We start from the raw sequence: 72,089 nt of genomic DNA, 5'->3' as shown, positions 1-72,089 counted from the left end.
AGGGAGTACCAGATCAATGGGGAGCTATATACAGGGAGTACCAGATCAATGGGGAGCTATATACAGGGAGTACCAGGTCAATGGGGAGCTATATACAGGGAGTACCAGATCAATGGGGAGCTATATACAGGGAGTACCAGATCATTGTGGCGCTATGTACAGGGAGTACCAGATCAATGGGGAGCTATATACAGGGAGTACCAGATCAATGGGGAGCTATATACAGGGAGTACCAGATCAATGGGGAGCTATATACAGGGAGTACAAGATCAATGCGGAGCTATATACAGGGAGTACCAGATCAATGGGGAGCTATATACAGGGAGTACCAGATCAAAGGGGAGCTATATACAGGGAGTACCAGATCAATGCGGAGCTATATACAGGGAGTACCAGATCAATGGGGAGCTATATACAGGGAGTACAAGATCAATGCGGAGCTATATACAGGGAGTACCAGATCAATGGGGAGCTATATACAGGGAGTACCAGATCAAAGGGGAGCTATATACAGGGAGTACCAGATCAAAGGGGAGCTATATACAGGGAGTACCAGATCAATGGGGAGCTATATACAGGGAGTACCAGATCAATGTACGAGCTACTTGCGGTTGATATATACATGAAGGCAAGGTAAAGATAGTAGGCATCCGGATAGATAATAATAAGAGTAAAGAAATATAAGGTTGTCAGTGAGTAGGTTGTGTGCGTTTTGTTTGTGTGTGCGTGCATTTGTTTCTGTGTGTGTAAATGTATGTGTGTGTTCATGTGCTGTGTGTTCATATTAAGTGGAATATTCATATATAGAGGTCAAGTGTACGTCAATCTGCAGGTGGTTTAGCCGCACTGTGGAATACTAATGTCTCAGATACAGTGGGGGGAAAAAAGTATTTGATCCCCTGCTGATTTTGTACGTTTGCCCACTTACAAAGAAATTATCAGTCTATAATTTTAATAGTAGGTTTATTTGAACAGTGAGAGACAGAATAACAACAAAAAAAATCCAGAAAAATGTAAGTAAAAAATGTATAAAATGATTTGCCTTTTAATGAGGGAAATAAGTATTTGACCCCTCTGCAAAACATGACTTAGTACTTGGTGGCAAAACCCTTGTTGGCAATCACAGAGGTCAGACGTTTCTTGTAGTTGGCCACCAGGTTTGCACACATCTCAGGAGGGATTTTGTCCCACTCCTCTTTGCAGATCTTCTCCAAGTCATTAAGGTTTCGAGGCTGACGTTTGGCAACTCGAACCTTCAGCTCCCTCCACAGATTTTCTATGGGATTAAGGTCTGGAGACTGGCTAGTCCACTCCAGGACCTTAATGTGCTTCTTCTTGAGCCACTCCTTTGTTGCCTTGGCCATGTGTTTTGGGTCATTGTCATGCTGGAATACCCATCCACGACCCATTTTCAATGCCCTGGCTGAGGGAAGGAGGTTCTCACCCAAGATTTGACGGTACATGGCCCCGTCCATCGTCCTGTCCCCTTAGCAGAAAAACACCCCCAAAGCATAATGTTTCCACCTCCATGTTTGGCGGTGGAGATGGTGTACTTGGGGTCATTCCTCCTCCTCCAAACACAGCGAGTTGAGTTGATGTCAAAGAGCTCCATTTTGGTCTCATCTGACCACAACACTTTCACCAGTTGTCCTCTGAGTCATTCAGATGTTCATTGGCAAACTTCAGACGGGCATGTATATGTATCCTTGAGCAGGGGGACCTTGCGGGCGCTGCAGGATTTCAGTCCTTCATGGCGTAGTGTGTTACCAATTGTTTTTTTGGTGACTATGGTCCCAGCTGCCTTGAGATCATTGACAAGATCCTCCCGTGTAGTTCTGGGCTGATTCCTCACCGTTCTCATGATCATTGCAACTCTACGAGGTGAGATCTTGCATGGAGCCCTAGGCCGAGGGATATTGACAGTTCTTTTGTGTTTCTTCCATTTGCGAATAATCGCACCAAATGTTGTCACCTTCTCACCTAGCTGCTTGGCGATGGTCTTGTAGCCCATTCCAGCCTTGTGTAGGTCTACAATCTTGTCCCTGACATCCTTGGAGAGCTCTTTGGTCTTGGCCATGGTGGAGAGTTTGGAATCATTGATTGATTGATTGCTTCTGTGGACAGGTGTCTTTTATACAGGTAACAAGCTGAGATTAGGAGCACTCCCTTTAAGAGTGTGCTCCTAATCTCAGCTCGTTACCTGTATAAAAGACACCTGGGAGCCAGAAATCTTTCTGATTGAGATGGGGTCAAATACTTATTTCCCTCATTAAAATGCAAATCAATTTATAACATTTCTGACATGCGTTTTTCTGGATATTTTTGTTGTTATTCTGTCTCTCACTGTTCAAATAAATCTACTATTAAAATTATAGACTGATCATTTCTTTGTCAGTGGGCAAACGTACAAAATCAGCAGGGGATCAAATACTTTTTCCCCCCACTGTAAGTGAGCAAGGTCGGCAACAACAACAACATGAAATAAAAAATAGCACATCAGAAACCAGAAGGAAGGTTATTTTTCTTCCAACCAGGATTGATTAGATTACCTTTTGTTTACCATAAACTCATTTACATGTTTGCCTGCTGCGTACACAAGTAGACTAGGTGACAGAAGTTCTTGACTCCTGTTCGTCGATTTAAAATAAAAAAACCCTTTAACATCATTTAGTCTTTAAAATGCAATCAACAAGCATTGATTATGATTGGGTACTGCATTTACATGACCGTTAGTAATAACATGATTATGAAGTTAACATTCACAGGGAGGACTATACTCTTACCATTGTGATTAGGGATATTGTTATGATTAATAGTAGCACTTTGCAATTCTAGTCTCATTATGTATTTTGAGTATTAAATGTCATATGTTAGTTAGGGCTGGCACAGTTATTGTATAATCCTGTAACCAACAATTATCAACTTTTCTATTCGAGTAGATAATAGTCTTTTTACATGAAGTGGGTACATTTGGTAGTCATTTTCCGAGCAGAACGGCACGGTTCCAAACCTTTCAAGCGGTCCAAACCATTCCTTTTTGAGATAGGGGTGTCACTAATGCTGTTGTATTTAGTAGGTATGTCATAGCTAATATTCAGATATCCATTACAAGCTCAAAACATTTTTCAACAAAAAAGACAATTATGACAATGACTGTGGTCATTCGCATGACAATTAATTGTTACCTAAAATTCTATAATCGTCACAGACCCTATCTTTTTTCCTCATCTCTCTCTCTCTCCTCTCTTATTCATACATCAGCAGAAGCAGGCACTATTCAGATAAATCAATTACAGGGGGGGAGATTGCTCAGCTCCCAAACAGGATTGATGGTGTAATTAGTTTCTATTTAAAAACTCATCAACAGGTTGTTTTATCTCATCTATCCTCCCGACCCCTTCTCAGAGTCCAGCCTTCTACATAGTCAGGGTGCCAGAATATAACCCATCTTTCCTTTCCACCCACAATGAATCGGATTTCCTGGCCTTTGTATTGATTCCACTGTTAAGAGGACAAGACAATCTAAATCCATGACCTTCTTCTTACTGGAAAAGTAATTTTCCTACCAGTCCATCTGCACAGAAGTGGACAGGAAAATAGATGTTTCTTTATCTTTCTGTGTAAACTACGCTCAGTGACAGGGCTTCAGGCTATGTAATTGTCCTAATCTGGCCCCCATTACCTGAATATATTCTAGTGTTGAGTGATGTGTGTGGTTGCCTGGCGATGCAGGCCCAGCTGCAACATTGGGACAGATGGAGAATGTTTATTTCCCAGTCAGTCAATTAAAGAAAAAAAACATTCTCCATTACAACAGTACCATGTGCCTTTCACTGATATACAGTACATCTAGATAACACCTAATAACAAAGACTAGCTGTACAGTACAAACAGAAACCTCATGAAAGAGGAAATGGATAGCTGATAGTAGGGAATGAACAGACACTGTGTTCTGTATTCATTATTCAAGCTATCCTGATTTTGTACTCCTTTAAAAAAAATACATTTATGTGTTATCTGTTTTTGCTTATTCTTGTGCTTAATGGGTTTCCTTCTCTCCTCTTCCCTGGTTGCCTAGGTGACCACCTGTCTGTCAGCAGCCCGGATGGTCCGTTCAGTCTCCGCCTCCTGCGTGAGGTCACTCACCTCTACCTGTTAGCAGCCGGCACGGGGTTCACGCCCATGGCTCGGGTGATCCGATTGGCCCTCCAGGACCTGGGCTCACTCAGGTGAAATACACTGTCATGGCTCCACCCAGAAACAACCCCTAGTATAGCCCCTCACCCCTAAGCACTTCATGTAGATATGAAAGACTTGGAAAGGTATAAGCAGTATGGAAAATATTCTGCCTATCCTATCAAATATACTGCTGTATTGTTGATCCCGTTCTTTCAGATATTCCTTTCTACTTGTGACTGAATAGAAACTGAATGAGGCTGTACTCTGACTGCTGTGCTATTGCAAGGCTGTCACTGTTCTCTTCCTGAGGATGTGTATACATTGTAAAGGACAAGGCTGTCACTGTTCTCTTCCTGAGGATGTGTATACATTGTAAAGGACAAGGCTGTCACTGTTCTCTTCCTGAGGATGTGTATACATTGTAAAGGACAAGGCTGTCACTGTTCTCTTCCTGAGGATGTGTATACATTGTAAAGGACAAGGCTGTCACTGTTCTCTTCCTGAGGATGTGTATACATTGTAAAGGACAAGGCTGTCATTGTTCTCTTCCTGAGGATGTGTATACATTGTAAAGGACAAGGCTGTCACTGTTCTCTTCCTGAGGATGTGTATACATTGTAAAGGACAAGGCTGTCATTGTTCTCTTCCTGAGGATGTGTATACATTGTAAAGGACAAGGCTGTCATTGTTCTCTTCCTGAGGATGTGTATACATTGTAAAGGACAAGGCTGTCATTGTTCTCTTCCTGAGGATGTGTATACATTGTAAAGGACAAGGCTGTCATTGTTCTCTTCCTGAGGATGTGTATACATTGTAAAGGACAAGGCTGTCACTGTTCTCTTCCTGAGGATGTGTATACATTGTAAAGGACAAGGCTGTCACTGTTCTCTTCCTGAGGATGTGTATACATTGTAAAGGACAAGGCTGTCATTGTTCTCTTCCTGAGGATGTGTATACATTGTAAAGGACAAGGCTGTCATTGTTCTCTTCCTGAGGATGTGTATACATTGTAAAGGACAAGGCTGTCACTGTTCTCTTCCTGAGGATGTGTATACATTGTAAAGGACAAGGCTGTCATTGTTCTCTTCCTGAGGATGTGTATACATTGTAAAGGACAAGGCTGTCATTGTTCTCTTCCTGAGGATGTGTATACATTGTAAAGGACAAGGCTGTCATTGTTCTCTTCCTGAGGATGTGTATACATTGTAAAGGACAAGGCTGTTCTGACGGCGTTAGATCTGTGTGTTCTAGGAAAACCAAGCTGATGTTCTTCAGCAGACAGGAAAGAGACATCCTGTGGCACTCTGAACTGGACGGCCTCGCTGCTGAAGATGAGAGGTGTGTGTGTTGCACTGTGTATTCATATTGAAGGTGGTCTTTGAGGCTGGCTGCGTTAATGTCAGCAAGACTGACCCTCTGTTGTGTGTGTGTGTGTGTGTGTGTGTGTGTGTGTGTGTGTGTGTGTGTGTGTGTGTGTGTGTGTGTGTGTGTGTGTGTGTGTGTGTTGCCCGCTCCAGATGTCTATGATTGCATGTCTTCATGGTGTGTGAACACTCCCCATCATTACCATTTTGACTAGAATCTCATGTGAACCATTACCTGTGAAGCAGCATTAACACATACATGTTGCTGTACATGTAGTCTTGCTGCTAGGCAGAGAATGTTCTCTCTCTTCCTCTGTCAGTGTACAGTATGTTCTGATGATCTGTCTGTCAATTGGTAAGGCAGAAGATACATTTTGTTTCTTACATTCTATGGTTCCAGGTGGAGCATGTTCTGTCAGAGCCATGTGATAGGTTCTATTCTGCTCTATTCTATGGTTCCAGGTTCCAGGTGGAGTATGTTTTGTCAGAGCCGTTTGATGGTTCTGTTCTGCTCTATTCTATGGTTCCAGGTTCCAGGTGGAGTATATTCTGTCAGAGCCGTGTGATGGGTGGACAGGCAGGAAGGGGCGGGTTGAGGCCTCCATGCTGACTGACTTCCTGCTTAGGCCTGAGGGCTCAAAGGTCTTTGTGTGTGTGTGTGGCCCCTCAGCCTTCACCGAGCTGACTGTGGGGTGAGTGACACTCCACACCCCTCTACACACTCCAGTTAGGCATTTAGCCGGGCGGCAAGTAGCCTAGTGGTTAGAGCGTTGGACTAGTAACCGAAAGGTTGCAAGATCGAATCCCCGAGCTGACAAGGTAAAAATCAGTGTTTTTATGTTAATGTTGATTTAGTAGATTCAAGCTATTTCAGGATATGTAGTGCAAGGAAGTTAGCCTGTATAACATTGGATAACTTTTGATAACTTTTCCCACCTTTAGGCTTTCTGACTCCCCTTCTCACTTCTCCCAATCTCCCTCCTCTCTTTCTCAGGTTGGTGAGACAGCATTGTTTCAGTGAAGAGGAGATTCATGCGTTCCAGGGCTGAGTGTCAGTCTCAGGCCTGACATATTTCAAACTCACAGCCATAGGTGTCAATGGGACATTGTGTGAGAGCAATGTGTGTGTGTGAGAGAAAGAAGACACAATTTGTGAGAGAGTGTCTGGGAGAGAAGATATGTTGTTAGGCTGCTGGCCAATGTGTTTTTTGGCACAATGTTTTTCTATGCACTGTAGACTGAACTGATGGACCTGATTCCTGTGGTTAGCAGCGATGCCAGAGCCCCACAAGAGGCTCTTTGAATCTGGAAGGAAAGCAGCTCTGTCTCTCTCTCTCGCTCCCTCTCTCTCTGTGTCTCTGTCTCTGTCTCTCTCTCTCTCTGGTGCTTTGAAACACGGATGGACAGTTATTCTCTCTGGTCGCTTAGGACGTGACCGCTGGGCTCTCTGAGCTGGTGAATCACACACAAAGGATGAATGGTCAATTACCCAGCAGCACTGAACCCTCAGGTCAACATCTTCAGCTCACTGTCTGTCTATGTCTGTACCAGAGCTTTTTGAACCGTCCTGTCCTTGAACACTCCTCTGCTCTGACCACAGAGAGAGAGGTCTGGGGTTGTTTATGAGGAGTTCTGATCATTTAAATCTTCCTTTTGTTGAAGAAGTAATGAGAATTTCCAACCTGCTGTTGGCATATACCCTCCTACAGAGAGTTATTATTATTCAGCTAGTTGTTTTGGCTGTGCTGCTGCTGTTCTGTCTGTTCTGCAGCCTGTGGTTCTGTTTGAGAGAGACTGATGGTTAAGCAGACCAGTCTTCAGAATCAGTACTTTTACTCTCTCCCCCTCTTCTCGATCTCTCGCTCTTTTATCTCTCCCCCTCTCTCTCTTTCTCTCTCACAGGTTGATGTTGTAGTACTCACAGTAGGTGAAACATACCAATGGGAATACATTACGCAATACATTACACACCTACGGAAATGTATTTAAATAATTAAATTATATTTTTATTAAATGTGTATATTTCATTCATTAATACCTCGAGCCCACAGTGATCTGATTTAAGTGCTTGATGTTTGATGCAGTTAAATGATTGTAAAATGCTTCCGGGAACCCTGACCATGCGTCCTTTACTCTTTCTCACTCTTGTGAAATACATGAGGTTGGTAAGACACCAACTATTGTGATTTCTCCTCGTGGAACATCAAACTGCCAGACCGAACTATGTCAATCCTGCAGAGTTGTTCTATGCTATGAGTGGTCCCTCTGGTAAGATGTAGCTCCGCTATTAACCTAATAAGAGGGGCTCTTATCTGGCTGTTTCCAGCTGCAGTCAGTCCATCTGCCTCTTTAGATGTATCCTTCCAGACATCATTACTGAGTCAATCTGGGTGAAAATGGAACAAAATGTCCATGAAATTGAAGGTGTATTTTCATGAAATCTCATAGATGTCGTTTTGGAGGAAGAAACTTTTATATTGGACATTGGTATCAATAAAGCATGTCCATGAATGTATGCGATCTTGGCCTTTTCACAGTTTATTTTTCTCTAATTTGTTCTCTGTCGATCGTATGGAAAGTGCTATTTAAAAACCTTATCCTGCGTGGCATTTACTTTTTAATAACATCAAAGTACATAATGTCATGGTCATTTTCTTCCTTTTTCACACAGAATGAATTGCAGCATTTCTTACCACTGAACATAACCCTTTCAAAGATCACACCTGTCAACGTAACACACAAGGCCATGCTACGTGCAATACTATAACAGTCAAGCTTCTATGGACGAAAAGCACTTGATGAAAGTACCAGTTGTTTCGCATGACAAAAATGACTGAAATGTGTTGGGTTCTGGTTTTTAAAGAAATACACGAGCTGATTATTTCGATTGGTTTTGTGGCTCATCTAATGTTGATCTAACCACATCTTTTTTAATACATGTCCAGCGTTGTACATCATGCACATTATAACTAGCATGTCAATCATATGAGCTGTCCTGAAGCAAATTAAAAGATGCACGAAATATTTTTGTTGTGTTTAGATTCAGAGCCCTGGTTGTTTTGTGTTCAGTTGTTTCTGGCTGAAATGTACTACAGTAAATTCATTCATTAAATCCTTCACCTCAGGGAAGAGGCAATTCAAATGTGCAGGGGAATGATTTCACAGCCACACCAGGAAGTAGAGGATTTTAAAGACTTACACTGAAAGACACATATGCAAAGCTGCAATTATCCAAGGAAAAATACACCCTGCAGTCTCTGGCTTCACTCTGTCTGTCTGTTTCTCTTCTCCCCCCCACACCCCCCATCTGCCCTTTGGATTGTCTATACACACACACACAGTGTTATCTTAGTAAATGGCATCATGTTGGTGGCCAGCCATTCCCTATAGGTATAGGTTCCCCACCCACTAGGCAATACGATGAAATTGCATGTCTTGGCAGATGAAAATCAAAGGTCTCCGTAGATGAAAAACACTGTGTGTGGCTCTGATTCTCAATGAGCTTCACGGTATCTAGCTTCAGGAGGGGGTGTAGAGAGCGAGCCTGTCAACGGGAGTGTAATAGCTTTGGCATTAGGAATTCTAAGTGGTTAGGGGGGATGAATGAGCCAATTGGATGCTGGGGATCATTAGGTGGCCATGATGGTATGAGGGCCAGATTGGAAATTTAGCCAGGACACCAGGATTAACACCCCTTCACTTACAATAAGTGCCATGGGATCTTTAGTGACCACAGTGAGTCAGGACACTTGTTTAACGTCCCATCCGAAAGATGGCACCCTACACAGGGCAATGGGGCATTGGGATATTTCTTTAGACAAGAGGAAAGAGTGCCTCGTACTGGCCCTCCAACACCACTTCCAGCAGCATCTGGTCTTCCATCCAAAGAGCAGCCAGGACCAACCCTGCTGAGCTTCAGAGGCAAGCCAGCAGTGGGATGCAGGGTGGTATGCTGCTGGCAAAAAATGTGGAACATCTGCCAATAAAGACAGGGCCTTGAAGCAACAAAAACCACATGCTGGGCCAAAGCCAACACCCCTGAAAGGAGACCTGGTGCAGCAGGAAGTCAGGCATATGGAGGAACAGAGAAGGGCCAAAGCAGTGAGGTTGGGAGCCTGGAGTCTCTTGGGATGAGCTGTGGAGGATGGAACCTGCCAGAATCCAGTTCCCTTTAAGATCTGTCTATGATGTGCTCCCATCCCTCACTAACTTACACAGGTGGGGCCTCACTGAAAACCCAAACCTCTCTCTCTGCAACAAACCTGGCACCATGGAGAATGTTTTAACATAGTGCACTGTTGTCCTCTCCCTAGGCAAATTCAGATGGAGGCATGACCAAGTTTTGAAGGAACTGGCCATGATCCTTAAGGAATCAACAAAGGAAAAAGAGGACTCCCACCAACAAAGGCCACCACATCAACTTAGTCAGGCCACGAGAAGCAGAAGCAGCCAGACCCAGGAAGGATGGCATCCTGGAACAAGCCAGAATGTGGGAGATGCCAGATTGTGGTAGATGCGTGTTAACCTAGACAGACAGCTGAGCTTCCCCCTGACATGGTTGTCACCACTCACCGTCTAGACATCATCTTATGGGCGGTGAAGGAGAAAAAGCTGGTGACTGTGGAACTCACAGTGCCCTCAGAGAGGTGCGTGGAAGCATACCAGCACAAGAAGGGAAAGTATGAAATCCTGGCAGATAAGATGCGAGGGAAGGGATGAAGTGTCTGGGTTTACCCAGTTGAAGTTAGCTGGCATGGCTTCCCTGCCTAATCAACATGGAGACTTCTTTTGGCTCTGGGCATCAAATAAAATGACAGAAGATTGCGCTATAGCACCTAGCAAGTGCTGCTGAAAAGGCCTTTTGCTGGTTATTATGGTGGAAAAGATCTGCACCAAGCTGGAAGCCATCCACAGGCGGGCAGTGATTTGGCCAATTACTGTCGACTCACCATGTTGAGGGCGTTCCTGGATAGGAGTTGAAAAGTCCAGTGAGAGGTGGACCGGCTGATGACGCCTGTGTATCAGCAATCAAACACTGATTTGTATCAGGTACAACAAAACCCAGAATCGTATAATGAGAGGGAGAGGTCAGAATGGTTACTAGGCCGCCTACAGTGCAATCATTCTCTGTGCTATCGGTCATGAAAGAGTATCAGAAAGGCACTGAAAACCCTGATCCACATGTGTTCTCCTGAAGATCATATTTAACAAGCATGGTTAATAGTAGTCTATAACTAGTTATATGACACCATTTGTTTTGTGAATCTAATGAAATTTTCAGCTCAGGGCGTACCTACCAGATCTATATCCCTGGTGCATTGTACAATTATATGGTACTGTTATCCTGTGGTCCAATTAGCTGTAGCAGTGTGTGTGTGTGTGTGTTGTGTCCCCTGAGCTCTGGTTCATAAGAGCTAAACACCGGCCTGCAGGTCTGGAAGGATGACTCAATAGAACAGCACACCTGACCTGCCATTCACATAGCAGATCACACAGGGTTACACACATGCAGTATAGCCATGTTGGCCAGATATAGTCAATAATCTGCTGGGATATTTTAACTGTAAAAGGGGACCAGAGCATTTACTAATTGTATCTTTCATATTGCCTACAGTAACTGAGTTTTTTTATACGTGGCTGCTTTGATAAATGTCTCCTTATTATCTTTGAGAAGTTGCTTAGGTAGGCTATTGATCATTTCAGACATAGGGATTTCTCTTTAGTCTTGACCCTCTAGGTGATCAATTAGAGGCATGGACATGATGCCTAAGGCTTAAGAATGTATACTATAATGATCAGCCTGAGGCCATTCAAAGTGAAAATTGCTATCTTACTGTAACTGCAATGTGAGTTCACCAGTGTAAAGCATAATTTCTTCTAGATTGATCTTTTTCAAATTGTCATTTTTTTTGCATCTTTTACATGCACTACAATGATAGCCCTAGACCAATTTTAAAGTGATTGTTCCATTTTCAGTTCAAAACATTCAGCTTAATTAAAGTTTCGCCTAAAATGACATACCCAAATGTAACTGCCTGTAGCTCAGGCCCTGAAGCAAGGATATGCATATCCTTGATACCATTTGAAAGGAAACACTTTGAAGTTTGTGGGAATGTAGGAGAATATAACACATTAGATCTCGTAAAAGATAATACAAAGAAAAAAACCAACCGTAAATTTTTTGTACCATCTTTGTAATGCAAGAGAAAGGCCAAAATGTATTATTCTAGCCCAGTTGCAATTACAATTTGTCAACTAGATGGCAGCAGTGTATGTGCAAAGTTTTAGACTGATCCAATAAACCATTGCATTTCTGTTCAAAACTGTGTATCAAGACTACCCAAATATGCCTAATTGGTTTATTAATACATTTTCAAGTTCAAAACTGTGCACACTCCTCAAACAATAGCATGGTATTATTTCACTGTAATACCTACTGTAAATTGGACAGTGCAGTTAGATTAACAAGGATTTAAGCTTTCTGCCAATATCAGATATGTCTATGTCCTGGGAAATGTTCTTGTTACATGAACGGAACACCGATCCTGAATTAATATATTCAAAAGCTCTTGCTTGTATAGTGTCTTGTGCATCAGTTCAGTTCATCTTCACTGCCTGCGGAATATTTAATCCTTAAATAAGACAATGGTGAACAAAGAGAGAATAATTAAATGTCTCTTCTGAAATCATCCCTTTTCAAGCATCCACTGATTAATTAACTGCTGAACCTTAGATGAATAATAGCCTGGATTCTGCTACTTTAATTTCACTCTGTTTTCGTGACAATAAAATAGAGTATGCTTGACCTTTGAACATGATGGCTTATTGACAGTATTCCAAAACATAGATCCAGAACATCTTTAAAGCCACTAGTGCCTTTGCATAAATATTTTCATTGATGGATTGTGATGAGATCACTCCACGTCGCAGTCCCTCTCTTCTAAAAGTGTAGGCTACATATCCTAGCTACCGCTCTCCATTTAACCGCCCTCCAACTCTTTATTGCTCTGCGCATCCTAGCCAAGCGCGCGAGTCCGAAAGCAATTCAAGATGATGTCAATGGAGAGGCGCACCCTCGTTCCGAATCCAGAGAGAGAGAGAGAGAGCGTGCAGTGTAAGCGCACAGCTGCGTGTGGTGAAGTTTAGTATACCTCAGAAATCCTCGCCTACTTCGCTAGATAAAAAAAAAAAAAGATTGCTGTGGGGGAATAAACCTGTCTCACTGCGCACGCACCGCACCAACATTGTCCAATGACTGAAGCTTGCGCATCTACTGATGACCATTACTTGAAATTGTTTGGCACAATGCGGTGTTGTATTTAACGTTCGCCTTTTTTGTTGTTTTTAGTCCGCCTGCGCTCTTGGATCTTTTTGGAGATGTCTGAGTTTAACCACTCAAATCTATCAGGCGGAAACGCTCCGGACCCGGACTACAAGTGGACATATGAATATTACGACGATGATGAGCCTGTTTCGTTCGAGGGACTCAAAGCGCACCGATGTAAGTACAGGATCTCAGTTTACAGTCCTGTGCTGCCCCTCCCCCTTTCACCCATCTTCTCTGCGTTACGCATGCATGACTTTATTGTAGAAGTGAACTGTGATTAAATCATGTGTGCATGTATTTATGCCTGAGAATTGCCATGGCTCATTGCATCACATTCATATTTGTGGCTAGAAGTTAAAGATAAGTATAGCCGATATTCTTCATAATGACAAATAGGTAGAGGGTGTGTGTGTAGTTTATGAGAGCTATAGAGAGAGAGGAGGGGGGGACCGCCTTAGAGTGTAAACCCTGCAGAGAAATATAAGCAAGTCAATGCTGAGTGTCTGAGTAAGGGGGTTCCTTGTTTAGGCCTGTATGTGTGTCAGCCTTTTAAATTACACACACAATCAATACATGTATTTTCCCTCTAGGATAACATGCACCTCACAATGTCACTTGGATCATAACACATTTTCATAGTTCTCTCTCTCCATCTCATTGTGCTTAAAATACTGTTGTTTTTGTCATTCTATAGATATAATGACCTACTATACATTGGAACTAAAACATGTATTTGACCTGTCAATCAAGTGTTGTTGTGTTGCAGACTCCATTGTGATAGGCTTCTGGGTGGGCCTGGCTGTCTTTGTCATCTTCATGTTCTTTGTCCTGACGCTTCTCACCAAGACAGGAGCTCCAAATCCCGAGTGAGTCTCCTTATCAACCAGCCATCACATGTCAATCAAGTGAATTACTTAGTAACCCACCAACTTCCAGTGCCTCTTAACATGTGCACAATTATTTGCCAAGGTAGGTAAATGGCAGACAGTGTGACTGGTTCATGTTCCAAGTTTCATGGTGCTTTTCAGGACCTTGGATAGCAACCTGCTTATTAGTGGTGGTTCAGCAGCACAGACAGTTTCTTAGCATGCACAATTATTTATCACACCAGGTAAATAACATTGGCAGTGTGGCTGTTCATATTCCATGTTTTGTGGTACTTACTTTCCAGCACCATGGACAGCACCATGCGTGTTAGTGGCAGAGCCTTACACAGGCTGTGGTTAGTTCTGCTTCAGCACCACAGAGAGCGCCTGGTTCAGAGTGTCTCTTGCTTTTCCTCTCTGTAAATGCTACAATTCTCCCTCCCAGTCTCAGTGCACTCTGATGTTTGATGACTTCTTAGTAAAGGATTCTAATTATCAGCAGCCCTCTTCCCTTGTATCCATGGTTGTAGCATATGTCTAATTTACACACGTGATCTCTCTCTCTCTCTCTCTCTCTCTCTCTCTCTCTCTCTCTCTCTCGCTCTCTCTCTCACTCTCTGTCAGCGCCCTCTTTTTTTCATTCTATTAGCTCTGCTTCGATCCTTCTTTCTCCTTTTCAGTCATAGATCTCTCCCTTGGTGGTCCCTCCGTCTCTTCCCCCCTCCCTCAATGCCCTGTTTCTCTCCCATCCTCTGCACCTCTCTTTATCCTTTCTCTCTCCTTTTCAGTCAGAGATCTCTCCCTTGGTGGTCCCTCTATTCTGCCTCCCTCCGTGCCCTGTCTCTCTCCCATTCCCCTCATCTCTCTCTCTAGCCTCGTGCAAACAAACTGCGGTAAACTGTATGTGTTCCGGCGGAAGTCCATTCATTTCAATGGTAGGCAAGCCGCACCGCTGTAGCTCATCTGCCGGACTAGGCTGCGGTCGGTGTGCGCAGTGTGCCGCATACTTTGGATCCAACTTGTGCATTGCTTTGCTGTGCGATCTCAGGAATGGAAGCAGATTAACCACAGTAGACAGTGCAAATCTGTAGCTTTCAACTATGTGTTTATGGGATAGCAACAAGACATTTTTTGACAGGTCAATACATTTACTTGAAAAAGTACAAGATCAAAGTTTATGATGTTTATAATTTTATGCAATTATGTGGTAACGCTTCACTTAACACCTAGTGTCGTAACATGTTATTACACGGTCATAACCATGTCAATGTCAATAGAGCTGACATAACTTCTCAAGACCTGTCATAATATGGTCATAGCACTGTCATGACGCATATATTTACACCTGTTGTGACATATATTGTGTTTTTTTATGGCTGGTTATGACACCTACAGTTGAAGTCGGAAGTTTACATACACCTTAGCCAAATACATTTAAACTCAGTTTTTCACAGTTCCTGACATTTAATCCAAGTAGAAAGTCCCTGTCTTAGGTCAGTTAGGATCACCACTTTACTTTAAGAATGTGAAATGTCAGAATAATAGTAGAGAGAAGGATTTATTTCAGCTTTTATTTCTTTCATCACATTCCCAGTGGGTCAGAAGTGTACATACACTCAATTAGTATTTGGTAGCATTGCCTTTAAATTGTTTACTTGGGTCAAACATTTCGGGCAGCCTTCCACAAGCTTCCCACAATAAGTTGGGGAATTTTGGCCCATTCCTTCTGACGGAGCTGGTGTAAATGAGTCAGGTTTGTAGGCCTCCTTGCTCATACACGTTTTTTCAGTTCTGCCCACACATTTTCTACAGGGTTGAGGTCAGGGCTTTGTGATGGACACTCCAAAACCTTAACTTTGTTGTCCTTAAGCTATTTTGCCACAATTTTGGAAGTATGCTTGGGGTCATTGTCCATTTGGAAGACCCATTTGCGACCAAGATTTAACTTCCTGACTGATGTCTTGAGATGTTGCTTCAATATATCAACATACTTTTTCTGCCTCATGATGCCATCTATTTTGTGAAGTGCACCAGTCCTTCCTGCAGCAAAGCACCCCCACAACATGATGCTGCCACCCCCGTGCTTCACGGTTGGGATGGTGTTCTTCGGCTTCCAAGCCTCCCCTTTTTCCTCCAAACATAACGATTGTCACGTCCTGACCAGTAAAAGGGGTTATTTGTTATTGTAGTTTGGTCAGGACGTGGCAGGGGGTTTTTGTTTTATGTGTTTCGGGGGGTTTTGGTTAATGTTCTATGTTAGTCTGTGTCTAGTTATTTTATTTCTATGTTTAGTTTATTGGGTTGACCTTCAATTGGAGGCAGCTTTTCCTCGTTGCCTCTAATTGAAGGTCCTATTTAGTAGGGGTGTTTTTTCATGGGTTTTTGTGGGTAGTTGTTCCATGTGTAGCTGAATGTCTCACAGGACTGTTTTTTTCGTCGTCATCGTTGTTGTTTTGATTAAGTGTTTTGTTTCGTTTTCTTCTCATTAAATAAAAGAAGATGAGCATACACATTCCCGCTGCGCCTTGGTCTAATCAGTATGACGATCGTGACAACGATGGTCATTATGGCCAAAAGGTTCTATTTTTGTTTCATCAGATCAGAGGGCATTTCTTCAAAAAGTATGATCTTTGTCCCCATGTGCATTTGCAAACCGTAGTCTGGCTTTTTTCTATGGCAGTTTTGGAGCAGTGGCTTCATCCTTGCTGAGCGGCCTTTCAGGTTATTTCGATATAGGACTAGTTTTACTGTGGATATAGATACTTTTGTACCTGTTTCCTCCAGCATCTTCACAAGGTGCTTTGCTGTTGTTCCGGGATGATTTGCACTTTTCGCAAGTACTTTCATCTCTAGGAGACAGAACGTGTCTCCTTCCTGAGCGGTATGACTGCTGCGTGGTCCCATTGTGTTTATACTAGCATATTATTGTTTTTACAGATGAACGTGGTACCTTCAGGCGTTTAGAAACTGCTCTCAAGGATGAACCAGACTTGTGGAGGTCTACAATTATTTTTCTGTGGTCTTGGCTGATTTCTTTTGATTTTCCCATGATGTCAAGCAAAGAGGCACTGAGTTTGAAGGTAGGCCTTGAAATACATCCACAGGTACACCTCCAATTGACTCAAATGATGTCAATTACCCTATCAGAAGCTTCTAAAGCCATGACATAATTTTCTGGAATTTTCCAAGCTGTTTAAGGGCACAGTCAACTTAGTGTATGTAAACTTCTGACCCACTGGAAATGTGATACAGTGAATTATAAGTCTTATAATCTGTCTGTAAACAATTGTTGGAAAAATTGCTGGTGTCAAACACAAGTAGATGTCCTAACCAACTTGCCAAAACTATAGTTTAACAAGAAATGTGTGGAGTGGTTGAGAAATGAGTTTTAATGACTCCAACCTACGTGTATGTAAACTTCCGACTTCAACTGTACAGAAGAGTGTGAAAACCTACATTTATTCAAATGTTTTATTCCATGCCAAAAAGTTTCAGTTTATTTGAAAGTTTCTCTTAAATCCTTTTTTTGTTGAAATGAATTCTTTACAGTCATATTTTTTTCATCATTTTAAATAACTTGTAGCAAATAAATGTCATGACAAAGTCAAGAAGCATTATGACCATAATCATATAAGCCAGATAAGACTATCACGTACATGCCCTTATATCAGTCATCAGTCAAAAAGAGGGTGTCTGGTTTTGCTCCTGAAATCTGCTCCTGACTTCATCCCGTCATTAACAGATCATTGGGGTAGGTCCATGTCTGACATCAATGTGTGTGCAATTACAATGATAATTTAACAACGTTAATAAAGAAATATATATATATATACAGTACCAGTCAAAAGTGTGGACACACCTACACATTCAAGAGTTTCTCTTTATTTTTACTATTTTCTACATTGTAGAATAATAGTGAAGACATCAAAACTATGAAATAACACATGGAATCATGTAGTAACCAAAAAAGTGTTAAACAAATCCACATATTTTATATTTGAGATTCTTCAAAGTAGCCACCCTATGCCTTGATGACAGCTTTGCACACTCTTGGCATTCTCTCAACCAGCTTCATGAGGTAATCACCTGGAATGCATTTCAATTAATAGGTATGCCTTGTTAAAAGTTCATTTGTGTAATTGCTTTCCTTCTTAATGTGTTTGAGCCAATCAGTTGTGTTGTGACAAGGTAGGGGTGGTATACAGAAGATAGCTCTATTTGGTTAAAGACCTAGTCCATACTATGGCAAGAACAGCTGAAATAAGCAAAGAGAAACAGCAATCCGGAATATTTCACGAACTTTGAAAGTTTCTTCAAGTGCAGTCGCAAATACCATCAAGCGCTATGATGAAACTGGCTGTAATGAGGACCGACACAGGAAAGGAAGACCCAGAGTTACCTCTGCTGCAGAGGATAAGTTCATTAGAGTTAACTGCACCTAAGTAACAGACACATCTCAACATCCCACTGTTAAGAGGAGACTGCGTGAATCAGGCCTTCATGGTCAAATTGCTGCAAAGAAACCACTACTAAAGGACATCAATAATAAGAAGAGACTTGCTTGGGCCAAGAAACATGAGCAATGGACATTAGACTGGGGGAAATCTGTCCTTTGGTTTGATGAGTCCAAATTTGAGATTTTTGGTCTTTGTGAGACGCGGAGTATGTGCACGGATGATCTTCGCATGTGTGGTTCCCATCGTGAAGCATGGAGGAGGAGGTGTGATGGGGTGGGGGTGCTTTACTGGTGACACTGTCAGTGATTTATTTAGAATTCAAGGCATACTTAACCAGCAGGTCTACCACAGCATTCTGCAGCGATACTCCATCCCATCTGGTCTGTGCTTAGTGGGTATATCATTTGTTTTTCAACAGGACAATGACCCAACACACACCTTTAGGCTGTGTAATGGCTATTTGATGAAGAAGGAGAGTGATGGAGTGCTGTATCAGATCACCTGGCCTCCACAATCACCCAACCTCAACCAAATTGAGATGGTTTGGGATGTGTTGGAGTGCAGAGTGAAGGACAAGCAGCCAACAAGTGCTCAGCATTTGTTGGAACTCATGCAAGACTCTTGTAAAAGCATTCCAGGTGAAGCTGGTTGAGAGAATGCCAAGAGTGTGCAAAGCTGTCATCAAGGCAAAGGGTGGCTACTTTAAAGAATCTCAAATGTAAATATATTTTGATTTGTTTAACACTTTTTTGGTTACTACATGATTCCATATGTGTTATTTCAAAGTTTTGATATCTTCACTATTATTCTACAATGTAAAAATAAAGAAAATCCCTTGAATGAGTACATCTGTCCAAACTTTTGACTGGTACTGTTCTGTATATATAACATTGACACTGTTGACAAGTAGGATATGGTGTAATGGAATGTTTTGCTTTGTGTGGTAGGTTTTGTGGGTTTTGACACTCTTATGTAGGTGTCATAACCAGCCATAAAATAACACAATATACATCACAACCGGTCTATATATATTTTATTATGACAGTGTTATGATCATATTATAATAGGTTATGACAAGTTATGTCAGCTGTTATTACATTTTATGACATGGTTATGGCCGTGTCATAACCTGTTATGACGGTGGGTGTGAAGTAAAGTGTAACCAATTATGTTTTATGTATCATATATTGCTATTGGTGATTTTGTTTATAATAAAGTAGTGGGTGTAGCCTGTTGTTACACACACCTGGCATGTGGCTGGAAGATAATTCATAACACTTCCATGTTGTGTGATTCTGATTGTGGTTATGCCGTGCATAGATTGCAACAATTGCATAGAAATAATCGTACGCCAATGTAATGATGCAGTCTGTTTGCATGCGGTGTCTGAGTTCTCTTTCTCTTGGAGCTTCATCCCCTCTCTCTCTACCACTCTCCTTTCTCAACTCTATCTAAGCTGACTATTTCTTTAAGCTCAGTTTTCCCCTGTGAACGTTTTATGTTGCTCTCTGAACCTCCCTTATCCCTGTGACTGTGTGTGGCAGCTGCCACGGCTCTCTCATTAGCTGTCAGAGAGCTGTGCCCCTGAGTCTGTATGTATCTGTTCTTCTGGAGTGGATCTCTGCCAGGCTCGGCTGAGGCTCAGCTCTGGGATCCCTTGCAGACAAACCTCACTGCCTTTCCGACAGACCTCACTGGCTTCCAGACAGACCTCACTGGCTTCCAGACAGACCTCACTGGCTTCCAGACAGACCTCACTGGCTTCCAGACAGACCTCACTGGCTTCCAGACAGACCTCACTGGCTTCCAGACAGACCTCACTGGCTTCCAGACAGACCTCACTGGCTTCCAGACAGACCTCACTGGCTTCCAGACCTCACTGGCTTCCAGACAGACCTCACTGGCTTCCAGACAGACCTCACTGGCTTCCAGACCTCACTGCCTTCCAGACAGACCTCACTGCCTTCCAGACAGACCTCACTGCCTTCCAGACAGACCTCACTGGCTTGCTGATGAAAACAATCAGCCTGCAGGGACCGGTGACTGACCAGCATGCTGCTCTACCTTGATACTTCCCAGGCTCTATCTATTGCAGGACCACAGCACAGCAAGCAGGCTGGCAGTTAATGCATTTAATGTGACCAACTAGTTAAGGCTGGAAGTCTGTTTCTGTGTGTGTGACTATAACAACAAATGAAAGACTGAGTGATAACCATCAGTCTCCCTCTAAGTCTTGCATTTCCAATTGTAGCCCTCTGTGTGTGTGTGTGTGTGTGTGTGTGTGTGTGTGTGTGTGTGTGTGTGTGTGTGTGTGTGTGTGTGTGTGTGTGTGTGTGTGTGTGTGTGTGTGTGTGTGTGTGTGTGTGTGTGTGTGTGTGTGTGTGTGTGTGTGTGTGCGTGCGTGCGTGCATGGGTGTGCTGAGAACACATCAGGCTTCTCTTCTTTATGGCTACATTTAGACAGGCATCCCAATTCTGATTTTATTTTCACAAATTGGTCGTTTTATCATTTAGATCAGCTCTGAATATGATCTGATGTGAAAAGATCTGATAGGATTGGTCAAAAGACCAATAACTGGGGCAAAACTTGAATTGGACAGCCTGTCTAAACACAGCCTATTAGGCCCTAAGTGAATGTGAGAGCTGATGAGTGCTGGCTGCTGAGTAGAGGAGCAAGTTGTCTTGCTGTGTTCAGTAATGGAGGTCAGAGGGCCTCAAGAGGCCCCACCAGGGCCAAGCCTGTTAACCTCCCAGGTCTGCTGATCACAGCGCTCCACTACTCTAGTCCAACGCTATGACATCCATTTACTCAGCGTTCTCTCTTCCTCCCTCTCTCTTCCTCTCTCGCTCTCTGCTTGCTTTAATGCAGCTATATACTGAGCTGAGCTAAAGCCAAAAAACAAAGACACCTGCTAAGAGGATAGAAATATGGTGTTGAGCCAATATACACGAGTGCCAATATACACAGAATTAGCGCACGGACACGCAACACACAGCTCTTTCTAAACATGCATTGATTATTCAATCGAAAGACTTGTTTGTTTGAGCATGAATGAAGAGTCATACTCCGCAAAAGGGAATACATGATACCCTCTCTTACCTACCATCCATGTCTCTTTCTTCCCTCTCTATGTCCTCTCTTACCTACCATGCATGTCTCTTTCTTCCCTCTCCCTGTCCTCTCTTACCTACCATGCATGTCTCTTTCTTCCCTCTCCCTGTCCTCTCTTACCTACCATGCATGTCTCTTTCTTCCCTCTCCCTGTCCTCTCTTACCTACCATGCATGTCTCTTTCTTCCCTCTCCCTGTCCTCTCTTACCTACCATGCATGTCTCTTTCTTCCCTCTCCGTCCTCTCTTACCTACCATGCATGTCTCTTTCTTCCCTCTCCCTGTCCTCTCTTACCTACCATGCATGTCTCTTTCTTCCCTATCCCTGTCCTCTCTCTTACCTACCATCCATGTCTCTTTCTTCCCTCTCCGTCCTCTCTTACCTACCATCCATGTCTCTTTCTTCCCTCCCCGTCCTCCCTTACATAACATCCATGTCTCTTTCTTCCCTCTCCCTGTCCTTTCTTCCCTCTCCCTGTCCGCTTTTATCTAACGTCCATGTCTCATTCTTCCCTCTCCCTGTCCTCTCTTACCTAACATCCATGTCTTTCTTCCCTCCCCCTGTCCTCCCTCACATAACATCTATGTCTCTTTCTTCTCTCTCCCTGTCCTCCCTGATTCTGATTAAGGCAGTTTATGTTTTTCACTTTTAATTGTGAGGTAGTCACACCTATTTCTCTTCTAATTCACTCCTGGTCCTCAACTGTCCCCCGTCTAGAGGAGCTGAGCCCTATAAGAAGCGTGTTCGTCTGACCAGCTGTGTGGAAGACCTCCGCCCCCCTGCAGACCCTGACCACCGGCCCTGCCTCCATCGCCCCTTACTGGACTCCTCTCTCAGCCGCTCCCTCTTCCACTGCTACATCAATGAGGAACAGGCCCAGGAGGGGTCCAGGCCTAGAGCTGGCGCACGAGTTGTGGGAGCACCCAGAGGAGGGCTTGTCCAGGGGCCGGGGCGAGGCAGGTCAGGCAGCCCAGAGGAGGGGGTGGTGGTGGGGATGGAAGTAGGTGTCAGCCGTGCCCTGCAAGGGGCTGCCATGTTGGGGGGGAACCGGACTGACCACAGAGAGGCAATGTCCCTGTCCCACTTCAACATCCCTAACGTTGTGAACTCCGAGCACTGCTCCGCCCTGGGGGCGGACGATCTGCTGCTGGGGGAGCCACCAATCATCATGGCGGGGGAGTGTCATTGGTCCCACAGCGCACATCACATGATGGACTAAGGTCCTCTCTACTTCCTGGGGTGCCGCCAGTCATCCTGGAGGGGTAGTGTCGTTCCAATGGGGTCCTTCACACGATTGACTGGGGGAACCATCAATCATCCTAGAGGGTGAGTGTCATCGGCCACGTAGTGCCCTTCAGAAGACGGACTGTCCTGCCCATCACACAATAGACTAGGGTCCTGCTTACTTCTCACACCCACCTCCGTTAGGACATTATAGATAATTATGAGGACATCACAGGACTCATCAGCCTTATATAGAGTTGTGTCAAGGTCCTAATCTAACATTCTGTGTTGTGCCAGTCATGTACAGTGCAAGCTCTCCTAATTAGGCTGTGGTTCCAGCTTCTCACACCACCTCCATTGTGAGGACATTCTGGATTATTCTGGATCCTCCTACAGTAACTGTACCTCCTGACATTTTCATTCTGTTCAGATTTGGTTCAGGCTAAATTACTGTCCAGTCAAAATATAAACATTTAAATGTTAGTTATCAGAGTTAAATATACCTATGTGATATGAGCTATTTTTCTAATCTTTATGTCAACAAGGTTGCCCACGCAGAGCCAGAACTTGTGATGTCACATCTCAACGCTAAACTGGAAGTCCAGCTTCATCAAGTTGATTTGAATGTTTTTTTATTTAACTAGGCAAGTCAGTTAAGAACAAATTCTAATTTTCAATGACGGCCTACCACGGCCAAATCCTCCCCTAACCCGGACGATGCTGGGCCAATTGTGCGCCAACCTATGGGACCCCCGATAACGGCCTGTTGTGATACATCCCAGAATTGAACCCGGGTCTGTAGTGATGCAGTACCTTAGACCGCTGCGCCACTCAGTCTCCCCGTATAGTGGTGGAGGCCTTGCAGAAATCAGTTAAGGGGATGGAGACAACAGAAGAGGCAAGGAGAATTTGATACAATAACCAAAAAGTACCAGAAAGGCAAGACTCTTCTTTTGGGTTTTCAATTCAACAGCAGTCTGAATGTTGTCCTTGTTCAGTACTAATTGTAGCACATCTGTTAATCACTATAAACTGTTATATACCTTACCTTTTATATACAATGTGTTGCTCCTGTCAATGCTTTACATACATGTCAAGTTCTCATCTGCCAAGTCTATAGAAGGTTGTGACTAAATAAATCTATTTAAACGGCAGCTGATTGTGTTCATTATATAACCATTTCAAAGTACCTTGGAACCATGAAATAGAGTAAAGTTCTCTAATTCTGAAGATAAGTGATGAATTGTTTCACTATTATCGGTTTTACAGGATTTTAAGACGTCCTCCAGCAATTTGTTTTTAATTTTCCCTTTTGAAAAGCGATATCCCAAGTAAAAATAGTACACACTAAAATACATTGACCAAAATAGTGTTTTTTTAGACAGGAGTATTGCATTCAAGGAGTTGGTTTGATGTGACGTCATCAGTCTCCCCCTTGCTTGAGAAAACATTGAGTAGCAATAGAGAACAAAAGAGGAAAGGCCAAACCCCCCATTTGTGCTATGTAATGACTACCTGGACCACCTATTGCGATGTGCCTTTTTTAAAGTAAATTAGTTGAAAAGGAGACTTGAGTAGAACTTTAAAATCCCTGCTGTGTTTGATGCAGTTTCCTTTACAATCCTCTAATTCTAAGGATTAGACCAGAGAAGAACAAACCTAATATTATTATTGTGACACCTGGGCTGGGTTTACAGGAGACACCTGGGCTGGGTTTACAGGAGACACCTGGGCTGGGTTTACAGGAGACACCTGGGCTGGGTTTACAGGAGACACCTGGGCTGGGTTTACAGGAGACACCTGGGCTGGGTTTACAGGAGACACCTGGGCTGGGTTTACAGGAGACACCTGGGCTGGGTTTACAGGAGACACCTGGGCTGGGTTTACAGGAGACACCTGGGCTGGGTTTACAGGAGACACCTGGGCTGGGTTTACAGGAGACACCTGGGCTGGGTTTACAAAATGCTTCACTGCCATGAATAAAAATCTGTCGTTCTGCCCCTGAACAAGGCAGTTAACCCACTGTTCCCCGGTAGGCCGTCATTGTAAATAAGAATTTCTTTTTAACTGACTTGCCTGGTTAAATAAAAAATAATACATGTTAATAATACATATTTGATGATATGCTAATGTGTAGCAACAACCCACAACTGGAGTCAACAGCAACAATCATCTTGGGGATAATTTCAAAATGTATGAATTTGAATAATTAGTTAGTCACCTTTCAGATGTTTCATCTTTGTGAACACACGTTACAAATTCAAAACACACACAGGAAAAAATTATACAAAACGTCCTTTATTTTTCTAACATGCATTGAATAACTTAAAATAAATTCCAATGATCAAGTATAAAAATACAAATCTACAAAAATAAATAACCTGATTGTTCAGCACAATGATGGGTTCGCCTAAAGGTTGTATGAATTGCTTCCAAATCTGCCCTCTCCTCGTCTTCTCCCCTTTATCTGCACTGAATAAAAAAATACTTAACTGAAAAAGTGGAAGCTCATCGTTAGGCTGGCTTTTGCCTGGTCAAGGTGAGGACAGATTTGTAAGTAATTAGAAAGAGCCTATGTCCCAGTGTTTCAGGTCCTCCAGCTGAAGGGTACAGCAGAAGCCCGGTCCGGAGCAGGGATAACCAGTCCCTGTCTCTGAAGTTCTCTCAAGACGTCCAGGATAGAGTCCAGTTCCAGAAGGAAGACCTCCAGCTCCTGGGTCTTTCCCTGAGCCAGCCTCCTCCAACGCTCCACCTCAGACTGCTGCTCAGCCTCCACCACCAGCCGAGTCTGACCTATCACCTGCAGGATGGCACCGTGGGCATATGTGTTATTCAGTGTTCTTTCTGTGGGTGGTGTGTGTATTTACCTGCAGCAGCTCTTTCTTCCTCTCTCTGTGTGTGTGTTCACCTGCTGGAGCTCTTTCTCCCTCTGAGTGTGTCGTAGCTCCATGCTGTGGATCTTTCTCTCCAGGCTAGTGAAGTGTCTGAGCTCTGGGCTGTGGATCTTTCTCTCCAGGCTAGTGAAGTGTCTGAGCTCTGGGCTCTGGATCTTTCTCTCCAGGCTAGTGAAGTGTCTGAGCTCTGGATCTTTCTCTCCAGGCTAGTGAAGTGTCTGAGCTCTGGGCTGTGGATCTTTCTCTCCAGGCTAGTGAAGTGTCTGAGCTCTGGATCTTTCTCTCCAGGCTAGTGAAGTGTCTGAGCTCTGAGCTCTGGATCTTTCTCTCCAGGCTAGTGAAGTGTCTGAGCTCTGGGCTGTGGATCTTTCTCTCCAGGCTAGTGAAGTGTCTGAGCTCTGGATCTTTCTCTCCAGGCTAGTGAAGTGTCTGAGCTGTGGATCTTTCTCTCCAGGCTAGTGAAGTGTCTGAGCTCTGGATCTTTCTCTCCAGGCTAGTGAAGTGTCTGAGCTCTGGATCTTTCTCTCCAGGCTAGTGAAGTGTCTGAGCTCTGGATCTTTCTCTCCAGGCTAGTGAAGTGTCTGAGCTCTGGCACTCCTTGGCCTGCTTCAGCTCCTCCAACAGCCTTGTCAGCTAAACAGAGCGTTAAAGAGATGAAGCAAGCATTAATGTTGAGCTTTCCCCAGGAAATACAGTCCGGTCCGGATAATAAAGCCATGACTACATAGAGCCATGACTGCATGGAACTCTATTCCACATCAAGTAACTCATGCAAGCAGTAATAAAGCATTCTTAACAACACTATCAACAAGGCAGGTCCTACAGGCCCTAGTTTTGTCACACCTTGACTACTGTTCAATCGTGTGGTCAGGTGCAACCAAAAAGGACTTAGGAAAATTACACTTGGCTCAGAACAGGGCAGCACGGCTGGCCCTTGGATGTACACAGAGAGCTAATATTAATAATATGCATGTCAATCTCTCCTGGCCGAAAGTGGAGGAGAGCTTGACTTCATCACTGCTTGTATTTATGAGAGGTATTGACATGTTGAACGCACCGAGCTGTCTGTTTGAACTGCTGAACTCGGACACCCCATGCATACCCCACAAGACATGCCACAAGAGGTCTCTTCACAGTCCCCAAGTCCAGAACAGACTATGGAAGGCGCACAGTACTACATAGAGCCATGACTGCATGGAACTCTATTCCACATCAAGTAACTCATGCAAGCAGTAAAATTAGATTCAAAAAATAAAAATAAAAACCTTATGGAACAGCGGGGATTGTGAAGCATCACAAACATTGGCAGACATACATACACATGGATTTAGTACTGTAGATATGTGGTAGTGGTGGAGTAGGGGCCTGAGGGCACACAGGGTGTTGTGAAATCTGTGAATATATTGTAATGTTTGAAAATTGTATTAACTGCCTTAATTTTGCTGAACACCAGGAAGAGTAGCTGCTGGGGATCCATAATAAATACCAAATACCTTGTGTTGTTTCCTTGCAATGACACTTCAAGTACTAGTGTGTTGATGAAGTTGTGAATGTGTGACAGGACAATACATGTTATCTGAATCCCAAGTACCTGGTTCTGTAGGGTGTCCTCCCTCAGCTTGGACCCAGCCAGAGCATCCCTGGTCCCCTGCAGTTCCTTCACCTCGTCACGCAAATGCTGCACCATGATCTGAAGGTTCATAAAAACACACAAACCCGTTTATCCTGTTGATACGTTATACCTGGAACAACTCCACCACCAATAACTTTCAGTTCACATGTGATTTGTCCATTGTGAGCCTTTACCTCCTGCGTGGTCACCTGATTGGTCAGTTCGGCCACTTTAGAGGAGTGGGTGAGGGCGTGGCCGGTAAGCAGGCGCTCCAGCTCCCTCTGATGGTCAGCCCTGAGAGAGGACACCTGCTCTGCTGAATGCTGCTGTACCCTGCAGGACAGGTAGATGCAGCACCATGAATCAGCTAGCATCCTCTAACCCAGCGCTCCAGAGGGGTAACTACGATGTTAGCTAGATTTACACAGGGTTTTCTAAAGCTAGCCAGCTTCAGCTAGCTTCACATTCCAGTTCAGGCTTCATCCGTGACGGTGGATATTGTTCGTCCGCCTGCCGCCAACTCTAGCAGGCTTGTAACTGTATATGCATGTCGCACGTGGCTAGCCAAACGCTGAACTCTTCATTGAGACAATGCTGAAACATCAATCCATGGGCGAGTCAGTGCCACATTTTTCATTTACGCAGAGATCAAAATGAAAGAATTCATCAGGATATGGTGTAAAACAGGGTTTTAGAAGGGTGCTACTAATTACCCCAAACAGGTACCCAAAACAACCCAGATGATCAGTTCAGGTTTCGATGTCATTAATGGCTTGGTCGACTGTGTATTTTGGTGACGCTGATTAGATTTCATATGGTGAGGTCATGAAACAGCCAGGCCAAGCTGCTACCAAACCTCTGCTGCCCTTCCCCATTTAACACAACACGAGACAACTGGTTTCATATTCACTACGACCTACAAACAGTAACACACACTCACTTTCCCGTTGAACTCATCTTTTTCTCAAATCCACAGGACATAAAAAAAACATAGGAGGTAAGATGGATATAGATTGAGACATGACATGTAGTATTTACATATTTTAGTATAGACTTTTCATATTAATTTGAAAATCCTGCTCTTCTCAGAAGATTTCTCACAAAAACAAGCATCTCTCTAAAATGTCAACAGAGCACTGAGCAGATACTAAGCTTTTTATTTTCAAAGCCTTTTAATTCAGCTTGTGTAATGCTAGTTTTGTGACCCGCGGAAACGATTATCCTCCTTCAATGAGATTACCTGTGATTAGTATGTAGATCAGTGTGTCCTGTCTGTTGACGCATACAGATGTTGGTACAAGGTGCTGCCAACACCAGATGGCCAGGGACGCTGTCTGCGTTCCGAATGGCAACCTATTCCCTTTAATGTGCACCGCTTTTGACCAGAGCTGTTTTAGGCACTTTTGGGTACTTATGGGGTGATTAGTAGGACCCTTTTAGAAGTGTCTTCTTTATTTTATTATTTATCGTTAATGCTGTCTTTGGTGTGCTTATCAATGCATGAGCACCTTTTTCCCCACTCCTATTGATAAAACTGGCTTCTTGCATGTTCAAGCCCGTCTCAAAATACAACACTGCCCCTTTAAGGCTCTCCTGGACGCATCACCGGGGGCAGGACACCTACAGCACCCGATGTCACAGGAAGGCCAAAAAGATCATCAAGGACATCAACCACCCGAGTCACTGCCTGTTCACCCTGCTACCATCCAGAAGGCGAGGACAGTACAGGTGCACCAAACTTGGGACCGAGAGACTGAAAAATAGCATCTATCTCAAGGCCATCAGACTGTTAAACAGCCATCACTAGCACAGAGAGGCTGCTGCCTACATACAGACTTGAAATCATTGGCCACTTTAATAAATGGAACACTAGTCACTTTAATGTTGTTTACATATCTTGCATTACTCATCTGATATGTACAGTTGTGGCCAAAAGTTGAGAATTACACAAATATTATTTTTCACAGTCTGCTGCCTCAGTTTGTATAATGTCAATTTGCATATACTCCAGAATGTTATGAAGAGTGATCAGATGAATTGCAATTAATTGCAAAGTCCCGCTTTGCCATGCAAATGAACAGAATCCCCCAAAAAACATTTCCACTGCATTTCAGCCCTGCCACTAAAGGACCAGCTGACATCATGTCAGTGATTCTCTCGTTAACCTGTTTAGGATAGGGGGCAGTATTTTCACGGCCGGATAAAAAAACGTACCCGATTTAATCTGGTTATTACTCCTGCCCAGAAACTAGAATATGCATATAATTGTTTGATTTGGATAGAAAACACCCTAAAGTTTCTAAAACTGTTTGAATGGTGTCTGTGAGTATAACAGAACTCATATGGCAGGCCAAAACCTGAGAAGATTCCATACAGGAAGTGCCCTCTCTGACCATTTCTTGGCCTTCTATAGCCTCTTTATGGAAAATAATCTCATGCTGTAACGTGACATTTTCTAAGGCTCCCATAGGCTCTCAGAAGGCGCCAGAACGGGGAATGATGACTCTGCAGTCCCTGGGCGGAAAACAGTAGCGCATTTGGAAAGTGGTCGATCTGAGAACAATGACACGGGCGGCGTGAAGACACCATTTTCTTCTTTCAGTCTTTGAACGAAAACAACGTCTCCCGGTCGGAATATTATCGCTATTTTACGAGAAAAATCGCATAAAAATTTATTTTAAACAGCGTTTGACATGCTTCGAAGTACGGTAATGGAATATTTTGAAATCTTTTGTCACGATACGCGCCGGCGCGTCACCCTTCGGATAGTGTCTTGAAAGCAAGAACAAAATGCCGCTATTTGGATATAACTATGGATTATTTGGAACCAAAACAACATTGAAGTTGAAGTAGAAGTCCTGGGAGTGCATTCTGACGAAGAACAGCAAAGGTAATCCAATTTTTCTTATAGTAAATCTGAGTTTGGTGAGTGCCAAACTTGGTGGGTGTCAAAATAGCTAGCCTGTGATGGCCGGGCTATCTACTCAGAATATCGCAAAATGTGCTTTCACCGAAAAGCTATTTTAAAATCGGACACCGCGATTGCATAAAGGAGTTCTGTATCTATAATTCTTAAAATAATTGTTATGTTTTTTGTGAACGTTTATCGTGAGTAATTTAGTAAATTCACCGGAAGTCTTCGGTGGGTATGTTGGTTCTGAACGTCACATGCTAATGTAAAAAGCTGTTTTTTGATATAAATATGAACTTGATCGAACAAAACATGCATGTATTGTATAACAATGTCCTAGGAGTGTCATCTGGTGAAGATCATCAAAGGTTAGTGCTGCATATAGCTGTGGTTTTGGTGACATTATATGCTAGCTTGAAAAATGGGTGTCTGATTATTTCTGGCTGGGTACTCTCCTGACATAATCTAATGTTTTGCTTTCGTTGTAAAGTCTTTTTGAAATCGGACAATGTGGTTAGATAAAGGAGAGTCTTGTCTTTAAAATGTTGTAAAATAGTCATGTTTGAAAAATTGAAGTTTTGGGATTTTTGAGGATATTGTAATTCGCGCCACGGCCTATCATTGGATATTGGCGAGGCGTTCCGCTAGCGGAACATCTAGATGTAAGAGGTTAACACAGGTGTGAGTGTTGATGAGGACAAGGCTGGAGATCACTGTCATTCTGATTGAGTTCGAATAACAGGCTGGAAGCTTCAAAAGGAGGGTGGTGCTTGGAATCATTGTTCTTCCTCTGTCAATCATGGATACCTGCAAGGAAACAGGTGCCGTCATCATTGCTTTGCACAAAAAGGGCTTCACAGGCAAGGATATTGCTGCCAGTAAGATTGCACCCAAAACAACCATTTATCGGATCATCAAGAACTTCAAGGAGAGCTGTTCAATTGTTGTGAAGAAGGCTTCAGGGTGCCCAAGAAACTCCAGCAAGTGCCAGGACGGTCTCCTAAAGTTGATTCAGCTGCGGGATCGGGGCACCACCAGTACAGAGCTTGCTCAGGAATGGCAGCAGGCAGGTGTGAGTGCATCTGCACGCACAGTGAGGCAAAGACTTTTGGAGGATGGCCCGGTGTCAAGAAGGGCAGCAAAGAAGCCACTTCTCTCCAGGAAAAACATCAGGGACAGACTGATATTCTGCAAAAGGTACAGGGATTGGACTGCTGAGGACTGTGGTAAAGTCATTTTCTCTGATGAATCCCCTTTCCGATTGTTTTGGGCATCCGGAAAAAAGCTTGTCCGGAGAAGACAAGGTGAGCACTACCATCAGTCCTGTGTCATGCCAACAGTAAAGCATCCTGAGACCGTTCATGTGTGGGGTTGCTTCTCAGCCAAGGGAGTGGGCTCACTCACAATTTTGCCTAAGAACACAGCCATGAATAAAGAATGGTACCAACACATCCTCCGAGAGCAACTTCTCTCAACCATCCAGGAACAGTTTGGTGACGAACAACTCATTTTCCAGCATGATGGAGCACCTTGCCATAAGGCAGAAGTGATAACTAAGTGGCAAGGGGAACAAAACATCGATATTTTGGGTCCATGGCCAGGAAACTCCCCAGACCTTAATCCCATTGAGAACTTGTGGTCAATCCTCAAGAGGTGGGTGGAGAAACAAAAACCCAAAAAACTCCAAGCATTGATTATGCAAGAATGGGCTGCCATCAGTCAGGATGTGGCCCAGAAGTTAATTGACAGCATGCCAGGGTGGATTGCAGAGGTCTTGAAAAAGAAGGGTCAACACTGCAAATATTGACTCTTTGCATCAACTTCATGTAATTGTCAATAAAAGCCTTTGACACTTATGAAATGCTTGTAATTATACTTCAGTATTCCATAGTAACATCTGACAAAAATATCTAAAGACACTGAAGCAGCAAACTTTGTGGAAATTAATATTTGTGTCATTCTTAAATTTTGGCCACGACTGTATATACTGTATTTTATACCATCTATTGCATCTTGCCTATGCCGCTTTGTCATTGCTCACCCATATATTTATATGTGCATATTCTTATTCCATCCCTTTACTTACATTTGTGTGTATTAGGTAGTTGTTGTGGAATTGTTAGATTACTTGTTGATATTGCTGCACTGTCGGAACTAGAAGCACAAGCATTTCAGCAGGTGGCCTAGTGGTTAGAGCGTTGGACTAGTAACCGGAAAGTTGCATAATCGAATCCCCGAGCTGACAAGGTAAAAATCTGTCGTTCTGCCCCTGAACAAGGCAGTTCACCCACTGTTCCTAAGCCGTCATTGAAAATAAAAAATGTGTTCTTAATTGACTTGACTTGTTAAATAAAGGTAAAATATATAGATTTTTTTGTTTGTTGCTACACTCGCAATGACATCTGCTAACCATGTGTATGTGATTTGGAGGACAGTTGGCCACTCTTGGTAGTCTATAAAATATTGCAACATTACAATTACAACCAAATTATTTTCATGCATTTATAAAATAATTCCCTTCAGGTCTCGAAAGTAAGGGCGTCCCATCGTCCCTGGGACGATAAAAAATGTCTTCAAAACAGACTCGGGGACGATAGATCCAACAGCTGCACATACAATTTAAAAAGCAATGAGGCTGATGAAACAGATCACACCATTTAGCTTAAAATGTTGATAATGTTTTATTTCTTCATATCATAAGCTCAACAATAAGCTACATAGGAATATTCCAGTATGTCTGTATGGAGGAAACTGTGTTTGTACACAAAGTCTTATAGAAGCTCCATCAATGAACAACATTCTACCAATGAGTCAGGCACCTGTACAACCACTGAACTACCGGAGTCCTTTGTACTGAAAGGTTTTATTGTGGGTCTAAATAAAGCATTCAAAATTAGTGTGTGTGTGTGTGTGTGTCTACATACCTGCGCAGCTCGGCCTGGGCGGCTGCAGCCTGCAGTACCACCCTCTCCTTGTCCCTCTGCTGCTCCAGACGCAGCCTTAACCCCTCGTTCACCTGCAGCACCTCTGAGATGTGGCTCCCAGCGAACGCTGTGGGCTGGTAGTCCTTCTCATCCTGAGTGGGAGGGAAGGTTGCGGTCTCTCCCACCTTGCCTCCCCTCTCCCCTGGGGTAGCCACCACCATGTGTCCTTTGGATTCGGCCGCCTGTTGTCTGGCCTCCCCAGGCCCAAGACGGCCATCCGATCTGGGGCCAGGGCCACACAGCATGGTCTTCCTCTCCCTCTGGAGTCTCTCTACGGTGCGGCTCAGCTCCTGGATGCTGCGGGTCTTGGCTGACAGCTCCTGGTTGAGTCTCTCTATCCGGACCCTCGGGGCCGTCTCTGCTTGACACTGGTGACAGGACGAGCTGCGTTGTGGGGGCTCTCTCTGGCTCGGTGGTAGACTGATTTCATTTATTTAAATAAAATACACCTGGTCCAGGTAACATTACATACATTTAAAACAATTATCCAGGATGAATTATTAAGACTTATTTCCACAGTGGTCATCTTAGGTGGGCTAAGTAGACAAGAAGGCAGGTAGACAAGAGAGAGGTAGGCCTACCTGTGCCTGTTGTGTAGCTGCTCCTGTAGGGAGTGGACCTCAGCCTGTAGGGTTCTCTCCAGTTCCTGCTGCAGGGAGCAGACCTGGGCCTGCCAGACCCCAGGAGACCCAATCTGGACCGGGTGTTTCTGGGTTAACCGCTGCTCCAGATCACTGATCTGCTGCTCATACTGGAGATACAACCACACACACTGTATATTAGTATACTTTTATATTTAGGGGATGTATTTCCATTTCCATTGAATCCATTGATCTCACAACACATTTCCTGAGAAAAAGCTTTTTTCCCCCGTGCAGTGTTGGTCTAATGAAACATTACATTAAGACTAATGACATCATACATTTGGAAATGATAACAAATATTATACAGAGGAGGATGAATCACTGACATCCCCAAGGTCTCCATCGTGAGCTTCAAACAGAACTGTCAATTCAAGTGTTGTGTTGTACAAGGCTGTTGGACCTTGCCCTCTGACCCCTCTCTAAAAAGACATGAAGAGAACTGGGGGAACAGTGAGGACTCATCACCCTGTTCTTATCTTTCCTTTGTGTGAGAGAGGACATTCAGAGTGTTTTGTGTTGAAAATGAACATCTTCAGGTAGTTCTAAGTGGCAGTTTGAAGCGGTTGTATTTACAGCAAGGCCATGTATGTCGGAGTAAGTCAGTGTAAGTATGTGTAGAGTGCTAATTGGTACAGGACTATGAGGCCTAGTGACAGGGAATGGTAACAGAGTTGTATGAGTACATGACAGTACCACTCAGCTGAGAGTATGAACAGACCTTAATCCGCTGGTACTGCTGTTCCATGGCTCGGAGGCTGCGTTTGGCCTCGTCGTCACGGCTCTCTAGCTCCACCTCCAGCCTCTGGATGCACCGCTCCAATAGGGCCCTGGTCTGAGTGGGCGGGGAGCTCTTGGCCCCTCCATCCCTATCCACTGCAGGTGTGTTGGCTGCAGCGTAGATGAGCGCTGGGAGGGAGTTAGGGTTCCTCTGTCTGAGAGTCTTCTCCATGTCCTTCACCTGGGAGAGAGGGGGAACAGAAATATGGCATGAGTCATGAGAGAAAAGAGAGGTATGCCGCTATTCAGGGGTACATGCACAGGAAATATTTCTCAACTGACTCACCTGTCATTCTAGGTCCTGTATCCTCTTAGCGTCTCCAGCTCGCTCTTTAGTCTTACTCTGATTGGCTCTTTTCCCCACCTCCATCTTCAGCTTTTCCACCTGATTGGAGGAACAAATGTTTCATTCAAAATACTGACCTACAGGAAATGACAGTAATACAATACACACTCAAATAAGGTCGAGTTGGTCCTACCCGCTCTGTGCGCTTGGGTCCTACCAGCTCTGTGCGCTTGGGTCCTACCCGCTCTGAGAGTTTGTGTGTGTCTGCGGTGGCAGCCCTCAGTCTGGCAGAGTCTCTGTCCAGCAGTTCCTGGTTCTCAGCATACCACTGGAGCCTCTTCAGAACACACACCTCCTCCTTATGCCTGTCCTCTGCCACCTGCAGCTCAAAGCTCTTATCCCCTGGCAGAGACAAGGACAATACAGACCACAGTAGAGGTCGGCCGATTATGATTTTTCAACGCCGATACCGATTATTGGATGGGCCCAAAAAACCGATGCCGATTACTAGGCCGATTTTTTTTCTTTTGTATTATTTATTTGTAATAATGACAATTACTGCAATACTGAATGAACACTTATTTTAACTTAATATAATACATAAATACTATCAATTTAGCCTCAAATAAATAATGAAACATGTTCAATTTGGTTTAAATAATGCAAAAACAAAGTGTTGGAGAAGTAAAAGTGCAATATGTGCTATGTAAAAAAGCTAACGTTTAAGTTCCTTGCTCAGAACATGAGAACATATGAAAGCTGGTGGTTCCTTTTAACATGAGTCTTCAATATTCCCAGATAAGAAGTTTTAGGTTGTAGTTATTATAGGAATTATAGGACTATTTCTCTCTATACCATTTGTATTTCATATACCTTTGACTATTGGATGTTCTTATAGGCACTTTAGTATTGCCAGTGTAACAGTATAGCTTCCATCCCTCTCCTCACTCCTACCTGGGCTCGAACCAGGAACACATCGACAACAGCCACCCTTGAAGCAGCGTTAACCATGTAGAGCAAGGGGAACAACTACTCCAAGTCTCAGAGCGAGTGACGTTTGAAACGCTATTAGCGCGCACCCACTAACTAGCTAGCCATTTCACATCGGTTACACCAGCCTAATCTTGGGAGTTGATAAGCTTGAAGTCATAAACAGCTCAATGCTTGAAGAATTGCGAAGAGCTGCTGGCAAAACGCACAAAGGTGCTGTTTGAATGAATGCTTACGAGCCTGCTGCTGCCTACCATCGCTCAGTCAGACTGCTTTATCAAATCATAGACTTAATTATAACATAACACACAGAAATACGAGCCTTTGCTCATTAATATGGTCGAATCTGGAAACTATCATTTCGAAAACGAAAAGTTTATTATTTCAGTGAAATACGGAACCGTTCCGTATTTTATCTAACGGGTGGCATCCCTAAGTCTAAATATTCCTGTTTCATTGCACAACCTTCAATGTTATGTCATAATTATGTACAATTCTGGCAAATTAATTACGGCCTTTGTTAGGAATAAATGGACTTCACACAGTCCGCAATGAGCCAGGCGGCCCAAACTCCTGTATATACCCTGACTGCTTGCACGGAACGCTAGAGAAGTGACACAAATTCATGTTAGCAGGCAATATTAACTAAATATGCAGGTTTAAAAATATATACTTGTGTATTGATTTTAAAGAAAGGCATTGATGTTTATGGTTAGGTACATTGGTGCAACGACAGTGCTTTTTTCGCAAATGTGCTTGTTAAATCATCACCCGTTTGTCGAAGTAGGCTGTGATTCGATGAGAAATTAACAGGCACTGCATCGATTATATGCAAAGCAGGACATGCTAGATAAACTAGTAATATCATCAAACATGTGTAGTTAACTAGTGATTATGTTAAGATTGATCGTTTTTTATAAGATAAGTTTAATGCTAGCTAGCAACTTACCTTGGCTTCTTGCTGCCCTCGTGTAACAGGTAGTCAGCCTGCCATGCAGGATCCTCGTGGAGTGCAATGTAAGGCAGGTGGTTAGAGCGTTGGACTAGTAACCGGAAGGTTGCAAAAACGAATCCCCGAATCCCCCCTGAACAAGGCAGTTAACCCCCGTTCCTAGGCCGTCATTGAAAATAAGAATGTGTTCTTAATCTGCCTTGCCTAGTTAATTAAAGGTGTAAAAAAAAGTCGGCAAATCGATTTCCGATTGTTATGAAAACTTGAAATTGGCACTAATTAAATCGGCCATTCCGATTAATCGGTCGACCTCTAGACCACAGCATGTCAGAGCTCCACTTGACTGTCAACCACAACAATGGGATGTTTTAACGGAGGTTTAAAACACACGTCTGTAAAAGTCACTGGATTTGAAACAGGGAACATTGTCCTTTGGGAGTAGAAACAAGAGGTTTGATTCCACAGTCAAGCCTCCATGTCTCTCACACACTAACCTGAGGTGTAGACGAACTGCGCTTTGGCCAGGTCTCTCACACTAACTTGAGGTGTAGACGAACTGCGCTTTGGCCAGGTCTCTCTCTTTCCTCATCATTTGAAGGTCCACCTCCAGGGCCTGTTTCTCCTGCTTCAGCCTGTGGGTCTCCTCCACCAGTCTCTCTTCAGTCCTCTGCACGCACACACACGGTCGAAGGTAAGACTGGTCCTTCCCCTTTAAGATGAGTTGATTGTTTCATCTCCAAAGCAACATCTAGGCCTTCCTTTTAGAGGTGGTTGTGTGACATGACTCTGACCACTCACCTGTGCTGCCTGCATCTGGCCCCGCAGCTGTGTGATGCGCTGAATATGGGCCACACTGCCTACATTATCCACAGTCCTCGGCGAGTTGCTCATCCGCTCCCTGGGCATAAATAAGTGTCGGTGTTAACATTCAATGACGTGGATAGGTATGTGTCAACTCACTTGGTAAGGGCCAGTTCGTTTAGCAGCCTCTGGTTCTCTGTGAACATGGCCTCTTCATTGAGTTTACCCTGAGCCTGAAGAGCCTTCATCTGCAGGTACAACTTCTCATTCTCCTGTTACACCACCCCCCCCCCCACACACACACACACACACACCGCAAGGAGAGAGAAAATCACATTAAGTGTCTCAACTATAGGACCATCTGGGTAAATTAGTTTGATCAGAAATACCTGTTCTACGCATTTAACCTACATCAAATCAAACCAGGTGGGAATATGACTAGAAGCTGTGAGATGAGGGAATGCATTCAGCATGCCTAATTAAGAACTTGTACAGTTCCACCTTGGTGGTGTGTGTGTACTGTAGCCACTCTGATTCTAGGAGCTCGGCTGTAGGCACTGTAATTATGAAAGGTTCTGACAGTGTTGCTAAGCTGCTCACAATCTGGAGGAAAAAAAGGCCAACTGTGCTGCCTGCTACAAACCCACACACCCTCCTGGAATTAAGTCAGTGAACAGAGGAATTACATTACCCTGAACAGTGGCCTGTATATATAACCTCCGCAGTCACAGAGACTCCGGGTAATTGGGATGGATTCAAAGTCAATGAGTCACCGCCAGCCTGGCGCTGAACAAATGCAGTACAATTAAGTCTTGTTTCCTTAAAACACAGACTGGAAGAGAAAAGACCAAGAGAGATGGCCAAACAATCACAGAGTAGACAGAGACAAACAGACGTGTGTACGGACCTGCTGGTATCCCTGGATGATGGTCTCCTGTTCCTTCACCTCTTTCTCTATCAGTCTGAGTTTGTCTTCAGTGAGGGCGTCCAAGGGCACGTCTAGACCGAGACCCAACCGGCCCTTCTTCCTGCTGTTGCCCTCCTCTGTACTGTGCAGCTGAAACACAAGGGACAAGACTCACAAGTACACATCACAAATAACACACGAGTGATGTATGCATCTACTACAGTTTTGAGTTCACAAAATACAGTTTGAGCTAATTTAACTGGCCTTCAGTGAATGGCAGAGATATCTTAGATAACATGCAATTTTTTTATGGAATGTTTCAATCAGCTGGGTTCTTCACAACTGCTTTTTTCCAATAGCTTGAATAACAGTATTACAAAAGTCAGACACACAAAGCAGCTAAATAAAATGAGCAGTGCCATAGCAACAGCAGTGCTGACGTAGGGGTTTTAAAATGTTCCGACAGTCATGGAGAACATGTTATTTTCTGTTACAATAGAAGGATGTAGGAAGTCACAGGTGGTCAAACAGATGGATCTATGCTTTTTAGAGACATGACGGTCCATGTGAATGTAATAGTGTGTGTGTGTGTGTGTGTGTCCCTCTACCTTGCTCTGCAGGAGGTAGTTCTCCTGTCTCAGTGAGCTGAGCTCTGTGTCGTGCTGCAGCAGTAGCTCTTCCTCTCTGGTGTGGAGCTCTCTCTCCCTCTGGGCTAGCTGCAGTCTCAGCCTGGACACTAGGGGGCTCTCCTCCACCTCCCCAGACCTGCCCTCCTCCCTGGGCTCACTCTGACAGAGGGGTAACCGCATGGTTAGAGTCTTTATAATGGATAGTTGCTTGCACTTCAACGTGTATTGAAGGCCATAATATTGGCCTAATTGTTAATTGCACAAACTAAATTAGGCACCAAGAATGCAAAAATGTTTGACTGCTATAGTCACCCAGGTATGGACACACACCCTACCAGGGATGCAAACTGCTGAGGGCCCAAAAAGGTGACACTTTTACTTTTGCACTGAAACACACAAAACATCCCTGCTAGGGGGAAATGCAGGTTTTAACTAATTAAACAACAAAGAATATGATCTACATGACCAGTCTCTGTGTGTAAAATAAAGTGGTTAATGTGAACCTAACTCACAGCTAAAAAATGTAAAGAAAGCAATCCAATGTTATTTGTTGCCTCGTCTTTACTGCAAATGACACTCAAGTTGAGAAAAAAAAACAATACCCAAATATTGCAGTTATCCTTGATAGCCTTTATAATAGAATGCTTGTGACCACACACAAATATTGCACTTGGGGAAAAAAACTAAGTAAAGTAGAAAGTAGAATGAAATAAACAGCCATTCTATTTTTGCTCTATTATAGTGGCCACTATAGATATTGATCAAGTGCACAAGGCTACATGTGTGCAAAAATAACGTTCACTGAGTAAAAAAATATATAATCCCCTCACACACACACGTTACTGTCAGGTTAAACACAACAAAAACAATATCTTTGGGCTACACTGCACATTATTACATTGTACACTTCCTGCCTGTGGACATCTGTTCTACAATGTGCCAGTAAAAGTGAGAAAGAGGGAAAGTGTGTGGTGTTCCTTTCACCTCTATAGTGGCATCCAACTTAAGCCAGGCCCAGCTCCAGCTACATTTGATCCCTGAATCCACTTGTTTAACAAGCAGCGCCTCATTTACACCTAATTCTCTCATTCTGAAAATTAACCACATACTGTAGAGGGAAAACATTAGTTAACAGATAGTGGTTAGTTCGTTAGCTAGTTAAAATGTCTCACAGATTGCCAGGGTCCAGTAAGCAACTAACGCGTTATAACTTGAACGGCAAGGAGTTGTATACCAGTTAATAGTATAGCGAATTGGTTAGGTTACTAATGTTAGCTCATCTGATGTTCTGACTTTATTTGCAAGCTAAGTTTCACACCATGAACTAAATTATTTGATCAGATAAGTTGGCTCATGTTGCTCAACATTTCTCTGTCTAGCTAACAAAGAATTTGATCCAGCTAACAAGATACTTAATGCTAATACTTGTTCCACCACACTTTCTCTCTCACCTCAAACTTTCAAAATACCAGTCGTTTTTCGGTTACAGCTCATGAAGTACGCTTCATCACCTTCTCACCCCCGTCTCCATGGTCAGGCTTCTCACCTAAAGTTCGCCTCTTTGTTATCGTTCATCGGATCTACACGAATCATGTAGGTCACTTACTTTGGATTCAAAAGGGCGAATTTCGCCGAAAGGTGACTAATTTGCATCCCTGAGACTACATAAGATCCAAACTGAAATCAGTCAGACTTATTATAGAGCAAGGAGCAATCAGCTGGGTTGGACAACTCAACAAAGTAGAAGTCACACCCCTATCATATGACCAGGTGAAAGGAGAAAAACATCATACTTATCTGAAAAGAAATTGCAGCACACTGATGAACAAACTTGATGCACCACAGACTGAAAAACTACTCCAGTATGTTGACTTACTTTCCTCTCTGATGGACGCTCATTCTCCTGAGTCTGGCTGGCTTCCTGTTGACCTTTGGTTTCCCAGGAGACAGTGTGACTGGTATCCTGGTGACCTCTCGTCTTCATCTGATGTTGCTGCTGGAGGAAGGCAGCAAAGGACTGAACCCCCGCCACCAGCTCACTGCTCACCCTCCGACCACCACAGTCTGGACCTAAAGCACAACCACACATCAACATTTAGCCAACATTAAGGCAGCGAAGGACTGACACCCACCTTCAGACCACCACAGGCTGGACCTGGTAGGAGTACAACCACACAGCAACATTAGTCTGGATCAGGAGTACAACCACACAGCAACATTAGTCTGGATCAGGAGTACAACCACACAGCAACATTAGTCTGGATCAGGAGTACAACCACACAGCAACATTAGTCTGGATCAGGAGTACAACCACACAGCAACATTAGTCTGGATCAGGAGTACAACCACACAGCAACATTAGTCTGGATCAGGAGTACAACCACACAGCAACATTAGTCTGGATCAGGAGTACAACCACACAGCAACATTAGTCTGGATCAGGAGTACAACCAAACAGCAACATTAGTCTGGATCAGGAGTACAACCACACAGCAACATTAGTCTGGATCAGGAGTACAACCACACAGCAACATTAGTCTGGATCAGGAGTACAACCACACAGCAACATTAGTCTGGATCAGGAGTACAACCACACAGCAACATTAGTCTGGATCAGGAGTACAACCACACAGCAACATGTGGTAAATGTCAGTATTATGTATTATACTGTAGTACTGTTATGTGCTATACTACTTAGATATAGTTCTAACTCTGATACAACTAGAGGTTGACAGATTAATCGGAATGGGGCGATTAATTAGGGCCGATTTCAAGTTTTCAAAAACAATCGGTAATCGGCATTTTTGGACACCGATCATGGCCCATTACATTGCACTCCACGAGGAGACTGCGTGGTAGGCTGACTACCTGTTACGCGAGTGCAGCAAGGAGCCAAGGTAAGGTGCTAGCTAGCATTAAACTTATCTTATAAAAAACAATCAATCTTAACATAATCACTAGTTAAACTAGTAATATCATCAACCATGTGTAGTTACCTAGCTTGTCCTTCGTTTCCTGTTAATTTATCATTGAATCATAGCCGACTTCGCCAAACGGGTGATTTAACAAGCGCATTCGTGAAAAAAAGCACTGTCGTTGCACCAACGTGTACCTAACCATAAACATCAACGCCTTTCTTAAAATCAATACACAAGTATATATTTTTAAACCTGCATACTTAGTTAATATTGCCTGCTAACATGAATTTATTTTAACTAGGGAAATTGTGTCACTTCTCTTGCGTTCTGTGCAACAGAGTCAGGGTATATGCAGCAGTTTGGGCCGCCTGGCTCGTTGAGAACTGTGTGAAGACTATTTCTTCCTAACAAAGACAGCCAACTTCGCAAAACGGGGGATGATTTAAAAAAAGCGCATTTGCAAAAAAAGCCCAATCGTTGCACGAATGTACCTAACCATAAACATCAATGCCTTTCTTAAAATCAATACAAAGAAGTATATATTTTTTTAAACCTGCATATTTAGTTAAAAGAAATCCAGGTTAGCAGACAATATTAAACTAGGGAAACTGTGTCACTTCTCTTGCGTTCATTGCACGCAGAGTCAGGGTATACGCAACAGTTTGGGCCGCCTGGCTCATTGCAAACTAATTTGCCAGAATTTTACGTAATTATGACATAACATTGAAGGTTGTGCAATGTAACAGGAATATTTAGGAACGGTTCCGTATTTCACTGAAAGAATAAATGTTTTGTTTTCGAAATGATAGTTTCCGGATTTGACCATATTAATGACCTAAGGCTCGTATTTCTGTGTGTTATGATATAATTAAGTCTATGATTTGATATTTGATAGAGCAGTCTGACTGAGCAGTGGTAGGCAGCAGCAGGCTCGTAAGAATTCATTCAAACAGCACTTTGGTGTGTTTGCTTGCAGCTCTTCGCTGTGCATCAAGCATTGAGCTGTTTATGACTTCAAGCCTATCAACTCCCGAGATTAGGCTGGTGTAACCGATGTGAAATGGCTAGCTAGTTAGTGGGGTGCACGCTAATAGCGTTTCAATCGGTGACGTCACTCGCTCTGGGACCTTGAAGTAGTTGTTCCCCTTGTTTTGCAAGGGCCGCGGCTTTTGTGGAGTGATGGGTAACGATGCTTCGAGGGAGGCTGTTGTCGATGTGTTCCTGGTTCGAGCCCAGGTAGGGGCGAGGAGAGGGACGGAAGCAATACTTAAGTGCCTATAAGAACATCCAATAGTCAAAGGTATATGAAATACAAATGGTATAGAGAGAAATAGTCCTATCATTCCTATAATAACTACAACCTAAAACTTCTTACCTGGGAATATTGAAGACTCATGTTCTGAGCAAGGAACTTAAACGTTAGCTTTTTTACATGGCACGTATTGCACTTTTACTTTCTTCTCCAACACTTTGTTTTTGCATTATTTAAACCAAATTGAACACGTTTCATTATTTGTTTGTGGCTAAATTGATTTTATTGATGTATTATATTAAGTTAAAATAAAAGTGTTCATTCAGTATTGTTGTAATTGTCATTATTACAAATAAATAAATAAATAAAAAAAGTACAAATAATAATAATGGAAGACCAAAAAAAGCCGGTACCGAATAATCGGCCGATATTTATTTTATTTATATATATAAATATATAAATAAATATATAAAATAAATATATATATATATAAATATAAATATATATATATAAAAGTATATATTTATTTATTTATATATACTTATTTATATATATATATATATATATATATATATATATATATATATAAATATTTATTTATATATATATATATATAAATATATATAAAAATATATATAAATATATTTATATATTTATTTATATATATTTATATATATATATATAAATAAATATTTATTTATATATATATATATATATATATATATAAATAAATATTTATTTTATATATATATATATATATATATATATATAAATAAGTATATATAAATAAATAAATATATACTTTTATATATATATATTTATATTTATATATATATTTATTTATTTATATATATATATATAAATATATATATAAAAATATTTATTTATATATATTTATATATATATATAAATATTTATTTATATATATATATATATATAATATAAATATATATTTATATATATATATATATATAAATATATATATATATATAAATATATATATATATATAAATATATATATATATATAAATATATATATAAATAAATATTTATTATATATATATATATAAATATATATAAAAATATATATAAATATATTTATATATTTATTTATATATATTTATATATATATATATAAATAAATATTTATTTATATATATATATATATATATATATATATATATAAATAAGTATATATAAATAAATAAATATATACTTTTTATATATATATTTATATATATATATTTATTTATTTATATATATATATAAATATATATATAAATATATATAAAAAAATATTTATTTATATATATTTATATATATTTATATATATATATAAATATTTATTTATATATATATTTATATATATATATAATAATATATATATATATATATATATATATATATATATATATATATATATATATATATAAATATATATATATATATATATATCAGGCTTTCACACCTACCTGAACTGTTTCCACATTTCCAAATATATATAAATATATATAAATATATAAATAAATATAAATATATATAAAATAAATATCGGCCGATTATTCGGTACCGGCTTTTTTTGGTCTTCCATTAATCGGTATTGGCATTGAAAAATCATAATCGGTCGACCTCTAGATACAACAGATATTTTTTTAAGCACACTTACACTACACCTACTAGCTTTGGTTGTCAATGTGTAAGGAGTTCTTCTTCTCCTAACTTTATCTCTCTCTGTGAGGAGGGGGCTGAGGCTCTGGTATGTTGCCTGGCTGAGAGGCTTCCTCCGGGTTAGAGGAGAGGGGGGCTTGGCTGCAGCCCCAGGTTTGGTAGGACCAGATTTCCTAGCTTCCGAGGTCCTGGTGGCCACGGCTGACGGTTTACTCTCCACTCTACCTCTGCCAGGGGCAACATAAGGCTTCCTCAACGAGGATGTGAAAGGACCAGCTACCGTAGAACGTCCAGGAACCTATGAGAAATATGATATTGTCAATATACAAATCATTGCCATGTCACCGTCTACATTGTAAATGATAATCACCTTTGATGCAAATCAAATCAAATGTTATTGGTCACATACACACATTTAGCAGATGTTATTGCGGGGCTAGTGAAATTCTTGTGTTCCTAACAGTGCAGTAGTAACTAACAATTCACAACAATACACACATCTAAAAGTAAAATAATGGAATTAAGAAATATATAAATATTAGGATGAGCCATGTTGGAGCAATGGCTATGTAATGTGGAAACAGTTCAGGTAGGTGTGAAAGCCTGAATCAGTGTGGTTATGTATGGTAGGGTTTAGTGCTTATTAACAAGGGCTCCGTTCCCGTCCGTTACCTGCTGGCTTCTCTTGTTGCTGGGTTGAGCGGAGGTCAGGTCAGGGAAGGAGCTGTCCTGATCCTGCTTCATCAGCTTCTGTGCCTCCTCTCTGATGCTTCTGGGACGGGGGCCTGGGGAGGCCGGAGGAGTGTCTGGCTCTGCTGAGCATCTTGGGCTTGACTCACAGGATCTATGGCTTAAGGACTGGCCAGTCTTCTCTGGGCTGAGATGGGTCCCACTGTGAACATACAGCTCATGTTAACGTTTTCCCACTCCATTCTGTACCTTCCAGAGAGTGTCGGTTGTCCTTCCCTACTACAGTCATGTGACAGACAGCTGTAGACTCACCTAGCAGGCTGCAGAGTGGAGCCTCTGATGTCGTCCATGCTGTCTGGTCGGATGGGACGCATCAGCTCCTCTGCAGTGGGCAGCTCTGAGAAAACACATCGAAGTTAATCAATTAATCATGAATCAATCAGAAGATCAAGTCCATTTGTAACACCTCAACACAATCTTACAACTTAAAATGTACCATCTTGTCAGAATAAGGATGGACATGTGTGGATCTGCAGTTAGTTTTGATTGAAAACCATATTCTATTTACTTGACAGGTTCACCACAGACATATCAGTGGTGGAGACTGACCAACCTGACTCTGTGGTGGAGACTGACCAACCTGACTCTGTGGTGGAGACTGGTGCTAGTAGTGTTCCTCTGGAGAGCTCAGGTACAGAGGGAGAGACAGGAACAGGACTGCTCTTCCTCCTCCTCTCTCTCCTGACCGGTGATGAAGGGTGGTGATGTGGCTTTCTTGAGGACTCAGACCATCATATCACCGGCCCCACTCTGGCCATATGACTGGGCTACACAGACGACACAGGAACACCACCAGGTTCACCATCATCTGCCACCACCAAACTGACACAGATGGTCCAAAGTCATCTCTGTTTTCACCATGTTTAGATAGCTACATCCAGTAGGACCTGACTGACAGCCTGTCTAGTCTGGTCTCACCTGCTAGTGCAGTCTCTATGGACTCCTCCGCTCCCTGGTTCCTCCCTGGTGTCACTGTCCGCTCCAGGGGGCAGGAGTTCACCGGTCAAGTCCAGAGAATCATGGAGGGACACTTACACCAGGAAATGATGTGATCAGGACAAATAGAATATTGATTTTAGGAGTAGGTCAGTTTCAATACTGTATGAATAGAAGATGGTGTCATAAAAGCAGGAAACGATTCATCAGGATAAATCACATGCCTGTGAAACAGGGGTACAGTTAGAGGAACCAGAGACACTGTATATACATACTGTGTACACGACACACACAAGTGTTGTCACAATACAAGGTTTAGTATCACAATACTCGATACCAAAATGATACCACAGCAAAAAAAGAAGGCATATTAGCCAGTCACAGAAAACTGAACTGGATAAGCAGTTGACTTATTGAGATTGTTTGGGCTGATTTCATGGGGCTACAGATGAAAAACAATCAGTTTCCCTTCCATTTGAGATGTATTTTACTGTACTGATCAACAACATCTGCATTTCTTTTAGAAAAGTGTGGGCTGTCTCTTTTAAGATCCATGTCTCGCACACACACAGTTCGAGGCTCTATGGAATGGCATTTGGGTCTTTGCGTGTCAAAGAGTTTGACGTGTATCTTTTAGACACGCAAAGACCCAAGGGGCTTTCCATAAGGCTCGAGCAAAAATGATCTTGACTGAGAGAGACGTGAGGTGGGAGAGACGACGTGAATGAATAACGTTTTTGGGGAGAATCAGCTTTGAAGCCAGCAATATCTTCATAAAACAAACAAGGTACTAGGGTAGTGAATTGATGTTAGCTTCAACTGTAAGCTAGCAAGGCAAGTTAGCCTACAAACGGTATCTTCTTGCATTGTAAAGTGTTCTAGCCTGTAATAGACATTGTTTTGCTAACAGTAATTAACAGTTAAATAATGCAACAAAGCATGTCAATATTAAGTGTTAACTTCTGTGCAGCGATTCCTCAGGACAGGCTAGCAATGAGTAAGAGGAGCAGGCAAAGTGCTCTCGCGCTACAAGGGAACATCGGCTGTGCTGATTGAAAGAGGATCAAGTCTTTATCTATCAGTAGATGACGTGACACACATTTGACAGAAGTACCGATAGTAACAAGAATTCTAGTACTGAAACGCTTTTCTATGTTCTAGTGTCGAAAGAGTACCGAAGTTTCGTATATCATGCAGCACTAACACAAACACTAAAGACCTCCCAATCCCCCAAAACACATGTAAATATTGTAAAATATTGTGCCTTCCTGTATTATACTTATTCTAAAATGTTAATTCTATTCTACTAATCCATTTACTTTAGGTTCGTATTCTTCCATTTTATTATTGTTGTTGCATTGTCGAGAAGGTAACTGCAAGTAAACATTTTGTTGGATGGTGTAAATCATGTGTTTGCAGTACATAGGGCTAATAAAACTTGAAAACATACTCGTGCTGACTTAAAAACCCACTCTGACTCAGAAAAGAAAAATGGATGTTGGTTTATAATACCTTTGGTGAGCATGGCAGGCCTTTTAGGCTTCTGAAAGAAAGAGAGAGAACAAAACGAGATGAGCAAAACAAAAGAGCCATGCAGTCAGTCGCCCACCACATATTCAGCCAGTCACAGACAAGAGACTTGGCACACTCTCCATTAAAGATCCCTTCTTCTCACTCTACCTCTTGAGAGAGCTGGGACAACTGCTGCATGCCTTATTGCTTTTATAAACGGTGGCTTTTTTAACCCAGAGTGATTAGCACGTGAGCAGCACGAACAACTCCTGCTTACAACTCATCATGGGGCAATTCTACATGATGCAATTACAATCAACGTTCGGCTTAAACCTCTGGTTCAAATCACTCCCTTACAAAGCATTATTAGAACTAAATGACTACATTTTCAAACCAGACTCGCATAAAACCTAGGTCTCACCCAATTTTTCACCTCCTCAATGACCGCATCTTCGAAGTGCTCATCCTCGCTGTAGTGGGAGGCTGCAGCAGGCACAGACAGAATGACAGATTCACTGATGAGCTACAATCATACATATGAGGTATGTGCAAGTACATGTCTAACAGAGTGCCACTGTAAATGACAACAGACATGGGTTCAAATAGGATTTGTTTCCTTTCAAATGCCTTAACGGCAATTGATTGAGCTTGCCTGTTGCAACTGAACCAACGGAATCGTCAGCAAATGTGCAAACCACTCCCAACTTCAAAGTGTTTCAAAGAAAACAAAACCTATTGAACCAAGCAGGGTCTGGAGTAGTGTGAGCATAGACATCCTATTAAATGATTATTATAATTCCTAATTCTATAATTGCATCATCTGTCCTACCTGGGGAGAGTCTGTCAGACTCCATAGCTTCCTCCTCTCTCTGATCGACCGCCGCCACAGCCGCCACTGCTTTCCTGGAGAAACTGCAGAACAAGTGTCATTCACAGATCACACGCTGGGAGTGATAGTAATGACCTTACCCAGCCACTACCCAGCCACTGCCTGCAACACTGAGGGTCTCCTTGGGACAACCCCAGCAGTGGCTTCAAAAGGCAGCTACAGCTAGGCCTGGGGCGACTCGGAGTGTCATGCTCCGGAATGAAGATGCCCCTAGTAAGAGATCTAGGATCAGCTTGTCTTCACAAGGTCCTAACCTTAACCACTCGAAAGTGGAAACGCAAAACCGACCTGAGACCATTGTGTAGAGACAACACCCCCCTTAGCTCCGGGGAGTGTCATAGATACCTGAGGGTGGTAGCTGTGGTGGAGTCGCTGGTGGAATCCAGATCTTTGTTGACTCTGGAGTAGTCTATGGTGGAGGATGCACCTCCCTCCAGGTGGGCAAAGAAGCGGGCCTTCTTCTATTCCTCCTCCATGCTGTCCATGCCCAGACCAAGACCCACTGCAGCGTTCTGACCTGGTCTGGACGCCATCACAGAGTCTGGGTAGACACAATCACAGACATACATGTTTCAACCATTGCTATTTTCAAAGAGTTTGAAGTAAAATAGTTTACATCTGGCACGTACAGCTGCTTTCATGTCACTACCCTGATGTCAGGTTAGCAATGGATTGAGCTAGATCATATAGAGTATCTATCCATCTCACCAGAGCAGACACCCTCAGACTCCAGACTGTCTCTGCTGAAGATGGCAGGCTCTGCCCCCTCCTCCTCCTCTGAACCTCTCTACTCCCTGATGCTGCAGCTCCTCTTCATCCTCCTGGATGGGCTAGGATCTTCTCAGAAACTTACGGAACGTCTTCTCAGATCCCAGCAATCCTGGAGAAAAATAAATATTGGACCGTTCAATTCAGGTAATTACAGGAAACAGAAATTGCTCTTGCTTCAGGCTACTTCCTGAATCGAAAGAGGACCTGTGGTTGTTGTATAGGCCTTACTGTGGTCAGACAGCTCAGCACAGGACTTGATGTAATGAGATTTTTTAAAAGAGCTAAAAAGGAGTCCATCCATGCGGACACCAAGCTGTCAATATTCCAGACCGTGTTTGAAACCCCGCTATGGTAATGAAGCTAATTAGCTCTGTGTTTTATCATTCACAAGAGATTGACTTCCTGGGGTATACAGGCCTGCAGAGACCCTCAAAGGCCATACGGTCCATTTAAAAGGGGAACAGTACACACAGAAGAGAGAAGACAGAGCAGTAGAGCTCACTTGATCTCAGCTGCACTACCACTTGCTGTCAGTCTACTGGAGGGAGGGTACTGTAGAAAAGCTCCATATCCTCATAAATATTCAAATGGTCTTGCAATACGAATAGATGTCAAGATAAAAAGGTAGACCATTTTTTACCTAAGTTAGTCTCACCATGGCAAAGCCTAACTTTTCCATTTCAGCACTGAATGATCATTGTGATATTTACAGAATGGAAAATAAGCACTGGTTACAGTAAAAAAAGAGCTAATATTTTAGCCTCTCCAGAGTTAGACTAGTAAAAGCAGTTGGGAGTAATTTTACTAGTGAAAATGTTTTTCCTAAATAAAGTGCTAAAACTAATGGCAAGATAGTTTGCTAGAAGCACAGAATCACAGCTCGCATTGACACACTGAACTGTCTGGCGGTGAAAGAACATGACCAGATGTAGCACCAGTAACCATAACAACTGCCCTTGAGATCCAGAAAGTTCTTTATTTTTTCCAATGCTATGCTTTTATGGTCACTGCTTATTTACACCGCTCCATTAGCAGAGGAAAATAAAAATAAATATGAAATGAAGTGACAAGGAGACAAAGACAGTAAACAGTATGTTTTAAATCCAGGTTTCACTAAAATCATGGTTCATCATGGTTTCAGTCATAAAAACCTTGATTTCCACCTTTGTAATGTGGATACAGGTCTGGGAAGTGTGGCAACACGAGACCACAGTCGTGGCCAAAAGTTTTGAGAATTAAAATTTATATTTGTGTCACAAAGTTTGCTGCTTCAGTGTCTTTAGATATTTTTGTCAGATGTTACTATGGAATACTGAAGTATAATTACAAGCATTTCATAAGTGTCAAAGGCTTTTGACAATTACGTGAAGTTGATGCAAAGAGTCAATATTTGCAGTGTTGACCCTTCTTTTTCAAGACCTCTGCAATCCACCCTAGCATGCTGTCAATTAACTTCTGGGCCACATCCTGACTGATGGCAGCCCATTCTTGCATAATCAATGCTTGGAGTTTGTCAGAATTTGTGTGTTTTTGTTTGTCCACCCGCCTCTTGAGGATTGACCACAAGTTCTCAATGGGATTAAGGTCTGGGGAGTTTCCTGGCCATGGACCCAAAATATCAATGTTTTGTTCCGAGCCACTTACTTATCACTTTTGCCCAATGGCAAGGTGCTCCATCATGCTGGAAAAGGCATTGTTCGTTAAACTGTTCCTGGATGGTTGGGAGAAGTTGCTCTCGGAGGATGTGTTGGTACCATTCTTTATTCATGGCTGTGTTCTTAGGCAAAATTGTGAGTCAGCCCACTCCCTTGGCTGAGAAGCAACCCCACACATGAATGGTCTCAGGATGCTTTACTGTTGGCATGACACAGGACTGATGGTAGCGCTCACCTTGTCTTCTCCGGACAAGTTTTTTTCCGGATGCCCCAAACAATCGGAAAGGGGATTCAGAGAAAATGACTTTAAACCAGTCCTCAGCAGTCCAATCCCTGTACCTTTTGCAGAATATCAGTCTGTCCCTGATGTTTTTCCTGGAGAGAAGTGGCTTCTTTGCTGCCCTTCTTGACACCAGGCCATCCTCCAAAAGTCTTTGCCTCACTGTGCGTGCAGATGCACTCACACCTGCCTGCTGCCATTCCTGAGCAAGCTCTGTACTGGTGGTCCCCCGATCCCGCAGCTGAATCAACTTTAGGAGACCGTCCTGGCGCTTGCTGTAGTTTCTTGGGCACCCTGAAGCCTTCTTCACAACAATTGAACAGCTCTCCTTGAAGTTCTTGATGATCCAATAAATGGTTGTTTTAGGTGCAATCTTACTGGCAGCAATATCCTTGCCTGTGAAGCCCTTTTTGTGCAATGCAATGACGGCACGTGTTTCCTTGCAGGTAACCATGATTGACAGAGGAAGAACAATGATTCCAAGCACCACCCTCCTTTTGAAGCTTCCAGTCTGTTATTCGAACTCAATCAGCATGACAGAGTGATCTCCAGCCTTGTCCTCGTCAACACTCACACCTGTGTTAATGAGAGAATCACTGACATGATGTCAGCTGGTCCTTTTGTGGCAGGGCTGAAATGCAGTGGAATTTTTGGGAGGGATTCAGTTCATTTGCATGGCAAAGAGGGACTTTGCAATTAATTGCAATTCATCTGATCACTCTTCATAACATTCTGGAGTATATGCAAATTGCCATCATACAAACTGAGGCAGCAGACTTTGTGAAAATGAATGTGTCATTCTCAAAACTTTTGGCCACAACTGTACAGTCTTTCTAGTCTATCAGGTTTGGATCTGTCTGTAGCTAATATCATTATACCATAGTAGTCTAACTACTAGTCTACCAGGGTTTTGGGGATTTGTCTCTAGTCTAGCTACTACGACTTTACCATCTTCAAGACCCTGTGAGTCACTATCACTGCTGTGACTGTCCAGTGGTGTGTCACGGACAGAGGCACTCCCCTCAGGACTCCTCTCTCCTGATGCATTATGGTTGCTCTCATTCGTGGGAGGGGTAACTGCCTGGCAGAGTGGGAGGAGTCGTGTTCTGGGCTGTTATTTCCCGGCCCCGCAGCAATGTGAGAAGAAGCATCCTGATTGGTTCCATGGATCTTGTCCAGCTGACTGAGCCTATCCAGAGCTTTGCTGCGAGGTTTGGGGGTGGGCCTAGTGGGGGCTTCCACTGTGACAGCTAACCAATGAGCAGCATGAAGTAGGAAGATAAAGATGAGAAAGGAATCATGCTCTGTACACACAAATAAAAGGATCTCAGGGAAAGGGACACCCTCAAAGAGTACATGCATGGTTAGGTGGGCAAAAGGAGAGAACTACTAAATATGAGCTAGAAATATTTAAGGGTTAGCTTGGAGGAAGAGAAGATCTAAGGCAAAAAAAACAACACAAATATATCAAAGGAGAGGGCAGAGGGCAGGGCGAAAGCTAATGAGAGAAAGTGAAGGTTGGCAGCATGTCACTGTACTTACACCAATGATGGGGAGACAATGTGCCATTTGGTGGCCCTAAGGAACTAGGGGTTACAGTAGTGATGCCTATACCCTGAGGGGTGCTTTTCATTGGGCTGCTCTCACTCTCATCCTCCTGAGTTTTCACCACAGCCTGCTGCTGGGGCTTTTGGGGTTTAGTGAATCTGCATTTGGCAGCCTCTGCTGGGGACAGGTGGAAGGAAAGAGGAGATCGAAGAGAAAGGAGAGAAGAAGGTGGGGGCAGACAGCTAGAGAACAAGACTGATATATAAATGCGTAATGAAGAGCCAACTGATGTAAACCAATCAAAGATGAACTCATGAAAGGAGTCAAACCATAATTATCAGGGGAGTAGCAGCAGGGAACAGGTTATGATGGACATGTTATGATGGTGAAATTAAATGCAACAGATGTTCCAGGAATAACAGAACAGATGAGAAATCAGCACAGAGTCACAGTGTCCCTCTAAAGATATTATAACCTGACAGCATGTCATGAAACACACAAGAACAAAGACACATAAACGGAGAATAAACCAAAATGACAAGCGCAGACACACACAGAGAGAAAGAATCCTAACTGAACTGAAGCGCATCAACCTACACATCCCTGGCTTTGATTACCTCTGCCAGGTGTCTCTTCGCTGTCCTCCTCCTCCTGCCACCACCGCACAGGGACAGCTGATGTCTTCTTTGGTGGTGGTTTTTGAGAGGCTCTGCCCAGGCTGTCCAAAACACTGGAGCGCTTAGCACTGCCACCCAAATCCACCGAGTCATCTGAGACAGACTAAATACAATTCAATGGTGATTAGGTTAAAGTATCCATCTAGCTAGTTGGTTGAGTGAATACATAGTAGTATGGACACAGATGAAAAGGCTGGTTATCAGTATCTTTGGTGTGGATATAAAGAAGGGCAGAGTAATTAGTGAGTAACTTCAGCTATAGCTATGAACACCCAGAATTGCAGACTTAGTGCTACTATCGTGTCTGCAGTGACGTTAAACTCATCTCTTTCAAAAACTGCTCAAATTGTTCAAGCTCATCTTTCGTCAGTCGACAAGCCATGATTCCAGTCAAAGATAGGTAAGTAGCTAGCTACATGTAAGTAGCTAGGGTAGCTACCTGTATCTTGCCGAAACAATGGCAGAATAACAATAGTGAAACGTTTGCGATCCAACAAGACTCAAGCGCCCCTTTAACTTCCTAACTAGCCAGTTACCTAAGCAACCAATGTGGACGTAGCTTTTCACAATGTTGTCGAGCTTACTTATTTAGCTAGTGTATTTCGCTAGGTAGCTATCCTTGACAGCTGTAGCAGTTATTAAAAAGATTTGGTTGTAGCTAGCTAGCATGGTAACTAGCTAGCTAAGCTGATTGGCTAACTGACTTTAGCGTTAGCCACCTAGCTAGCTAGCTGGCTTTAGTTAGCCACCGAGCTATAGCTGGCCAGGGTGTCTTCTAGCTATCTATCGGATTTGCAAACATATTTGAACTCCACCAAAATATTCAATCAGTGTGATGCATGTAACTAGCTACACATGCATGGCTGGTGGTTTGCAAACGTTAGCTACAGTAGCAGCTAACAAGCGTTTTGTGGTCATAGCTCCATAAAGTTCCCGCGACAACAAACGGGCGAGACCTCTAAGCCCATTGGTTGGCTATTCAGAGACACGATAACGGAACCAATCACCGGATAACGGACCAATCACCGTTATCCTTCTGCTTATGATTGCTCGTATATCTATTTCCCTTTTAAAATCCGTCCATTCATAATTCATTCACGTATCAGAAAAGTCATTATTATTATTTAGCGTGAGAAGGCTATGTCATATTTCCTGTCTGTGTCAATCTCTGAGTGTTTTCCTCCTGAAGGATAGATGAGCAACACATTCAAACGCAGACATTGAAGTTTCAACCAATAAAGTATTAAAAACCCTGAATTGATGATTCTATGTATTGGCCATTGAGAAGCTTTGAAGCCAACCGGTTGGCCATATTGGCACTCCCTCCATAGCAGGAAACCCTCCTCCACAGGAATGAATGGAATTCTACAGTATTTCAATTAAATATGTCAAGGACAAAATTAAATGTATTTAAGTATTTTTTGGTGTAGTTGGGGCAGTAACATTATTAAGGAATGTTACTATATATATATATATATATATATATATATATATATATATATATACAGTACCAGTCAAAAGTTTGGACACCTACTCTTTCAAGGGTTTTTCTTTATTTTTACTATTTTCTACATTGTAGAATAATAGTGAAGACATAAAAACTATGAAATAACACATATGGAATCATGTAGTAACCCAAAAAGTGATTCTTCAAAGTAGTCACCCTTTGCCTTGATGACAGCTTTGCACACTCTTGGCATTCTCTGAACTAGCTTCACCTGGAATGCTTTTCCAACAGTCTTGAAGGAGTTCCCACATACCCTGAGCACTTGTTGGCTGCTTTTTCTTCATTCTGCGGTCCAATTCATCTCAAACCATCTCAATTTGGTTGAGGTCGGGTGATTGTGGAGGCCAGGTCCTCTGATACAGCACTCCATCACTCTCCTTCTTGGTCAAATAGCCCTTACACAGCCTGGAGGTGTGTTGGGTCATTGTCCTGTTGAAAACAAATGATAGTCCCACTATGCGCAAACCAGATGGGATGGTGTATCGCTGCAGAATGTTGTGGTAGCCATGCTGGTTAAGTGTGCCTTGAATTCTAAATAAATCACTGACAGTGTCACCAGCAAAGCACCCCCACACCATCCGTTCACCTACTTTGTGTCTCACAAAGACATGGCGGTTGGATCCAAAAATCTCAGATTTGGACTCATCAGACCAAAGGACAGATTTCCCCTGGTCCAATGTCCATTGCTCGTGTTTCTTGGCCCAAGCAAGTCACTTCTTATTATTAGTGTCCTTTATTCATGGTTTCTTTGCAGCAATTCGACCATGAAGGCCTGATTCACGCAGTCTCCTCTGAACAGTTGATGTTGTGTCTGTTACTTGATCTCTGTGAAGCATTGTATTTTGGCTGCAATTTCTGAGGCTGGTAACTCTAATGAACTTATCCTCTGCAGCAGAGGTAACTCTGGGTCTTCCTTTCCTGTGGCGGTCCTTATGACAGCCAGTTTCATCATAGCGTATGATGGTTTTTGCGACTGCATTTGTTTTCTTAAAATTATCCGGATTGACTGATCTTCATGTCTTAAAGTAATGATGGACTGTTGTTTCTCTTAGCTTATTTGAGCTGTTCTTGCCATAATATGGACTTGGTCTTTTACCAAATAGGGCTATCTTCTGTATACCACCCCTAACTGATTGTCTCAAATGCATTAAGAAGGAAATAAATTCCACAAGTTAACTTTTAACAAGGCACACCTGTTAATTGAAATGCATTTCAGGTGACTACCTCATGAAGCTGGTTGAGAGAATGCCAAGAGTGTGCAAAGCTGTCATCAAGGCAAAGGGTGGCTACTTTTAAGAATCTCAAATATATTTGGTTTGTTTAACACTTTTTTGGTTACTACATGATTCCATATGTGTTATTTCATAGTTTTGATGTCTTCACTATTATTGTACATAATAGAAAATAGTACAAATTAAGAAAAACCCTTGAATGAGTAGGTTTGTCCAAACCTTTGACTGGTACTGTAAATATAATTTATATTTTATTTATTTGAAGCTCATATATTATAATGTAAAAGTATGCATTAAGGTGTCTGTAATAGAATAAACATGACAAGAACGACGGTAGACATTAATACATGCATTTCTATAGCTTCCCAAGTAAAACAATTCAATATTTTGTATTTTATTTAACCTTTATTCAACCAGGAAAAGCCCATTGAGACCCAGGGTCTCTTTTTCAAGGGGGACCCGGCCAAGAAGGCAGCAACAATCAATGCATGACAGAATTAAAACATACAAAAATACAATTCCACAACATTATCCAACCTAAAAAAAACATTTACACTCCTCCGTAAGAGTCTCCCATCAATATTTTAAATTCATTCAGTGGCACTAACATATCTAGATGAAGCATGGATTGTAGATTATTCCATGCGTCTGGTGCACAAGAAGAGAAGGAAGTCTTGCCTAATACTGTGAATGTCTTGGGGACTTTAAGTAGCAACCACCTAGCAGACCGGGCATGGTAACTGCGGGTGGTGAAGGAGACCAGACTACAAAGGTAAAGAGAGAGTTTGCCCAAAAGGGCTTTGTAGATGAACACATACAAATGTATCTCTCTGCGCATATAAAGTGAGGTCCAACCTACCATTTGGTACAATGTGCAATGGTAGGTGAGTAACTTGGTATTTGTAATAAAGCGCAAGGATGCATGATTAACAGAGTCCAGTCTCTGTAAAACTGACGAGGTTGCATGCATATACAACAAGTCACCATAATCAATTACAAAGAGAAAAGTGGCCTCAACAAGCTTCTTTCTAGCCATATGCGGGAAGCAAGCCTTATTATGAAAATAAAAACCCAATTACAATTGAATTACAATCTTTGTCACAAGATTATCCACATGAACTTTAAAGGACAACTTGTCATCCAACTCAAGTTGAAAATGTGAGCCACATGTAAAGTAATAATACATCTGCTATCTTTAAGAGGTAGGGGTCCAGGTTGTCTGGACCTGCAGACTTTTTATTGTCTATTGCCTTTAGTGCTTTATAGACCTCAGCATAAGAAACAGGATCAAAGCTAAAATGGTTCACGAGGGCCTATATCATAGTTGACTGTAACAGAGCTTACATTAGAAGCCTGGGCCCTACCATTATCAAAGACTGAACCAGCAGATATGAAGTGCTTGTTAACTTTGGGCTAGGCGTGCCGCTAGCGCCCCACCTCAACAACATCCGGTGAAATTGCAGAGCGCGAAATTCAAAATACAACATTTGTAATATTAAACATTCATGAAAATACAAGTGTCTTACATCGTTTAAAAGCTTAACTTCTTGTTAATCCAGCCGCTTTGCACAGTGATCACTGACATCATTACAGAATATCCCAGTCGATGTGTATTTGTGAGGGGTCTTCGTTAGAATAATGTCCAATAGCGCTGATTTGTTAGGTGCTCTGGGATTCGGTCTTGTAGTCGCATTAATTAATTGAGTGAGATTCCGTTGAGGAGATTCAGTTGAGGAGCATAAACCGTGGATGACTGAGGAGGAGTGCCAAGAGCGCTGCCCAGTGGCTTCAATACAGCGCCCCCTGTCAGTCATCCACGGTTTATACACATCATTGGTTAAAACCCACATTGTTGTTGTTTATTTTGTAGGCTAGTCTTTTGGATGCATGGCTATTTTACAGTCTCTTGGCTATTTTTTTAATATTTTACTTCCGGTATGGCTGCAGTAAATTTTGGGCGGCAGTTTGTTTGGTCGCTGCCAATTCTTCCACCTGGTTAAACTCCTAAAATGTACTTAATAACACTCAAAACATTATAGCGGATTTGGGGGGTAGCCCAGACCTGGACTGTCAAACCTGGGTCCAGCGACTGTCAATGAAACTACTTAACCGTTACCCCAAGAGGTCTGAACCCCTTGATGAGATTGCTTGGTGTTGGGTTAAGATTGCTCGCCACATTATCCCCTCTCTTCAGGAGAGCGTGTCCCCACGCTTCTCTATAGAGCTTGCCAGCTTGTAGTCCTAAAACCCGGGAAATAAGTTACCTCTGTTTTTCGTTCAGCCATCCCTATGTGAAAAATGAAATTGGGAATTAATAGAGTTTAAGAATAAACTGAAAAAATAAGGTCTGAGGTTAACACAGGCTTAAGTTTTGTTCTATGAGATAATAGCAGTCAGTTAACATGACCTTTATGAATTATGAATCCTTTATGTGCTTTGTGTTGTTTATCATTACATAAATTCTTCAAAACATAAAATCTTCTAAGCCTGTGTTTACGACAGACCTTATTTTTAGCCTTTATCCAAAAACCCTTCGAAAACGCCATTCATTTTCCCCATAGGCTTTGTCCAACGAACCATAGCCGTGGGAAGTATAGGTTGCTGAGGGTGCTGTAGCACCCCCTGAAAAACCAGAAGAATAAAACTAATACAATAATTTTTTTTCGAATTTGTTTATTATTTTTTTTTTTTACCAAAGTTGTGCACTGGGCCTTTGCTTGTATTAGCGAACCAATATAGACGCATGTAGAATGGGCCAAAACCTTTTTACAGAATCTCTGCTTTGGCAAAAAAGGTAGTTGTATAATTAAGAAAGGTTAGTTGTATAATTAAGAAAAGTATCTTGCAGGACTCAATAGTTTTGTACATTGTACAGTACATAGGCTGGTCATCTAGGTTTGTACCTGTGGACTTTACATCACCATGAAGAAAAACAATGCACAATACAGTAATTTAGTATATTGGGACAGCAAGTAATTTATGATGGTGGCTCACTTGGTACAGCATGGCCCTTGCAATGCTAGGGTTGTGGGTTCAATTCCCATGGGGGACCAGTATGAAAACCTATGAACATTGATGCACTCATTACTGTAAGTTGCTCTGGATGAGAGTTTGGGAAAGGAACAAATAGACCATTATGTTCTCACATAGAATTAAGTATTTCAAGAAACTAAATTACATATCAAACAAGTATTTTTCTATTCCAGAAATATTATCAGATTAACTGTTTTATACAGATAATTATCAGACTCAAGTTACAAATGCTGGTAAACACTCAAATACGTTTAGTTAAAAACAATTCACAAAAGTACTGCACTGGGCCTTTACTAGTCCTGTATTAGCGGACAGATATAGACATTTTCATCGCAGGCAAATTGCAGCACCCCCACCCACAAACTTCTTCCCGCGGCTATGCAACGAACCATGGCAGAGTTAGTGCCTACAAAAAGACCCCATTACTATTTCTCTCTATATCAAGTCTCTCAAGTATACACACCTCTATGATGACCTCACTGGCTCCATCCCACCTCTGACACCAATGTAGTGAATCAGGACTAAAACCCAGGTCCAGCGACTGTCAATGCAACACCTTAACCGTTACACCATGAGGTCCAAACCCCTTGACGAGGTTGCTAGGTGTTGGGTTAAGGTCGCTACATTACCCCCTTTCCCTCGGGAAAGCGTGTCCCCACACTTCTCTATACCAAGTCTCTCACATCACATGTACACACCTCTCTGATGGCCTCACTTGCAAATTTAGAGGTAGCCCAAACTGGGACATGAACCCTAGTCCAACAACTGTCAAGCCAACATCTTAACCATTACGGCAAGAGGTCTGAATCTCTTGATGAGGTTGCTAGGTGTTGGATTAAGGTCGCTACAATATGAACAGCAAACAACATTCATTTAAACAGTGACATCTAAGAACATGTCTGAATCTTTAAGAACCAAAGGCGAAACAGACACTGGCCAAACAATTAACCAAAGCAACGAATCGCAACTCATTGATACAGGCATGTTGAAGCAACAAACAGACTTGATGACTATTCTGAATTAAATTTGTCCTGGAAACAAGGCACTAACGGATAGAGTTGAACTTTTTAAATTAAATCTCTGGTAGGCCTATTGTAACAATAAATACATAGGCCTCCCTTGGCATCATAAATGAAAAGTGATGACTAAATTGCAGTCCAGCCTAATTGTCAGTGGGGAAAAAAGGCCTACTATGTTTCCAAGTATTTGATCTTAGTTCACTCCATTGGAGGGCAGTGTTGAGCTATGAATACTTCTCTGTGTGTCCTCCAAAGTTGTGAATCTGTGGGCTGTCACCATGAGAGATCAGTGGTAATCTAATAGACTCCCTTAGAGGTCAGGACAGATCCATTTAAACTCTGTTCTCACCTTCCTCCTCTCCTCACTGTCCTTTCTCCCTTAGAGGTCAGGACAGATCCATTTAAACTCTGTTCTCACCTTCCTCCTCTCCTCACTGTCCTTTCTCTCTCACACACTCTCTCTCTCAGTCACACACACTCATACACCCTCATACATGCACACACGCACGCACGCACGCACACACACACACACACACATCGTATTCATCAGCTTTTGTCAAGGATACAAGGATACCAGGTGTTGTGCTTCAGGATGACATGTGTCATTCCATAGCAAATGCTAACCTTCACGTTCCCTGTTCTAGTTTCAGTGACATTTCCATGCTTAACACACAGGTCTTCTGAGTGCAAGGCAGGACCACCTCCCCTCCCACCACTATTCACTGACACATACTTCTCCTGAGGCAAAGTATTCTCACTGCTCAACCCAACAGAGACAAAGACAATTTCAGACAAAGAAAAGCAGAGCTTAATTTGAGGTGATTACGTCCCGATTGGATTAAATAACTTTTAATTAAAATTGCTAAGTGCAGCTAGGGCCTTTGAATTGCAAGGTTTTGGGGATGGGGAGACTGTCTCTGCATGTAAATGAGATTACTCAGTGCTCGATATGAGGACTCTGAGGAGGAGAGAACTAAAGAGTCTTAGGAGTGTTTTATTTAGTATAATAGAGTTATATAGCGTGTAATCTATGTTATTTTTCTCCCTATTAAAGGGACATATTAATTCTTAAGTGACATGGTTGCATGCAAAACGCCCTGTGAAGTTCAGATGACAGATTTACAGGACGGTACTCAAGCTTCAGCACTTGAATCAGGTCATAATATTGCTCTTTGGCTATAGACGTGAGTGGAAATATCAAGTGGCCCTGAAAGATAAGTCTCACTATAGAAGCTGGGGCCGGGAGTCACATTAGAAATGATATTATGGTAACAATGTAATAACACATGACCTTAGCAACACCGGAGACAATCAGAGACGCATGGCATGTCCTTCTCTCTCAGCCCGCTCGTCAGCCATGCCATCTCTGCTGCATTACAACCTTGATAAATACAGAGAGGGAGGGGTAAGAAGAGAACAGACCAGTAATTAGGGGAAAGCAAACATGCGAACGAGTGTGTGACGCTCATCACTCTCCCCCTGGTCAGTTAAATGAATGTTTAATGCAGAGACATAGACATCCCAAGTGCCATTAGTACGATCGCCGGACCTGTCTGACTATGAGAACTGAGTGAGTGATTAGGAGGGGAATGCTGGTTAGCATGCTATTGAGGCTGCTCTCCTCTCTTCTTGTCTGCCCTGGTTCTGATGTAAATGCGAGGACAACTCACCGCCCTAATGAAGACGCTGTTCTCTCCTGTCACTGGGTGACATTGGGATCGCTCTCTCTATCTCTGACTCACACTACTAACTGGACAACCGTTTCTACTGCCCTCCCATGCCACCCTATGGCCCCCACCCATATTCATTCTGATTCATATCCATACATAATCTGTTGATTCTTTAGAGCAGGGGAAGTGGAGGGTGTGAGGCGTTGTAAGGGACTAGTGTCTTTTTTTCTGTACCCCCACTTCCTGTTTTTGACTTATGGAATTAAAATACACAGAGAATCTATTAGGTTCCCCAGAACTTTGCTGTTTGAGAGATTGCAATGCCTCAATCCTGCACGATTGTCCCTGGTCAGAGCACATTGGATTAATGAGATGGCTTTGGGTTACTTCCCCAGGTTGGCCAGACAATAATAGTGTGAGAATTGCCTATGAGCAAAGAGCGAGAGGGAGAGGGAGAGACTTTGCATGGGTTATCCCAGAAAGAGGGATGCAGATTGGATTTCCTTTCTACCGCTCCCACAAAGGTATGCAAGCACACCTTTGTGTTTTCTAACAAACCAAAACCCTCTTAACCTGTTTAGGATAGGGGGCAGTATTGACACGGCTGGATAAAAAACGTACCCGATTTAATCTGGTTACCACTCCTACCCAGTAACTAGAATATGCATATACTTATTACACATGGATAGAAAACATCCTAAAGTTTCTAAAACTGTTTGAATGGTGTCTGTGAGTATAACAGAACTCATTTGGCAGGCAAAAACCTGACAAGGTTTCAGGCAGGAAGTGGCCTGTCTGACAAGGTGTCGTTCTTCTTGTCTCTGTTTATTGAAGAGTGAGGATCTTAGCTGTCCCGTGACACTTCCTACGGCTGCCATAGGGTCTCAGAAGGCGGCAAAAAGCTGAATCGTGGCTTTGCAGGCTCTGGCTGAAAAAAAGTAGCGCGTTTGGGTAGTGGCTGGTTACAGTACTGTGAGACTCAGGCTCGTGCCCGCGTCGACCGAAAGCTTTGTTTACTTTCCTCAGTTTAGCTAAATGGACATTCCCGGTCGGAATATTATCGCTTTTCTACGAGAAAAATGGCATAAAAATTGATTTTAAACAGCGGTTGACATGCTTCGAAGTACGGTAATGGAATATTTAGATTTTTTTTGTCACGAATTGCGCCATGCGCGCGACTCTGATTTACCATTTCAGATAGTGTCTGGGACGCACGAACATAACGCCGCTATTCGGATATAACGATGGATTATTTTGGACCAAACCAACATTTGTTATTGAAGTAGCAGTCCTGGGAGTGCATTCTGACGAAGACAACAAAAGGTAATGAAACTTTTATAATAGTAAAGCTGATATTGGTGAGTGCTAAACTTGCCGGGTGTCTAAATAGCTAGCCCGTGATGGCTGGGCTATGTACTTAGAATATTGCAAAATATGCTTTCACCAAAAAGCTATTTTAAAATCGGACATATCGAGTGCATAGAGGAGGTCTGTATCTATAATTCTTAAAATAATTGTTATGCTTTTTGTGAACGTTTATCGTGAGTAATTTAGTAAAATGTTAGCGAATTCCCCGGAAGTTTGCGGGGGGTATGCTAGTTCTGAACGTCACATGCTAATGTAAAAAGCTGTTTTTTGATATAAATATGAACTTGATTGAACAAAACATGCATGTATTGTATAACATAATGTCCTAGGGTTGTCATCTGATGAAGATCATCAAAGGTGAGTGCTGCATTTAGCTGTCTTCTGGGTTTTGGTGACATTATATGCTAGCTTTAAAAATGGGTGTCTGATTATTTCTGGCTTGGTACTCTGCTGACATAATCTAATGTTTTGCTTTCGTTGTAAAGCCTTTTTGAAATCGGACAGTGTGGTTAGATTAACGAGAGTCTTGTCTTTAAATAGCTGTAAAATAGTCATATGTTTGAGAAATTGAAGTAATAGGATTTTTAAGGTTTTGAAAATCGCGCCACAGGCTTCAAGTGGCTGTTACGTAGGTGGGACGAATTCGTCCCGCCTAGCCCATAGAGGATAAATTGATAGCAGCCATCATATCATTGTTGCAATGATAAATTATCTAATGACTGTTGTTATGCAATCATGATTACAGTGTCTATATGGGAGTTCTGTATCTGCTCTCCTATCATAGTATGAGAGAGAACAAATCAGCAAAATACCAGAACCAAACTCTCCAGGATGTGTTTAAACAGAATATCATGGAATCTAGTTAAATGTAAATGAAGGCACATTGTAATGTACATAGAGCTGTAGAGGAGTGAGCCTCGTCAGAGTGAGATGGCTAACGGTCCCTCCAGACGTCACCTCCTTCATCCTCGTTCTAACTGAACGAGCCATGATTGATTAGCTCTCTCTGCCCATCCACTTTGGCAGAGAACACTCAAGCCTGGCGGATTCTCTTCATCATTTTCTCTCTGGGCACACCGCATAATGTCTGCCTACTGCTATCACTGTGAAGAAGATGGTTATAGGAAAACACAAAGGACTGGCTGATGATCCAGTGTGATAAGTAGATGGAGAGATCTCCCTCCAGCCTTGTAATGACAGAGGGTCACAACGTAGGAGAGACACGGCCGGGCCCTCACACCTACCTACTGTATATCTACAGGGCAGGCGTCCCCTGCCCCTGCACTGTACTGCAGGGGTTCTCAAGCATCTACCCCCAGCTGTTCCATATATTTGACCTGTTCCACAGCTAGCACTCCTGAAACAAATAGTCAACTAATCATCAAGCCCTTGACTAGGGGAATCAGGTGAGTTAGTTCAAGGCTCCTCGGTTCTCTACAACCCACATATTAATGATGAGAGATCCTCACATTACACACTCCATCACATCTCCCCATCGCCACACACACACAAATACAGGACAATCTCTGAATTCCTAACATTGTTCTTCAGATAAATCTGTACTAATCTTTACAGTCTATACTGTATATCTAGAATCACCCTCATGTGTACATTTTCCAAGAAAACTGTCTTTGGAATCTCATCAAAGGATTTAGCAATTGTCTCCTGCTGTTGGTTACAGGGCCAGAAGAAAGCTCAGAGCGGAAAACTCTGTTTTAATATTTAATATTTCAGGAACCGCTGAGCTTTGTTTTATGGTGCTATGTATCTGTCAGTGTCCATAGGCACATTTCATTCAAAGGGATTGGACTGTGCAACTAAACATTCACTCACCTACACAGTGTGTGTGTGTCCGTGTGAGTGTGCGTGTGTGTGTCCGTGTGAGTGTGTGTGTGTGTGTGTGTGTATGTATGTCCGTGTGTGTGTGTTCCACCCCTGTGTCCATGTGCAGTATGCCCGTCATACCTCTATTTACTCCTGCAACCATATGTAGGATGTCTGGACGGATGTTTAGAAAATAGTCATCCCCACTTAGCGCTGTATTCATATGAAATATTAAATCCAATTTAAATACAAAATTGCCATATAAAATATTAACCGCAGTGTAAATATTTCATGCGAGCCCTTTACCATAGGCTGGTGTTCATTACCAAGCAGTATGGGTTTTAATGGTCTTTACCCCAGGAGATGGTGTAGCAGACATTCTCATACTCAGACTGACCTACAGGGGGAGACAAAGGTCTGCTGCGAGAGGCCTGCCTCAAAAGAGATGGCTAGAGAGATTGAGACTGAGGGGAGAAAGAGAGAGACGTAAAGTATAGAATAGGCTACAATGTGTGCATCTCTCTGTGTGTCTCTCTCTATGTGTGTTTTGCGCTCATAAATTATAACAATATTTGAATTGGGCTGAAACCCTTAAAAAAAGGAACATGTTGGAGTAACGCTCCAATACAAAAAGGAACATGTTGGAGTAATGCTCCAATAAAAAAAGGAACATGTTGGAGTAATGCTCCAATAAAAAAAGGAACATGTTGGAGTAATGCTCCAATAAAAAAAGGAACATGTTGGAGTAATGCTCCAATAAAAAAGGAACATGTTGGAGTAATGTTCTGATAAAAAAAGGAACATGCTGGAGTAATGCTCCAATAAAAAAAGGAACATGTTGGAGTAATGCTCCAATAAAAAAAGGAACATGTTGGAGTAATGTTCTGATAAAAAAAGGAACATGCTGGAGTAATGCTCCAATAAAAAAAGGAACATGCTGGAGTAATGCTCCAATAAAAAAAGGAACCTGCTGGAGTAATGCTCCAATAAAAAAAGGAACATGTTGGAGTAATGCTCCAATAAAAAAAGGAACATGCTGGAGTAATGCTCCAATAAAAAAAGGAACATGCTGGAGTAATGCTCCAATTCTCATGTGGTTTGTGAAGAGAGAGATGAAAAAGGGAAGTGTCTTAAAGAAGGCGATCCAATGACTAGGAGGTCTGCTCTAGAAACAATAGGGGTCAGGGTTACACTATGAGTCTCACCAAACCTACCTGCACTGCTATTTTCTGAGCAGAGAAGTGCCTGACTTACCTCTTTTTGTTTCTGTTTCTTGGATTTTGTGTGTAATCATCAGTACACACTAACCAGTGTTATTCCAAGAGCCCTCAACCATCCTCTGTCCTTCACAGCCTGTCTACACCCATATCCCCAACACGCTACATGCATGTAACTACATCTATGAAATGAAGCAGTCCAGTGCTGTTCTCTCTGGAAGTTTTGTGATAGCTCGCTCACCATTATGTCATTAAACTTCCTCATTTGCACCTTCCTATGGAAATGTATGCAGAGCTGACATACCATCATCCCAGTGTATTTCTATTCAACAAAGCAGTCCCACCCTACATGACTATCCACAGCCATCTCAGCCCATATTATTCTCTCACCTCATATCATCCTACCACACATCTCCTAACTCTCCAAGACTCTAACCCATTATTTAGTCCATTAAAAAAACATTTATATCACTCCATGGCCCTATAACCCCACCTCTGATAGGCCTCATATCTGTGAGACAAGATTAAGAGAAAGAGAGGCATAAGAGTTATATGAAGGATGAACTTGGGGAAAGACCGAGAGCAAGAGGGGGGCAGAGAAAGAGAGAGAAGTAAGTGAACAAACTAGCTTTGCAGAGTGACTATAAGAAGGAGGAGATAGAGAGAGAGAGAAGGGTAAGAGATGCACAGGCATGCAGCTCTTCAGAGGAGAAGAAGAGAGGCACATTAATCATTGGGAGACATCTGTTCACTCTGCCGCTTTAGAATTCTGTCAAAGAGCTGCTCGGAGTCAGACGGACTCCCCCCATCCGCCCAGGCAGATAGTGCAGAAAGAGAAAAACCTGTCTCCTGTTAAGCATGGACAGACACATCAGAGCCATGTGCTCCTCCAAGCGCTGCCTTTAATCTGACTTGATTTAATTCTCATTTAGAGAGAACAAAAAGGGAGACAGAGGCACAAGGACGATGAGAGAAGAGTATAATATGTAGGACATCACTGATCTGTCTCGTGTGTGTGTGTGTGTGTGTGTGTGTGTGATTAATTCTGTCGGGTGTGTTCATGGTGTGTACACTTACATCTCACAAATTAATGTAATTCATAATGCATTTATAGGAGCACACAGGAACACAGGCACACACACACACACACACACACACACACACACACACACACACACACACACACACACACACACACACACATAGCCCCATCAACACCTCAACAGTTTGTATTGACAGAAGCCCCTATAAATTATCTGGCCACACTGGCCTTATTTACCCATGGCCATTTTCAGGAGCGCCATAACATTCTCAGTGGGAGTATCAAATCAAATCTGAATTTGGCCTGAAGGAAAAGTACACCTGCAAAATTGGTGTCCTCCCTGTGGCAACAAAGCAGAGCTCAAGATGAATGAGTCGAAGTAGAGGCTTGCTTTTTCAGGTCTGGAGACTGTAGGAGTGTAGGGAGCTTTGGAGGAGAGAGAGAGAGAGAGAGGGTTGCAGAAGAAAGAAGTCTGTTTCTCCCTCATTCTACAATTTATCAAATTACAGTCTTTCTTGTATTGTGTAATAGCTATAAAAGTAGGATAGCATTTTTTTCTTTACTGGGAAACAACTCAAATGTGGTCTATTAGTAAAATACAGAAATATGTTAAATGTAGAGTTGTGCCAATGTTTTAACTGTTTGGATAATGGTCAAAGATCTGTACTGAGATAATGATGGCAATCCATAGACCTGAGTAGACTATTACACTACATATTGTGTACTGGGACATTAAAACAGTCATATGGACATGTGGTCTCACACTAAAACCATTACTCATGGTTGTATCTCCTGCTATCCTTATTCATTTCAGTAAACATGCTATTTCTCATCCTCTATGAGCTGTTCATAGAGTCATTTTTATATCTTTAGCTCTCTCTGTCCATTTTAATTCTCTCTCTCTCTCTCTCTCTTTGCACTACAGATAAACTCATGCCACACTAAGACGATTTTCTAAGCTATGTTGAGGAAAGACAATTACTCTCAGGGTGAGTGGAGAAAGTGGTGAATAGAGAAGTGTTCATTTTAAACGATGAACAGAAACTTAAGTGGTATATGTCAAAGGACCTGGTATTACACTGCAAAAGCCCCAGTAGGAACAACACCACCAAAACTTCCCTCTCGGGGTGGTGTCAGGCTTGGTTGAGCACAGAGCAGTGGAGACTCCTCAGAGGAAGAAGGGGAGGATCGCCGTCCTTAGTGAATTTCATAAAAATAAAAACAGTGAAACATTAAAAAAGTAATCCTTTTTAGATAAAACTATACTAAATATATTCACGTCACCAAATAATTGATTAAAACACTACAGTAGCCTCAACAGCACTCTGTAGGGTAGCACCATGGTGTAGCCGGAGGACAGGTAGTTTCTGTCCTCCTCTGGATACATTGACTTCAATGCAAAACCTAGGAGGCTCATGGTTCTCACCCCCTTCCATAGACTTAAAACCTCTTCAGCGTCTCATCCCGTCAGCGGGATCAAAATCCAGCGAAAAATCATATCGCCATTAGCATAACAAAATGTAATAATTTGGCAAAAAATAAATAAAATAAAAAATTTTTCGTTTTATAGATACACCTCTCCTGAATCGACCCACGTCGTCCGATTTCAAAAAGGTTTAACAGGAAAAGCAAATCATTAGATTATGTTAGAGGAGTCCATCGTAAAAAGCAGCAACATAGCCATTTTCCGACCAAACACATGCATCACAAATAACCAAAAAACAGCTAAATGCAGCACTAACCTTTTACAAACTTCATCAGATGACACACCTAGGACATCATGTTACACAATGCATGCATTCTTTTGTTCAATAAAGTTCATATTTATATATGAAAACAGCATTTTACATCGGCGTCTGACGTTGACTAACTATTTTCCCGTCAAATGCATCCAGGGAAACAGTGCTACATTTTACTGAATTACTATTCGAAAACATTTTTAAAATGTAATATTGTCATTCTAAGATTTATAGATGAATATCTCTTGAAAGCACCTGTCATACCAGATTTAAAAATAACTTTACTGGGTAATCACACTTAGCGATAAAAGGGGATGCGATACTCAGAAAATGAGCAATTAAATACAGCTCGGCGCCATCTTGGAACAATCGCATATCACATCTGATGTTGTATAATATTGTCAATAATCCCTTACCTTTAGTTGTCTTCATCAGAAAGCACTTCCAGGAATCCCAGGTCCACAACAGATGTATTTTCGGTCGAAAAAGTCCATCCTTTATGTTCCATTAGCTTGCTGATGTTAGTGCGTCCGAAGGGCATATCCAACTAATCTGCCTTGCGCACCACGGTGGTTTCGAAATAGTACTTTTTTTTCACATTTAGGTTCGTTCAAACATGTCAAACGTTGTATAACATAAATCTTCAGAGTCTGTTTCAACAAGAGAGCCAATAAGATTCCTTCAAAAATGAAGGAGAAGCAAGTGAGCGAGAGATAGCTATATTTTGTATTTTTTTCACTTTCTCACTTTCACTTAGTTAGCTAGTGAATGCAGCTAGCTAGTTAGCCTACTCAAACACTCGGCTCAAACAGAGAAGGATGCTATGTTACCTAGCTGGCTATGGAACTTTTCCAAGTCAAGGTAAGCTTTTGGTTGTATTCATTTATTGCCACCGGGGCCCGCCAGTGTAACTGCTAAACTGCTTGCAACACTGTACTTCATGATTGTAGTGAGTTTACTAATGCGTTAGTTCTTGTAGCTATGGTGTTGACTTGATGTTAGCTAATATGGTGACAACAACGTAGGCTGTGTGTAGTGGTTAGCTTTTATAATATGAAGGTTTGGCTTGGAAAGGTTTTTCGTCTGGTCACAGACAGCTGATGTGTTGTGCACTGAAGTACACAAGAGAAGGGAAAAGGTGAGAGGAGGAGAGCGCGTAGATGTGAGAAGGAATTATTAAACAATATTTATACAACGATCTGGCTGCTATGAAAGTGAACTGCTTTTGCGTGTGATCAGGGGTTTATTCATTCTGCCGATTCTGTTGAAAAACATTTCTTAAACGGAAGCAAACGAAACAAAATGGGGATAAACATACCTGAATTTGTCCAATAGAAACTCTCGTTTGCAACTGTTGGACTAATGGTTACACCCTAGATCAGCTAGACGCAGGCAAGAGTGTGCAAGGTGGTATTGAATGTGTCAATGTCTGTCACCTTGAATATTTAAATTTCTCTCGACCTGTGCATCTATGTTGTAAACTTCCATTCATAGGCTAGGTTGTAGCAACCTCATGATGGGTATAGGGAAAATTTGAGTATCATGTAGTAAGTAGCCTAAACCTATCAATGTTGCATTGAGCTGGGTGAATAGAATATGAATGACAGTCATCCAATATGCTGTAATAGAAATAATGTCTTGCTCATAAAAAAAAAAGATCATCCTCCCTCATCTTAAAAGGCACCAACCGCCACTGGCATAGAGAACATTGTCACTCTGTGATCAACACTTCTAAAATTGCATAATGAATTCTACATGAAATCTACCCTGATTGATTTGATATTGACAAATGTTCCACATAAATATTCTGCGGTTGGTGTTTTCTGTAATGATTTAAGTGTCCATTGTGCTGTTGTTGCTGTTAGAAATACTAAGATTCCTAAGACAAACCCACATTTTATTCGTAAGAGAAATCTGAAGTGTTTTAATGAGCAGGCTTTCTTTCATGATTTGTTTTATTTTGACTGGAGCAAGATTGAGCTTATCCCTGATGTGGAAACTGCCTGGAAATTCTTTCATGATGGTTTTCTCCAAATAGTAAACAGACATGCTCCATTCCGCAGGTTCAGGGTTAAAGGGAGCGATAATCCATGGTTTTCTTCTGAGCTGTCTTGTATTGTTCACGACCGTAATCTAGCCTGGGCTAAAGCAAGGAAATCATGTTCTGAGGCTGATTGGCTTGTTTTTAGGCAGTTACGAAACAAGTGTTCTTTTCTTCTTAGGAAGGCCAAGTCTGAATATTTTATGTCTGTTACCACTGATAACCTGAATGACCCTAGAAAGTTTTGGAAGGCTATTAAGTCTATGTCTGGTAACAGTAATGTTAATGAATTACCGTCATGTGTTTTGAAGGACTGTTGCTGTATATGACAAAACTGAAATGCTGAATTGTTTCAATGAGCACTTTATATTATCTGATAGGCTGTTTGATTCAGTGTCCTCTGTCTCTGTACAACCTTGTGTGGATGAACCAGTGAGAGCTGGTCAAACTTTCAGCTTTTTGCCATTCTCAGTGCAGGTGGCACATAAAGCCCTGAAATCCTTAGATCAGAGAAAACCTGCAGGTCCTAATCTTTTGGATCCCTGCTTTTTAAATCTGGCAGCGGATTTCATAGCTGACCCACTTACATATCGGTTCAATCTAACCCTGGAATGTAATGAAATTC

The 72,089-nt window shown here is 42.2% G+C and overlaps 2 protein-coding genes and 1 pseudogene across 6 annotated transcripts in view; 2 read left to right on the top strand and 1 right to left on the bottom strand.

Moving 5' to 3' along the window:
• Positions 1-8,569, top strand: part of LOC106605501 (cytochrome b5 reductase 4) — a 23,557-nt gene extending 14,988 nt beyond the window's left edge. For 3 of the 5 annotated variants that reach the window (XM_045718625.1, XM_045718628.1, XM_045718626.1), the window contains 4 exons: positions 4,079-4,229; positions 5,431-5,517; positions 6,074-6,235; positions 6,538-8,569. In XM_045718625.1, coding sequence (XP_045574581.1) covers positions 4,079-4,229; positions 5,431-5,517; positions 6,074-6,235; positions 6,538-6,592 — 455 coding nt within the window. In that variant the 3' untranslated portion in view covers positions 6,593-8,569. Of the gene's footprint in view, positions 1-4,078; positions 4,230-5,430; positions 5,518-6,005 lie in introns of all 5 variants that reach the window. The other 2 variants (XR_006769941.1, XM_045718627.1) reach the window with 2 other exon arrangements.
• Positions 8,570-12,648: 4,079 nt separating this feature from the next.
• Positions 12,649-23,683, top strand: LOC106605485 (melanocortin-2 receptor accessory protein 2A). Its single transcript, XM_045718624.1, has 3 exons — positions 12,649-13,044; positions 13,637-13,736; positions 22,023-23,683. Exons 1-3 carry the CDS (start codon positions 12,921-12,923, stop codon positions 22,522-22,524), a joined length of 726 nt encoding a protein of 241 aa, XP_045574580.1. The 5' UTR covers positions 12,649-12,920; the 3' UTR covers positions 22,525-23,683.
• Positions 23,684-24,807: 1,124 nt separating this feature from the next.
• On the bottom strand, positions 24,808-67,931 carry LOC106605496 (centrosomal protein of 162 kDa-like; annotated as a pseudogene).
• Between the last annotated feature and the right edge of the window lie 4,158 nt (positions 67,932-72,089).

Source organism: Salmo salar, chromosome ssa05 (assembly GCF_905237065.1).
Source record: "Salmo salar chromosome ssa05, Ssal_v3.1, whole genome shotgun sequence".
Classification (NCBI taxonomy): domain Eukaryota; kingdom Metazoa; phylum Chordata; class Actinopteri; order Salmoniformes; family Salmonidae; genus Salmo; species Salmo salar.
Note: the sequence above shows the minus strand (reverse complement) of the source record. Positions and strands in the feature narration are given on the sequence as shown.

Bases quoted from the DNA above. Each gene is read 5' to 3' on its own strand.
- LOC106605485 (XM_045718624.1), top strand. From the start codon at position 12,921: ATGTCTGAGTTTAACCACTCAAATCTATCAGGCGGAAACGCTCCGGAC. The intron at 13,045-13,636 runs GTAAGTACAGGA...GTTGTGTTGCAG, and splicing joins GGGACTCAAAGCGCACCGAT to ACTCCATTGTGATAGGCTTC. The intron at 13,737-22,022 runs GTGAGTCTCCTT...TCCCCCGTCTAG, and splicing joins ACAGGAGCTCCAAATCCCGA to AGGAGCTGAGCCCTATAAGA.